We start from the raw sequence: 71,115 nt of genomic DNA on the forward strand, positions 1-71,115 counted from the left end.
GCACGAAGTACACGCAGGTGTATGTGGACCTCACATGAACGGGTATGTCTTAGCGAAGAAGATCCTTAGAGCAGGTTATTACTGGATGACCATGGAAAAGGATTGCTTTAGCTTTGTCCGGAAGTGTCATCAGTGTCAGGTGCACGGTAATTTGATTCATGCACCTCCCACAGAACTGCATCCCATGTCCGCACCTTGGCCATTTGTCGCTTGGGGCATGGACGTCATTGGACCAATTGAACCAAAGGCTTCGAATGGACACAGGTTTATACTGGTTGCCATCGATTACTTCACAAAGTGGGTAGAGGCTGTCACTCTCAAGTCGGTCACCAAGAAAGCTGTAGTGGATTTTGTACACTCAAATCTTATCTGTCGCTTCGGTATTCCTGCGACTATCATTACAGATAATGCAGCAAACTTGAACAGTCACTTGATGGGAGATGTGTGCGAGCAATTCAAGATAACACACAGGAATTCCACTCCTTATCGGCCAAAAGCCAATGGTGCTGTAGAAGCTGCAAATAAAAACATCAAGAAGATTTTGAGGAAAACAATACAAAGTTCCCGACAGTGGCATGAGCAGTTACCTTTTGCGTTATTGGGGTATCGCACTACGGTGCGCACATCGGTGGGAGCGACTCCTTATCTTTTGGTTTATGGGACCGAGGCCGTAATACCGGCAGAGGTAGAGATTCCTTCACTTCGAATCATTGTCGAAGCAGAAATCGAGGACAGCAAGTGGGTTAAGACTCGGTTAGAGCAATTGACGTTGATTGATGAAAAGCGGATGACTGCAGTTTGTCACGGACAGTTATACCAACGAAGGATGGCCCGTGCTTACAACAAGAAAGTCCGACCTCGGAATTTCGAAGTAGGACAGTTGGTACTGAGGCGTATTCTGCCGCATCATGAAGAAGCAAAAGGAAAGTTTGCCCCAAATTGGAAAGGCCCATACATCGTAAGGAAAATATTGCCAAGAGGAGCATTGTATTTAGGTGATATCGAAGGAAATGACCCTGACACAGCGGTGAATGCAGATGCAGTCAAGAGGTACTACGTCTAGATCATACTCCAAGTGGTCCTGACACGTTGAAAAGGGCGAAGGTGTTTATTCCCCACTACTCCCCAAACACTGCCCAATTCTCGCTACCACCTTTTGAGCCATTATATATATAAAAAAAAAAAAAAAAACAAAACATTGATTGAGGCCTGAACTACGTTTGACTTGATTCCGAAAGGATACGTAGGCAGCCTCTCCCTGAGGTTCAGTCACACCAACAACAAAATCCCATTCACCCTGAAATGGAAAACCGGGGCATGTCAGACACTTAAGAAGTTTAGTATCAGCTACCTCTCTTTACCAGGTACAAGCCTTCAAATCAATTACCAAAGATGGTGGGAAACCAATAAGCATCACAAAAGGAAACCAGCACACCCTGAGTTGAGAGAAATAAAATGAGAGAGTCTCGGCGGTGAAAACCTTCGGGCACCACGAGGCGACGGGAGAAGAGAAACCAAAATGAGAGAGCTTGTTTAGTAAAAACTCGCAAAGAGTGCTATCAAGCGACGACAGGAAGAGAAATGAGAGAGGTCAGCCAGCGAAAACCCGCAAAGGGCGCTGTTGGCCGAAAAGGAATGACGCCACCCCAAGAAGGTCTCGGCAAAGTTCCACCAGTTTTGGAACCACAGATCTGTTCTGGTCTAGGAAAACGCAAGTTCATGGAAGGTCAGACGTCCAGTCCAAAAGGCATGTCATGTCATTTAAAGCCAGCATTATCTTCCTCAGATAAGTCTTTCTCTCCCCGAAAAGGGTATTTCTTTTCTGATTTGTTTTCCCCTTTTGTTTCTTTTCGAATCCCTTTCGCATTTTAACCCCGAGTTCAGGACACACCGGAAAGGGTAGGTGGCATGGTTTGTTTACACGGAATCCCGTCTCATGAAGGAAAGCACCTCATCTCGTTGATATGATTACCCAAGCATGATGAATCATGACGTTTGATGGTGTTCCGGAGAAAAGGAAAAGAGAGAAATCTTGAAATCTTCCCCAGCAAGTCCACCTTCGGACAAATCCCCACAGAGTCTCCCCCTGTACAAATCCCAACAGAGTCTTGTACAATCTCCCACAGAATCTCCCCAAATTATAAAATTATAAGAAAAAAAAAGAAAGAAAAAAATGGAATCTCCCCAGCACATCCCAGCGGGTCCTTTGGTAGACATCCCCAACAAGCTTACCCCAACAAATTCTAGAAATCCCACTTTGAAATAAATCCCCCAGCATGCCCATTGTACAAAATCCACACAAAGAATCCACTTTGCAAATATTCCCCACAAAGCTTCCCTTTTGTACAAATCCCCACAAAATACCTCCAATAAAACCCCTGTTGAGAACCTCCAAGCAAAACGGGACACAAAAAAAAAAAGAGCCTTACGAGGCAAATCATCACAGAATCTGGAAATACAAGCCTGAGCGGTCCAAAGGGTTTCGGCATATGAATCAAATCAATGGCGGGACTTCACAACAGAAATGAAGACGCAACAAAGCAACTGGGAACGATCGAGGTCACCGAACCGACCGTCATTTCCGAACTAACAATTGTTCTTTATCTGAAAAGTTGAAACAGGTATAATCCAAGACAACCGTGCAAGAAGCAGGTGTCGCCCAAAGAGGAAGGTACAAGAAACATTTTGACAATAAGGAATTCACTCGAAAGGTAAGCTTCCACGAAACTCCCTTTTATCTAAAACAAGAAAACTCAAAAATAGATCGTGTAGTATTCTCGAGCTTTATCCCCAGCCAGTCAGCATTAGGGTTTTAAACCCTAAACTGAACTTTTCCTTCTAGCCAGCATTAGAGTTTTAAAACCTAAACTGAACTTTTTCCTTTTAGCCAGCATTAGAGTTTTAAACTCTAAACTGAGCTCTTCCATGCGATCAGCATTAGGGTTTTAAACCCTAAACTGAATTTTCCTTTAGTCAGCATTAGGGTTTTAAACCCTAAACTGAACTTTTTCCTTTTAGCCAGCATTAGAGTTTTAAACTCTAAACTGAGCTTTTCCATGCAATCAGCATTAGGGTTTTAAACCCTAAACTGAATTTTCCTTTAGTCAGCATTAGGGTTTTAAACCCTAAACTGAACTTTTTCCTTTTAGCCAGCATTAGAGTTTTAAACTCTAAACTGAGCTTTTCCATGCAATCAGCATTAGGGTTTTAAACCCTAAACTGAATTCTCTTTTAGTCAGCATCAGGGTTTTAAACCCTAAACTGAACTTTTTCCTTTTAGCCAGCATTAGAGTTTTAAACTCTAAACTGAGCTTTTCCATGCAATCAGCATTAGGGTTTTAAACCCTAAACTGAATTTTCCTTTAGTCAGCATTAGGGTTTTAAACCCTAAACTGAACTTTTTCCTTTTAGCCAGCATTAGAGTTTTAAACTCTAAACTGAGCTTTTTCCATGCAATCAGCATTAGGGTTTTAAACCCTAAACTGAATTTTCCTTTAGTCAGCATTAGGGTTTTAAACTCTAAACTGAATTCTCTTTAGTCAGCATTAGGGTTTTAAACCCTAAACTGAACTTTTTCCTTTTAGCCAGTATTAGAGTTTTAAACTCTAAACTGAGCTTTTTCCCGTGCAATCAGCATTAGGGTTTTAAACCCTAAACTGAATTTTCCTTTAGTCAGCATTAGGGTTTTAAACCCTAAACTGAACTTTTTCCTTTTAGCCAGCATTAGAGTTTTAAACTCTAAACTGAGCTTTTCCATGCAATCAGCATTAGGGTTTTAAACCCTAAACTGAATTCTCTTTTAGTCAGCATCAGGGTTTTAAACCCTAAACTGAACTTTTTCCTTTTAGCCAGCATTAGAGTTTTAAACTCTAAACTGAGCTTTTTCCCATGCAATCAGCATTAGGGTTTTAAACCCTAAACTGAATTTTCCTTTAGTCAGCATTAGGGTTTTAAACCCTAAACTGAACTTTTTCCTTTTAGCCAGCATTAGAGTTTTAAACTCTAAACTGAGCTTTTCCATGCAATCAGCATTAGGGTTTTAAACCCTAAACTGAATTCTCTTTTAGTCAGCATCAGGGTTTTAAACCCTAAACTGAACTTTTTCCTTTTAGCCAGCATTAGAGTTTTAAACTCTAAACTGAGCTTTTCCATGCAATCAGCATTAGGGTTTTAAACCCTAAACTGAATTTTCCTTTAGTCAGCATTAGGGTTTTAAACCCTAAACTGAACTTTTTCCTTTTAGCCAGCATTAGAGTTTTAAACTCTAAACTGAGCTTTTCCATGCAATCAGCATTAGGGTTTTAAACCCTAAACTGAATTTTCCTTTTAGTCAGCATTAGGGTTTTAAACCCTAAACTGAACTTTTTTTCCTTTCAGGCAGCATTAGGGTTTTAAACCCTAAACTGAATTCTCCCTTTGTTCGGCGCTAGGGTTTTAAACCCTACACTGAACTTTTCCCCAACTAGTCGATATTAGGGCTCCAACCCTGCACTGAGCATGCATATCCTCTTTCATCAATTTTATGAACTACCTAGTGAATAATTAACGAAATTTTCCTAGTGAAACTGGGGCAGAAAATTTCGTTCGTTTCTTTTCTCCCGCAGGTCTGACCTCGAGCCACATGGATCGAAATGACCCACGAGATAAATCCCAGTTCGGAATCAAAGAAGAGAAAAAAAAAGAAAAAAAAAAAAGAGATATCCCGAGATATCAGAGTAAAGGGAAAGCAAATCGACTCCAACATTTGACTAAGGTCCTGACCTCTGCCAGTCACATTTTATTCGGTATCCCGGAGATTAAAAACAAGTCGCCGCAACTCGCAAGCATCAAGATTCGGATCAGAGTCTACAAGCAGAATCAGCTAAGACCCAAGATCAAGTCGTAAAAGAATCATAGATAGGAATCTTGTAACTAGCAAGTGACATGCATATAAGTAGTTAGTTCAGTTTCCAATTTTCGTTTGGTTGTAATAAGGCGGTCAGTGATGTAGCAGTGACAACAGCAGCAGCAGTAGCAGCAAGCATTGCAGTCCCATGGTAGTCCCAGCTACCAAAACTTCTCGAACTACATTGACCTGATTCCTGTTTAGCCCAGGATATGTAGGAAATCTTTGAAGCAAGATTCGGTCAGATCTTTCAAAAAAAAAAAAAAAAATGCTTCATACGGAGTGGTCCATAGGCAAAAATCGTTCATACACGCTCACTTTATCTTTGCACGAAAACTCTTCGTGTTTCCGAACAAAGAGGGGCAGCTGTGAGCACGTGATTTTTGTTTCACACGACAATCACTCCAAAAAGAAATAAAAAAACAAATATAATTGGCCCTGCTGTACAATTTCGGATTTTTGTGCGACACTTTGTTGATTTATTTATGACTTTGGCCCATTTTTATTTATTTACTTTATTAAAATAAAATTCAAAAAAATATGTGTCCTGCATAATTCAAACCGTAATCCGGTCGTTAAATAGAAAATCGTGATTAGGCATTTTCGTCCGTGATTTTATTTGGTTTGACCTTACCTGTTTTGAAATATTTTAGTATGTGTGCAAATAATTGTATTTGAGTGTGTATTTAATTTTAATTTGATTTTTGGCTTAGTTTTGTTTTAAAATAAATAAGAAAAGAAATAAAAAAAAAAAAAAAGAAAGAAAAGACCCCTTCCGGACTTGGGCCAATTTGTTAAAATTGGCCCAACAAACTCAGCCCAAACGGACAGCCCAAGCCACCAGTCCAAACAGCCCACCCCCCAGGCCATGAAACGACGTAGCTTAACACCAAAGCTACGTCGTTTCGATGCCAACCCATCACAACCGTTTAAACCAAGCCGATCCAACGGTCCAAGATCAATCCCCATAACCCACCAATAAACCCGACCCGTCTCACCCGGACCGACCCTAACCCTTCACCCTTGGAACGACGTCGTTCCCTGTTAGCCGAAGGATCCTGGCCCTTCATCTCGTCTCATCCAACGGCCAGGATCCACTTGCCCACTAACTATATAAGTACATAACACTACCCTACCCCCCTATCCAATACCCCAGCTGCTTCGTCTCCCCAAACGAACAGCCCTAAACCCTAGCCGCCTCTGCATACTTCCGCCATGAAAGCCGGCGGCATGGATGCCGGTGACCTTCCCCTGAACACCATAGAACCCCCATGCCATCCTGAACCCAAATCTACCAACCCCATGGTTCGAATAACCCCCCAGGTCCTCGAATCTTCATTCGAAGATTCGAGTCAAAACTCGATCTAACCCAACCAACCCCAGTTTCATACCAGACACTCCCCAGACCCCCCTCGTGACCAAACCATACTTGGTTTGGTCCGAATCTGATCAGGGAAGCGTGAATCCCAGATCTGAGTTTTGGAATTTGTGGGTTCTTCGTCACTGGTCCATATCCGTTCGAACCGAAGAGGTTAAGGTCTAATGGACTTTAATCCAAGTGTTTCTCGTCTGAGAAACACTTCGTTTAAAGTCCGTTCAACCTTAAGAAAAGTTTGACCAAGTCCGAGTTAAGGTTTTGATCTTTTTGCGGTTTAAGGTGAGTTTTCTTTCTTTTTTTTTTTAGTTGTTTGATTGTTGTAAGGGTCTGTTCATTTGCTGTTTATGTCCTTGACCTCTATCAACTGTGCTTCAACCACTTCGCCTGAACCTCTGTTTGTTTGTCTAAATTTCCCCCTCCTATTCTGATAAGGCATTATGTATTTGTTTGTGCAAGTAGCTGATTTTCGAGTTTGGACTGACTAGTTGACTCCTCGAGTGTATTTCTGCTTAGTCAGTATAATGCGAACCATGTATCAATACTGTTTAAATGTCTTATTTTTGGTTACGATTGTGTATGTTAATACTAATATAGTCGAGTCGACATGTGTCGTCAATTAATTTCAACTGTCTGAGCATAGTAAATCGATTTGCTTCTGTTGAACATTTGTTGAAATCAATTCAGAACCAGTTTTGTTTACTTATGGCTGTTTGATTTGGATCAGTCAATGTGAAAAGGATTGTTTATGTTTAAATTCTGAATTGGAAGGCATGTGCACTGGTGCACAGCATGTGCATTGGTGCACCTCATGTGCCTTGTGCACAGCCTGTTTTTCTGCATTAAGAAGCTCTTAAGTTTAAACAATCTGACAGTATATGCTGTCAGATATATTTTAATGCCCATACTTGCTTTTAGATAATAAAATGAAAATTTAAAGCCTGCCAAGGGAATGTCATGGGATTAATACTTAAATAGCTAAAGTGGAACTGAAAAAGGGAGCACATGGGAGGGGTTATTTGATTTAATCCAACAGGCTGATAAAGGTGGGGGTTTGAGGCTTATAAAGGGAGGTTAGAGATACAGGAGGAGGGAGAAGAAAAGAAAAAGGGAAGTTCTGGAGATAGACATACACACAGAGAGAGAGAGAGAGGGAGGAAGACATCTGATAGGGGGATTAGAGAAGAAACACACACACATTGTGAGGAGTTTTGAAAGAGAGAGTTGATAGAGATACACAGAAAAAACACACAGAGAGAGAGAGAGAGAGAGGGAGGAGGACCATCTGATAAAAAAAAGAGGACATCTGATAGGGGCACACACAGAGAGAATTAGAAGGAGAGGAAAAAAAGAAAATAGACAGACTGTGAGGAATTTCTGAAAGAAAGAGCTGAAAAAGAAAAACACAAACACAGATAGAGAGAGGTTAAGGGATAGAAGGTGTACAGTCAACAATCAGAAACTGTTTCCTCCTATTATTGTTTGGGTTTCAGCTGTTCAATTTGTTCAAAAACAATTCTGATTCTTTGAAGTTCCAGTTGTGTTTACTTCGAGTGTTTTCATTGGTTTACTACTGGTTTGGTCTGTCTGGAGTCCTGATTCTACTCCACTGGGTGTTGCTGTCATTTGGCTACTACTTTCTATTGGCCATAGTTGCATTTCTGCACTCGAGCCTGTTCTTGCTGTATTGTTTTGTCTGCTGCTATCCTGCCCTGCTGCTGCTGCTATTTTGTTTCCTGCTGTTGCTGATTTCCCTATCTTCTTCCTCTTCTCTTTGGCATTTTCAGTTGTTTCCAGGTACACATCTCAAGTCTCACATTGGTGTAGCTGAATGTAACATTGAAAAAGCATGAATAGAAAGATTTGAAAGAGTTATAATCACCCGTTTACTGACTGCCTTTTCATAAATGTTGTCAAGTTTATGTAAATTGTAGTTTATAGCTGATAGGGAATACATTGTTAAGCTTGTACTATGCTGATTTGAACTGTGGTGTTCGATTCGTTTAGTGGCATACAGGATGTAAACAGAACTCTTGAAATGAGAAATTATTTAATGTGATTGTTAAAATTAAATTCACTTTTTCAGCATGTATTGAATAAGTAAGGGCAAAAGGCTATTAAACCTAGCCAAACATAATGTGGTTTTGAACTGCCCGGTTTTCGATTTCTTTAGGCTTTTATAGGATTAGTTTTGAATGTTATCGGGGGTATTCTTCACTAAGGAATTCTATCAACCCTGTTTAAACAAGTTAATCTAACTTTGGCCTAAAAATGTTTGTTCGGATTAAGTGTCGTGTTTCATTAGACTAAGCGGATTTCTTCTGTCAAACTAAAGCAATTTTCCATTGAAGTGTAGTGTTTTCTCTACTTTGTAGATAATTAATCAGAAATTGATAAGAATCCGGATTAGGCAAAGGCATATAGTTAAATTAGCATGCTCTTTTTCTTTTAGTTTTAGAAACAAACGTAATAGAAATGTAGCCACTGTAGGGTTCCCTTCTAAAATAATGAGACGAGCCTCGCTAAATAAAAGGCAAATTGTGGGGCCCTCAATAATTGATCATGATAATTATCTAGAATTCAGGATAGGCCATTTAATAAATTTCATGGCCTTCCACAAATAATAACGCACTAGACCCCCTTAGGCGCCCTTAATAAATTACACTGTTAAACTTGGGTGCACATTGATGTGACCCGAATCCAAATCTCGACGGAGTCGAAATGTGTTAACAACTACGGGCGCATTGACTGTGACGTGGTTTGAGGTGCATTTTCACGACGTTGCAATTCTATAAAAATAAATGATAATAATAAAAGCGGTTTAAACTTAATAAAAGCACATAAGTCACAACCTGTATTTAAATCAGATACTTAGCCATTATAACAATTTAAGCGACCGTGCTAGAACCACGGGATTCGAGGATGCCTAACACCTTCCCTCGGGTCAACAGAATTCCTTACTTAGAATTTCTGGTTCGCAGACTTCATTTGGAAAAGTCGAAAATTTCCTCGATTTGGGATTCAAGATAAACCGGTGACTTGGGACACCAAAAACCAAACCTTTCCCAAGTGGCGACTCTGAATTAAATAAATAATCCCATTTTGAATATTGTCACTTAAATTGGAAAAGCTCCACCCGCGCATCTTACCCCTCGGGGCGGGGCGCGCAAAAAGGAGGTGTGACACCTGATATACAATCCAAATATTTTGATATACGGATTCAGAAATTAAGGGTTAAACACTAACTAGTCTTTCAAAATCTGAAAAGATTCTCTTTGCTTCTGTCTGTTGATTGTTGTTGGTATTTCTGGATTTTTGTCTTGATTTTAAAATCTGCCACTAAGTTTCTCGTTGCTGGTTGTTACTGGTTGTTGGGGTTGCTGTTGTTGTATGCTACTGAGTTTTTGCTGATCTCACTTTTCTTTTGCTTCCAATATCAGGTACACAACTGACACGCTGATTATTGTAAACTGAAACAGGAAGCATGAATACGAAAAATGAAGAATTGAAGTTCTAAATTTATTTTAAATTATATTCTGAATTTTATTTGTATATATAAATTATTTAGCTTACAAAAATCAGAATCATGTAGCTATTTAATATATATATATATAGTGGAACATCTGACGATAGCTTAAATAGTGGAACATCTGACGATAGCTTAACGGATGAACTATCTATATATATTGCCTAAAAATAAATAAATGGTGTAGTAACTCCGTCTAAGTTAAAAATCAAACGAATAGACCATTTCGGAACTTGTAAGAATATTGTTTAGTTAAATAATATTGGTTAATTCCAGCATGTAATTGGTTTAGGATTAAAATTAGATTGCTAAGTTTTTTTTTAATTTGACAAACTGAGAACATGCCTAGTATAATGTAACTAGTTAGTAATACGTGAATAAGACGGCCCAGGTTTAGTTTTATGCCATACACGTTGGTCCTGGGCCCGCATTGGCAACGGACCGCCCTGCTTACATCATTTTCAGAATTTATGAATCATATCTGAAACTCAACTATAACAACTCAAGCATGTAAATAAATTAAGACCTTTTCTCTTTCATTTTGTAGAGACAATTTTAATAGAAAAATGTAGGCACTTTAGGATTATCCTGTTAAAATAAATGAGATGAGTCTCGCCCAATAAAATGCACAAATTGTGGGGCCCTCGATAAATGTTTAATTAAAATTACTTAGACTTCGGGATGAGCCGTTTAGCAAAATTCCACGGCCTTACCCAGAAATAATAATACGATAATTGCTTCAGGTGCGCATTTTAATAATCTTACCTTCTTAAATTCGGGTGCGCATTTATGTGACCCAAATCCAAATCTCAACGGAGTCGGAATGTATTAACAACCACGGGCGCATTGATTGTGACGTGGTTCGAAATGCATTTTCACGACGTTGTAATTCCATAAAAAATAAATAATAATAAAAGCGGTTTAAATCTAATAAAAGCACACAAGTTATAACATGTATTTAAAATCAGATATTTAGCCATTATAACAATTTAAGAGACCGTGTTAGAACCACGGGATCCGGGGGTGCCTAACACCTTCCCTCGGGTCAACAAAATTCCTTACTTAGAATTTCTGGTTCGCAGACTTCATTTGGAAAGTCGAACATTTTCCTCGAATTGGGATTCAAGATAAACCGGTGACTTGGGACACCAAAAGCCAAACCTTTCCCAAGTGGCGACTCTAAATTAAATAAATAATCTCATTTCGAATATTGTCACTTAAATTGGAAAAAACTCTCTCGCGCATTTTACCCTTCGGGGCGGGAGCGCAAAAAGGAGGTGTGACAGTGCTCGATTCTGATTTTGGAGCTATGCTATCGCATCTTGCTGAGTTTGCAACGTTTCAAATATCATTTGAAGGCTAATCCCGCCTTCTTCACCACTTTGCGTTCTGATCGGCTGCCTGGGAGTCTCTGCGGATGCTATTTTCAGGGTCAGCGCCTAAGTTTCCATGAATCGCAACACGAGAATTGACATCGACTGGATCTACGCCTTATGGCCCATCAGGGTTGATTGGAGGTTCTCCATTTTCCGAGACGACTATGTGCTCGTTCTTGCCATGAAGACCAAGGCCGATATCTGTGTGAGTGGGCACTCCTTGAGAGTTTGATATGTTGATTCTTGAAATCTAAGACACTTACGAGAACAAGTGTAAAAGCAGTGTGTGTTATGAGGATTAATACTAGGCAATCACTATTACCATTAGCCCCACGGTGAGCGCCAAGCTATTTACCCTAAAAATTGGATAACAATTAAACTTATAATGTGGCTTTAAGGATATATTATTTTACCTAATACCAATTGATAAACGTAAAGATAAGTGATACAAATTGACAATAATATAAAGCAAACCAACATTTGGACAGAGATCTCGAGCTCGGACACCCTCGAGCTAGTTATGCAAGAACAGTTAAAATGCAACGAGCTGATAAACAAGAGAATGTTAACTAAAGAGATAATATTATATTGTTTTTATCTGTGTGAATGTAAGGTGTCTACAAATGATGAGGACTCCACTTTATATAGTAGAGGAGTCCTAGTTATGGTATAACTCTAATTATAGAAGTAAATCCCATGATTAGCCTAAACAATCGCACTTGATCTAATCTGTTCTAGAATTTCCGCCGTGAACTTCGACCGGTTAATATTTTGCCTTTCCGTTATTGCGCTTCGTTCGAAGTCTGTCATATATGGTCTCGATCGTTGTTGGTCTCGATCTCGATGAGTACCTCGATTTTTGAGCTTGATACTTTATCTTTGTGCTATGACCTGACTCATTACGAGATTGACCCTGGACGTAATGCCCTGGTCTTCGATTAAATGGCAAAATCGGACAAGTTCCTATTTTATCCGTATACTGACATCAATACCCAGATTGTTTTATTATTATCATTGTTAGAAATAATGTTCATCAAACTAGTGACATCATAAAACAAATAGATATGATATGTTTTAAAATTATCATAGGATCCGTGATATTTAAAACATTGACTATGTATCATAAAAAAATTTAAACGCATTGACTTCATGAAACACGTGGTATATGTTTACTATTACACTATATTCGTAAAATAAAACATTTTCACTTGAGAAAGGAAAAAGATAAGGAAAAAAATTGAATTAGATATAGTAATATGTCAAAAAATTACATTGTTACATTGTTTAACCAATTATAGTAGATTAAATATTAATTTTATCGAATCATTAATTAAATTATTTATAATTAGATCATAAGTAATCTGATTATATAAAAATTTTTAGTACATGACACGTATGTCTCTTTATAACACTTGACCAACTGAGTTTCCAACTCTTTAGCCCACAGATAAACACCTAGTGGTGCAGCCATTATTGATTTATTTCCAAAGGTAGGGGCATTTGGCGTAATTACCTGTAATTACGGAGTCCTTTTTGACCACCCGCTTTACTATTTCGGGGCACCCCAATAACAGATTTCCCTTGACCCACCTTTACCCTTTTTTCTCGTCAACAAATTTTTTCCCCAATTCTAATTTCTTTTTCTCTCCCTCGAATCGACCTCGATTTTTCTTCTCGACGATAAAATCAACCCCCGATCCTTCTAATTCGTTTCATTCTCTATCGATTGATAACTTTTTTGGCTCTAGCCGTGTGGAAATCGAATCCCGAGGTTAGGGTTTCAGATCTATCGTTTTTTCACCAGATCTGTTCGATTCTGTCGTAGGATTCGTGAAATTAAGCTTTTTTCTATCTCAATTTTGTTAGTATCCCTTCATTTCTCTCGCCTTTGTAAAAGAAAAAAAAAAGGATTGATTTTTTCATATTAATAGTTTGGGATTTTGGGGATTTTTTGTTTAATCCGTTTTTCTTATGCTCAATCGCATCAATTTCTGGTTGATTTGATCTTTTGATTTTTTTAAAGCCTCGAATCTAAATTTGGGGATCTAGGGTTAGGTTTTTTTTCTTCTTCCTAAAGTTGTAATTAATCATTTTCGCTCACAATTCCAGAAGAAAAAAAATATTTCATCGGAATTTCTGATTCCGATTGTCAATTGATCCTAATTAGCTCGAACCAAAAGATCTTTTGCTCGATTTTACGAAGACTTCTCCCAGGTACTAAAACCGTCATCTTTTCCGATAATTTTGGCTTTATTGAACCTGAAAAATCTGATTTTTATTAAAAATTTTGTTCATTCAATTAAAAAAATTTAGTTTTTTAAATATTTCGAATTCTATTGTCTAGTACTATCAAACTCTCTGAGCCACTCCATTTTCACTGTACACGTGCCACGTGTCACTACTTAAAAAACTTAAAAACAAATGATTACTGACCCTTTACCTGTCGAGGGTCAATGGTACCGACTAAATTCTTTGCTCAAAACATAGTGGGGTCTTATGTCTATCATTTACTCTCTTTTATTGATAGTTTAGTTTTGGTTGTTCTTACATATAAATATAATATATTTAGTATACATGCAGTAGTTTTGTTAGTGACGTTCTGTATCCTTTTAACACCTCTTCAACTTAACTTCCTCTTGCAGTTAAACATGGTGCAGAAAAGACCATTTGGTGAAGAAGAATTGTATGAAGTTTCATCGAAGCAACCGAGACATGTAGAACCAAGTAGACAGCTAGTTTCCTTTTTGGAATTTCCATGTGAATCAGTGGCTCCTCCTAAGTGTTACACTTCAGGTTAGGAAGAGATTATTATCCTATCAAAATTCCGAAATGCTTTGCATTGTCTTAGCTGCTTTGTGAGTAATTGTTGGAATGCTTTTATTTACAAGATTGCTCTTTTAGCAACAAGTTTGGATGTGAATGAATTTTTGGGTTCATTATTCTTGGATGAGCTTAATATCTATATGCTCTTTGGTAGGTGGAGAAGATGACAAAGCTGCCACTGACAAGAGACCTGGTAGTGGCAATGTGGCTGAAGTCCATATTTCTACTGAGAAAGGAACTGAGATGAGCTTTCATGGCTCTGCTTCGAACTCTTCCTGGGCCACTAGTAGCACCAGCGAAGAAGACATCAGGTCCGAGGCACCTTTTCACATATTGACAGCCTCTGAGTGTTACAATATTGATCCTCAATTCAGAGTTGTTATTCATCCAAGGGAGGTCTATGCCTCTCTTTTGAGCAATTCTCCACGAAAGTTGGTCCCCATTGGACCAGATTTCCAAGCTGAATTACCAGAATGGGGTGCATATGATAGTAAGAATAAATCCATCAAGGAGTGCACGAATGAAAGCCTGAATCTTCCATCTCAAGATCTAGAATCAGATATTGTGGATCATTGTGATGAAGAGAGTAAACTTGCTGGTACTTGTATCATTCCAATGCCTAAACCAGAGCTACCTGCAGACCATGAGGGGAACGTGGGAGCAGGAAAAATTGAGTGCTCCTGTGAAGATGCAGGTTCCTTCGGATGTGTTCGACTGCATATCATAGAAGCAAGGTTGAAGCTTAAGGAAGCCCTTGGTGAGGAAACATTTGTTAGGTTGGGTTTTTATGATATGGGAGAGGTAGTGGCAGAGAAATGGCGTGAAGAGGAAGAGGAATTATTTCACGAGGTTGTATTTTCCAATCCTGCTTCACTAGGCAGGAATTTCTGGAACCAACTTGCTGTTGAATTTCCTTTACGGAGCAGGAGAGAACTCGTTAGCTATTATTTTAATGTCTTTATTTTGCGGAAACGTGCCAAGCAGAACAGGTTTGACCCATTAAATATAGACAGTGATAATGATGAATGGCAGGAGATCGATGACGATGTTGTTGCTGCCGAAGCTAAAATGACGGATGAGGATGAGGATTCCGTGGTTGAATCACCAGTATACCAAAATTATCCTGGTAGCTATGAGATATATGAGAATGATAAAAAAGCATATGATGAGGAAGCTGGTGGTGCAGCCTTGGAAGATTATAGGACTATAGATTTTGGCGGGAGGAATGTCTTGAGTGATGAGTTAGAAGCGTGTCCTGATAGGTTGATTGATAGTAACAACAGTTCTGGACACAATATTCAGCCTCTAGAAAGACATTCAAATGAAATAGGTGACCATGATGTACAAGATAACTCTTGTACCACTGATGCAGCTGGGCTTGGTTCAGAAGCACCACAAGGAAAGACTGACAATTCTAATCACTGGGCAAGTAATTTTGCTGGTGTTGGAAGTGGCAGTGGGCATGATTTTGTGATGGGGCCATCTAATGGTAAGGAATGGGACATTGGGTACTTAAGCTGTGCTAAAAATAAAGTTGACCTTTTACCAACCTGCACTATGATTGAGGAAGTCTTTGGAGATGGAGCCTGGAGTTCCAAGAACAGAGATGGTCATGGTTTAGGCTAAGCTTTGACATATTCACCCACTGTTGCCAACCTGCACCGGTTTTTTTTGCAGTTGCATCATCCTGAGAATGCTTCTTATGGAGAGTGGAGTCCAGTTTTTCTTGTATATTGTAAGAAATGATTATGCAAGGGGGGTGTACATCAGCTGATTTATACGTGGCTGTTATCAAATTATTTTGTTGCCATTGTTTCATATTGAAACACACCAATTTTAGACTTTCAACCTTGCTTTGGGGTGGCTGTAGCAAGTTTTTTTCAGGTAGGCGCTTAGTATTTATTTATGTAAAGTTTTATGGCTGAGTTGAGCCATATTTGGAGAAGTGGAAAAAGAAATCTTTTAAATTCTGATATGTGCCAAATGTTGATTATTCTTTTGTATAACCATGACAAAAAAGAAGTTTTAAAATGTACCCTGCTGTCATCTAACTATACATCAAAGGCTTTTCTTCTGGTTCTAGTTCTGAAAGTGGTGGTTTGTACTCTGTCTTCAGTGACTAGTGCAGCTTTCCCCATTACCAGTTTTCTTGATGGTCAACTACCTCTCCCTTCGGTAATTACCATGAAAACATTAAGATTGCCTAATGAATTTTGAATAACTTTATTCCAAGGGTAACTATGATATTATCATGATGAGATCTATTTTCAGACTAGCAAAATATTGTTTCACCTGCACATGATGTGAGAAGTTTTGTCCTGAAAAGAGCCATCATCTCTTTCCAATGCAGGATAAGAGTCATGTATGGTATCAACCTACTTCGACTCTGCTCTTTTTCCTGAAAAAGCAATAATAGAAGGAGAAAAAGGACATTGCTTAGACATGAAAAAGCAATTAACATATCATACTAAGTACATAAAAACTACATTTTATTCTGGCACCCCACATGACTATTAGATAGTAAAGGAGGAAGTAGCTAGTTGCAAGGTGGGCCTCCTTGCTTGGTTATACAAAAGGGAAAAGTATCAATAATCTACTAAGTCAAAGTATTAGTTGTAGAGTGCTTAACCAACTCTTACTTGTATGATCCATCCTAAAGTCTAAGTAATTCAAGATGTTTTATGGGGCTTTCTTTTTTGTTTTGTATTCCTTTTATTTCATTGACCTTTATGAGTATTGAGTATTACATAAGAAATTGCTTTTGATAACTCAGCCGTGGACACATGCACCATTATTATTTGTATGAAGTGACATATGCGGCAGAACTAGGATTTGAAATTTAATATTTATACATATTTAATAAAAAATTTAATACATGTACAACATTTGAGCTAAAACTATTAAATTTGCTCGACCAAGGGAAAAACACTATACTTTCTAGTTATGTCTATATATTTTATATATCAATTAATGCTCGACGTGCTTACAATCAATGAATCTTTTTCTCATATTCCAATTGTTTAATTGTGGATCTGATATCACACAGTGGACCAATAAAGCTGGGACCTGCTTGCTTGCTTAACTGCTAGTTGGCCAGTCCTTAGCAAAGATTATATTGCTTTATTTGTTTGCTTGTGAGGCAATGAAGCTCCTCAACAAGACTCATTCACTTGTGAGTTGTGACCAACAAAGGCAGGCTAGTAGATCTTACTTTGACTTGAGGTAAAAGTGACCAAAAGACTCCAATAATTTGGTTACAAATTTGATCATTATATATCTAATGAAATTACACTTTAACGACAACATCCATGATAATTGTGGACTGCGAAAATACCAGCACGATAATATGTTTTTGTGACAAAGAAAGGACACGAAAGAAGAGAATAGTGGAAATTGTAGGCGGTGAATCAAATGAATTAAAAGAGACATCCCAGGGCACGAAACATTCCATGTTTATGCATGGTCCATGGAAGAGTTGCACTCCAGAAAGTGTGATGTAGGTAGTCTGTTCACTAATTCCAAGACTCAAATACGTGACTATGGATCACTGATTCTCTAAGGCTCCGCTTCGAGAAAAAAATAATAAAGAAAAAGAAATCAAGATTGATTTAGATTAGGGGTGTCAAAGGGACGGGTTAAAATGGGTCGAGTTAATAAATGGGCGGGTCAATGATCCACTCAAAAGTTATTTGGGCTGAGATCGGTTAAGTCAAGTTGGACTAAAATTTCGGTCATACCCCAGCCCGCCCAACTCTTACCAAACTTTAATTAATGTGTATTGTTTTCTTATGAATAGTTTAATTATTAAATTAAAAAAAAAAAAATTTTGTTATGGTCATATATAACATACAAACAAACAAAATTATTTTAAAAATAATTTAGCAAAGTTACTCAAGGTCAATTTGAACTAAAGATCAACCCAACTTTAAATAGACTGAAATAAGTTACGTCAAGATTGGTTGAGTTCAAAAGATAAGCGGGTTAATGAACAACCCAACTTTAAGCGGGTTGGGTAGGTCAAACGGGTTTGCACCCCTAGTATAGATAAAGAAAATTTTGAATAGTAGGTGGCCGGCTAGCTTTTTAGCTAGTGGAAAATTAGCTTGTTTAGTAGTAATAGTAATTCAAAATGATGCATGGCCCCCTATCTCTCCTAGTGGGAGAGTGTTCAAGGCTAAGTCTGAAAAAGGGCATGAATTTGATAGCAGAAGGAGCTTGACACTCAAAGCATAAAGCCAAAGTGGGCATCTTATCTTAAAGAGTAAATAATGGATATTCAAGACATGGAATTGAAGAAGACAGGGAGTGACAAAACTTTACTTGGAAGAGTGTCTTTGTTTGTCAATTTGGAGCATTACTTTTGGCAAAAATAGAGTCCTAAAACTTGTTCACTCTCAAGTGAAGTCACTTTGGGCAATAAGATATATATGCCATACAAATGTCCACACATATTTGAACAATTTAGAATTATCTACTTTGTAAGCTATGTTGCTGCATTATGTATATATTATATAACAAATTTGTGGTCCTTTAATTTAGTGCTAGCCAAGTAGTATGCAATGAAATTAAATTGCCACATGCTAGAAGCTCTTCTAAGCAATGATGCATAGTTTTGTGTTACATATACTGATAATACAAATATATTTTTTCACTATCAGTATAAGTTAGTAATTTTTTTTAGTAGATTAGTAATTATTGTTACTAGTTACTAATTGTTAAAGTCTATCATAGAATTTAAGCCTAATTAAGTTATAATGATCTAATTTGATAAATATCTTTTACTATGTTGGTATAAGTATCCAATTGATTTGATATATGCCACCTTATGATCAAAGTGGTTGAGCAGCTTTCTCACCAGCCATCTAGTAAGTTAGCTAGAGGAAATGTGGCCCAAAAAAAAAAAAAAAAATTACAACAACCTACTCATACTTTCTTACATTTCCATAATTTCATTGCTTTAGGTAAAGATGGAGCCAAGATTTGAAGTTTATGAGTTCGAAATTCTAGTATTTTAAGTTAGTGAGTTTAAATTAATAATTTATATAATTAATAAATTTCTTAAAATAAATATAGAGTTTTAAGTTCGATTGAACTCGTAAGCTATAGTCTAGCTCCGCCATTGGCCTTATGCCCATATCTATGAATTACTGTGCTAATACTTAATTAAATTAAATTAATATGAGGAGCAGTCTGATAATAAATCATACTTTTTAGAGAGCCAACAAAAATCCACATGTGCATGTGGTTGTTCCTCTTAATTAACTGTGAATAGGGAAGTCTGTATTTTTGAAAATATTTGACACCAAGAAGAAGTTAGATATGAACTCTAAAGTCTAAATTACTAAACACTGACATGACAGCCATATAATGAGTTGTTCTACTCACTTGTGCTTAAGCCTCAGCATTAATTTGCTCAAACTTGACCAGAAAATGAGATTTGATACAGTGTTTTCCTCCCAATCATTTTTGTCCCTCAAAAAGATTATCTTTTCCTAGTGTTTAATCAATCTAGAAAACTTAAAAAATGATCTCAAGAATTCACACCTTTTAAAACCCAAGATTCTTTAGCCAATCACAAGACATTTTGCCTCACAGAACAATCATATTGCATGTATTATATATGTATAGTACTTCACAAGGCAAAAATAATATGCTTGCACATGTTTGATCTAAAAAAATGTTTGCTTAATTTGGTTTAAGTAGAGAAGGAAACAGAGAATTGCTGTTTCCTCGTAATGTATAACAACTTCCCCTGTGTGCTACAACTTTGTTAAAGGACAACCTAGTGCACTAAATTCTCGGTATCCGGGGAAGGATCGGACCACGAGGGTTTATTGTACGCAGTTTTACCCTGTATTTCTGCAAGAGATTGTTTTCACGGCTCGAACCTGTAATCTCCTAATTACATGACAACAACTTTACCAGTTACGCCAAGACTCCTTTTCGTGCTACGGTTGCCGACTTATAAAATAGGCACAAAGGGAGAACAACTTTCACTACCTTCCTTCCTATAAAGTGATTAATATCCTTAATATATAATTAGATATTTACGTTGTGGTTAGTGATATGATCATAGCAGGCTGTAACCAAGACTGGCCGGCAGCCTTTCAATTTTAAACTATCAACGCAATTCAAACAATACAATAGGTTATCGCTTTATTTTTCAGGTTACCTTATATAGGGCTCGTTAAAAATTACTCCATATTATAGTAGATCAACTTAACTTGATGAAAAATGATGAGTAATTTATTGTAATAATACAATGTAAATCTTTTGTCACTATGTAAAGTAGAGTAAGAGCTTGGTTTGAACTATATATAGCGAATGACTTAGTGAAGCAACAGCAAATAAGGGAGCTGGCAGGACCTACAAGTCTTTGGAAAAATAGAATAATTAGGAAAACAAAGGAGAAGACCAGAGAGTGGAATTTTTATTTATTTCTTCTATCACTTTTTGGAGCAACGTTAAAGTTGTCTCCGTGTGATCTATAGGTTATGGATTCGAGTCGTGGAAGCGGTCACTAATACTTACATTACAATGGGACGGATGTAGTGTTAATACCGACGGATTCAATTGAACCCATAACTTTCGACGCGGAGTAAAAATTTATATGTAAAAATTCATTAAGATCACAAAAATAGTGGATATGTATCCATAATTATAAAAATATAATTAATGGGGTCAACGCTAAAAACATTAAAAATTGAACTCATCGAGTTTAAATTCTGGATTCGTCTGTAACATTACACATCTTAAAATGCGATCCTTCTCCGCACCCGGCAAGAATACGGAATATAGTATGCATCTAGCTGGCTTTTTTAAATCACTTGAAGTTGTGGGCTTCCTTAATAGAAAGACAAAGGGAAAAATAGTTATAAACAGTTAAGTGTGTTTGAGCAGGAGCTAGCTAAGGTCAGCTCAGCCATAGAGATGCTCAAATTAATGTCAACCGTTGGATTTGGGTTAGCGTAGTATTCTCAGTTAAGTACACGTGTTACTACCATCTTCCCCTTTACTTCTTCTTTTTTATCTTTGCTTCCATGCATGGTTTTCTCCTCCTAATTCCAAATATAGCATTGTAATTTGTAAGAGAGAGAAACTGGAGAGAGACAGTAAACCTCTAGTAATACTTAAAATTTTCTTCTCTCCTTTTAGTAGCTTGTTTATCCACCAGCTTTTTCAGCTCTCTTTTCTTGCCTAGTAGATCTTGTTATTGATTAAAATTCATTTATTTGAGCTAAATATTCAGAATTCTGAAACCCCATTTCATATTTCAGCTTCTTATCTGGTTTATAATTGGTGCTGTTCTTTCTTGGTTGACTCTGTATCATTAGCTTGTTGGTTTAGTAGAATGGTATACAGAGTTCAAACATATTTTTGAGCTTGTGAGGAGTACTAGTAGCCGAGAGTCTCTCTGCCCTTCCAGAATAGGGGTAAGGTTGCGTTCATCTTACCCTCCCCAGACTCCACGAGAATTCACTGGGTTTTTTTTTGTTGTTGTAGTTGCTGTTGTGAGGAATACTAGTAAAAGTTCGGCTTTTTCTCTTGACCATCTGATTGGATTGTTGTTTCTTGAATTTTCACTAAATTCAATGAAAGAAGATCAAGAACTGAAGTATATATGCAAGTTTTGCAACAAAAGTTTCCCTTGTGGTAGATCCTTAGGGGGTCATATGAGGTCTCATTTGATCAATTCTTCCATTGATCAGACTAAAAAGAAGCTTCCATTTATTGAATCAAGTTCTCCAATTGCTGATTATGGTCTAAGAGAAAATCCAAAAAAGACTTCAAAATTTGCTGAGTCAAGTGAAGATACTAATTTGGTTCCAAATCAGAATAAGGTATGTAAAGAATGTGGCAAAAGTTTCCAATCTTGGAAATCATTATTTGGCCATATGAAGTGTCACTCAGAGAAAATAATATCATCTATGAACAGTACTGTTGAAGAAGATCCTTGGAACAATAATGCTAATTATGCAATTCAAAATCAGGTTATGGATATTCAATCTGATACTGAAACAGCAACTCCTAATAAGAAGAAGAGATCATCAAGAAAGTTCAAAAGGTATATAACAACTACAACTTCCTCTACTGTAACTGAGATTGAACAAGAACAAGAGGAGGTTGCTATGAGTTTGATCATTCTTTCAAGGGATTCAAGAAATGGGGTTGGACTAAATCTTTTTACTGATGAAAATGGGAGTAAGAACTCCAAATGTAAAGATGGTGAATTGGTCAAGCTGAAGAAAGTCAAAAATGGGAAGCCAGAGAAAAATGAGAGGTCAAAGTCAGATGCAAGAACTCTTAGGATTTCAAGAAATGGTTACAACATGGATAAATCAGAGGAATCAGATGATAAGAAAAAGAAGATTAAAGAGGATAAAGAAAATGGATTTGAGGAGTCTGAAATTGAAGTTCACTACAAATTAGCCAAAGGGAGCTATAGCAAGAAAAGAAACATTGAAATGAATGAGTGTGATATTAGTGTAGATAGCAACACAAAGAAACTAAGAGATCAAGATTCTGATTCTGAGAAAAAGATCAAATTTGAGTGTACTGCTTGTAACAAGAGTTTTCACTCTTACCAAGCTCTTGGTGGTCATAGAGCAAGCCACAAAAGGACTAAAGGCTGTGAAAATATTATTGATGAGATTGAGCATATGCAAAATCTGGCTGCTGATAACAAGATCACAAACACAAAGAATAGCAGCAATGACAGTACAATTGAGACAAGTTCTGTGTCCAAGAAACTAAAGGGGTATGAGTGTCCAATTTGCTTCAAGATTTTCCAATCAGGTCAAGCTTTAGGTGGTCACAAAAGATCCCATTTGATTGCTGAGGCCAAAAGCAACAACCAAGCTGTTATATTACAGAAACCAACACCAGAAATCAGAGACTTTTTGGATCTTAACTTGCCTGCTCCAGTTGAAGAAGAGAGCAATGAACATGTTGGGTTTCAAACATGGTGGATAGGAAGCAGCCACAAACATGAGCAACTAGTGGGACTAATTTCTAACTGACTCTAGTTCCACCATTGGAATCAGTCACTGATCAGGTAGGCTGCCTACATCATACCCCTTGGGGTGCGATCCTTCTTCAAACCCTGCGTGAAAGCGGGATCTTCATGTACCGGGCTGCCCTTTTATGCATCCAATATTCAAAATTCACTAATCTGGATTAATGTCACGCAGGACCTATTGAAGGACGGACGTGAGACCTCTCATTATTCTATTCTTAGAGTACGAACGTGAAACCTCTCGTTAAAGATTGGAGGGATCTCATTCATCTCGTGGTTCATATTGAATTTCTATCTTTCACCCAAGGTTCATAAGTGTACAGATTCATTTAATTCTTTACATAATTGAAGTGTTCAATTCAGAGTAGTAACATTCTGCATTTGGCACCTTGAGCCACTAGGTTCTCTTTTACATTTGCTTAAGGAAATGAATCTTATTTCTACAAGATGTAAACTTGAATTCTATTTTGGGTTGATATTTTAATACACTTTAGCTCCTAGTTGAGCTAGACTTGTTATGAAGAGTAAAAAATTTCTGATTTTAATTACCTTTTCTTGATATTGAAGGAGATTGGTAATGAGGTGTTGAAGATGGGTGTAGAGTATGAAGTCATGAAGGAGAAAAGGCATTTTTATATTGTAAACAATTAAAGAAAGTGAGCTCAAAAGGTAGTTGTTTAGGCACCTACAATAAAACATGACAACACATCTCATTATATTTCTTTATCTTAGTCCACACTAAATGAAAAGTTATCATACAACAGACAACAGAGAAATGAAATGTAGACTCAGTAGACAGGACCACCAATACTGATTCTCAAAAAACAAAAAAAAAACCTCTTATTAGGAGTTTATCCATTAAAAATATGGGGTATTAGACTTAGTCTAGGCTACCAGAAATTCAATGATTAAAGGTACAACTCAAGCCTTTAGTCGTCACAGTATTATTCAGCATTGTTCAATTACCAAGTCCACTTAGATTATAGAACATGACGTGCAAGGCGGAGCTACTAGTCTTTCGGCTACGGGTTCGGTCGAACTCAGTAACTTTGGAACCAAACATTGTATTTGTCTTACGAATTCCATTGAATAAGTATAAATTATTAATTAGAACTCAGTGACTTAAAAAGACTAAAATTTCGAACCCAAACAATAACAAACACAGTAAATTCTCACAAGTATGATATGGGAAGAGTAAAGTGTTATCCCAACCCTGATAGGGCGGAGAGACTACTTTTTCCTCATATCGAGCATTATTTTGAGCAGAAGTCCAACTTTAATTTTTAAGTCCAAGCCTTCATTATGCAAAATGATAACTTTATTTATCGACTTTAACTACAAATTTAAATGAGAAAATTTTACTTTATACCCATCAATTCCAAACTATTTACATTTTAATGTTCAGGCCCAAACTATTTACTACTCCTACCCATGCGCCCAAAACTATTTACCCGCCCTTTGTTGTATTCGCACTGCCACTGCCTCACCAATCGCAATAAAGGGCTCCTTAATTTCAAATGCGTCCAGTTTTTAATCCCTCTGCTTCTTTGTCAAGAGAGTTAGAATTCTTTACTTTTCTTTTTAGTTTATTATAATAACTTCACTTTTAGTACTCTGCTATTTGACCTGCTTTAATTTAAGAACTTTTTTAGCCTATGTCTAAAACTTGCGGCCATTATCATTAGGGGAAAGTTTGCTTATGAACTCTAAGAAAACCAGTAAACCCATGTAGTAGCTTTTATGTGTATTTGAATATTCACCATTGTTGAGCTTGAAGTTCTTGAATTTAAAATTTTTATTTTGAAGATTTCTTGTTTGATTCAAAGTGAGTGCTGTTAAATATTGCTTATAATATCTTCTGGAAGTTCATACTGAAATTGATAGCATTTGGAGCTGATTTGAGGTGATTGAGATCGAAATTTTGAGCTGAAAATCGAAGAAGAACACAGCTACCAAATAGTATACTGCTACAGTATACAATATGTTGTAGGAGTATATAGCTATACTCTAACAGTATACTATAGGAGTATATAGTTATACTGCAACAATATACTATTATAGTATACAATATATTGTTATAGTATACTGTAATAATATACAATATACCGTAACAGTATGCTGTAATAGTATACTTATTACCCGTAAATTCACTTGCTTTTTTCCCTTTTAATATTCTTTAAGCTTTTACCCAGCGTGAGAGGCAAATTGAAAATGCAAAAATATATATATATTATAGTATGCTATATAATGTAACGGTATATTCTTACAATTAGATCCTTTTAGAATTTTTTGAAATTTTTATTGACAATTGATATTATTTCAGTTTAATAATTGAATAAAAAAAATTTTAACTCTTTGCGTACAATTGTATACCCTGTTGGTATAGCTATATACTTTACTGGAATCATATATTAGTTAATATTTTTTTATTGTATTATCTATATTTAATTGGTACACAATTTAATTTTCTTTAGTAATAATATAAAAAAATAATAATAAAAAATAGTGAAAACAGTAAATGAAATTAGATTATGAAGAGAAAAAAATAAAAAAAGAAGTTAAATGAAATTAGAAAAGAAAAAAAGAAAAAAAATAAGAAGAAGAAAACGAGAAAAAAGAAAAGGAGAAAAGAAAAAAAAAGATAAAAAGAAAGAAAAGAAGCATAGAAATAAAAAAAATTGGAGAATAAAGAAATATTCTTCACAAAAACTACTATGGGTAGGAAATATAATTAGTTTATGGGTAAAAAAATAAATAATTTTATTTTTATTGGTAACTGTATCAAAACCCCAACTTAAATTATGCAAAATGATAATGATTCCTTATATAACAGTGTTGTGGGCTTTTCTAGTCCAACTATCCGTAACATCATTAACAGGCCCAATAAGCTTGTAAGCATTAAATTCAAACAGATATTTTTTTTCGGGGCAAAATACAAAAATGACCAGTCGGCCGAAACACACACTCTCTCTCTCTCTCTATATATATATATCAAAAAAATACACATGTATAAAAAATATTATTAGCTATTATTTTTTCACATCCATGCATTCTGTTGTTTGTACTCATATATTGTCTTTTTTCGTCTTCTTGAGCCGAGTGTCTATCGGAAACAACACTTTTACTCCCTCGGAATTGGGATAAAGTCTGCATATACACCACTCTTCTCAAATTTCACTTATAGAATTTTACTGGGTTGTTGTTATTGTAGTGCTTAAAAGTTGATGAGATTTTGAATCAACAAGCTTAATTCACAATGTAAACTTAGTAGTTAAGAATTTTTCTATAAAATATCATTAATCTTACTGGTTTCGTGGAAGTTGCTAAGAAACTGCAAAAGTTCCTTTCGTGAAGGGTGTCTTCTAGAGTTCTAGGTGTGCTTCCTCATTTGTTCTCATTTCCAATTCAGATTAAGCATTTATTTATCTATGTCTAAATTTATCTGTACAGTATATATATATCAAATTATATTATTTTATCATGGTTAAGTGAATTAATCAGGTGAGAATATATACTAATTAATTTTGTGAAAAATAAATTTATTTAAAAACACATGTCCTATCTAGATTGGTTGGTGTAAATACCAGATGCGAATAATTTTTTACCCGAATGGTCTCTATCTATTTAAAAAAACAAAAGTGCAATGAATCATTTAGACTTCCGAATTAACTATGTGAAAGGAGTAAAGTTAATGAGCAGCCCCAAAATATTGTATTGTTTTTGCTTGACAGTTTTGGTACGCGGTAATATGATATTCAATATTGATTTACAATTCTTGTTATTAGATATAAAAAGTACTAAATATAGTAAGATAGTATTGGCTTTAATTAATGCACAACTTGCTAATTTGGTAAGTTTAGAGGTTGACGTTTTTATTTTTAGTAAATAAAAATAATGAAATTTCTAGACTAATTCAATGCTTCTAATTCTATGTTAAGCAAATGGCGATGAAGTTCTTACGTGTCAATAAACACAATGATATTAACACCTGTTTATTTATTCTGCAATCTAGTACCACATCCTCTTTTTTCTCTTAATCGTCCTGACATCTTTATAATAGTATTCTTATATAACAACACTTCACTGTAAAAGCTAAATTTTTCCGAAATTAATATTTATGTTATGTTATAGTATATGTTCTATGTAATAGCAGATCGTTGTAACATCCAAAAATATTCGAAACAAACAAAGTTGTTATAGAGAGATTTGACTGTATATATTTTTAGTACTAAAAAGTAAAGGAAAAAAAATAATACTTTGATGTTTGGTGTTTCCCCCCATATAGTTAAAGATATAAGTATTTCAGATTTTTACTAGAATAATGTGGAGTCAAATATGATTGTCAACAGGAAATGAATGAGTACAGTATTTTCTTCAAGTATTATATTACCTTCGAAAAATATTTTGGAAGGGTTAATTTTCTTGAAATAGTGATAATTTAATTTTTGCTACTTAAGAAAGGATACTCTAGCACTAATTCACTTTTAAAATAGACTATATTAAATAGTTTCAACATATTTACTGATATAGGTCAAAACCTAATTCTCCAGCACTTCCAAAAACAAACTTTATAGCAAAATGAGTATTTAATTTGCAAAATTACATGTTTTAATTAATTTCTTCTGCATTGTATAAATTATTCATCACATCTAAAGGCTCAAGTTGGCAGGCAACAGAGAGTATCTAGAGAGAAGAATTTGACGTTTAAATTGGAGAAAGTGTAATTTAACTGGACCTTAGGAAATTAGACTAGTAATTTTCTCTTTTTTCCATACTTAATGAAATGGATGAGAAATTCAAATTCTAATAGTAAAAAAAGAAAGAAAAATGGGTAGCTAAAAGTAGCCAAGCAGGTTAAATTAGTTCCGTCGTAAATATTACACTGCTTACATAGGAAAAATAATTTTTTTGTTTAATGTATAAATTATTGAATTCCCTCAACATAAATTTTTTTAATATAGTGATTAAGGGGTTTTAAAAGTAGATTTAAAATTCTCTTGTATAATTCGGCTCTGCCATTGATTATGGCATAGAACTCGTTTGGATTGACTTAAAAAAGTGGCTTTTCAGTAGAAATATAGTTTTTAAGCAAAAAAGTAATAAATTAGAGTTTTTGGCTTGTTTTAAGTATTTTTTAACTTTGTCAAACACTGTAAAAAGCTAAAAAAGAGTTTAAAAGCTGATTTGACCAGCTTAGAATTCAATCCAAACACCTTCATACTCATTCTGTTTCAATTTATATGTATTATTTTTCTTTTTAGTTGGCTTTAAAAAGAATATCGCTTTTTATATTTTGTAATTTAATTATAATTTTCTATACGATATATTTAATATCACAAAATTCAATGATATTTTGGTATATTATAAATTTTTAGTTTAATATAAAATTTAAACAGACTTTCTTAAATATCGTATCTAGTCAAACTAACTCAACAACAACAACAACAACGGCCCAGTATAATCTCACAAGTGGGGTCTGGGGAGGGTAATATGTACGCAGACCTTACTCCTACCCCGAGGGGCAGGAAGGTTGTTTCCAGGAGACCTTCGGCTCAAGAAAGCAACAAGAGACGATATATTATTACCATCAATAGAATCATAATAAAATAACAGCAATATAAGAAATACGAATTAGATGGAAGGTATAATAATAACCAGCAGCTAAAGCCCTGCATCAGTAGATGACCACTAGAATCCTAAAACTAACTCCTAACTGGCTAATCTCACTTAGTGCGCTGTAGAAATATTCACAACATCCCCCTAGCCTACAACCTTAATGCTCGACCTCCACAATTCCTTGTCAAGGGCCATGTCCTCAGCAATTCTAAGTCGCGTCATGTCTTGCCTGATCACCTCTCCCCAATTCTTCTTAGGTCGCCCTCTACCTCTCCTCGTACCTACCACAGCCAGTTGCTCACACCTCCTCACCGGTGCATCAATGCTCCTCCTGTGAATGTGCCCGAACCATCGGAGTCTTGCTTCCCGCATCTTGTCCTCCATGGGGGCCACGCCCACCTTCTCTCGAATTTCTTCATTCCTAATCTTATCCATCTTTGTATGCACGCACATCCACCTCAACATCCTCATCTCTGTTACTTTCATCTTCTGGATGTGTGAGTTCTTAACCGGCCAACACTCAGTCCATACAACATGGCAGGCCTAACCACTGCTCTATAAAACTTACCTTTTAGTAACGGTGGCACTTTCTTATCACACAGGACTCCCGATGTTAGCCTTCACTTCATCCACCCACCCCTATACGGTGTGTGACATCCTCGTCAATCTCCCCGATCCCCTGAATAACCGACCCAAGGTACTTGAAACTACCCCTCTTGGGAATGACTTGAGAGTCAAGCCTCACGTTCACTCCCGTTTCCGTTGGCTCGCCCCTAAATTTGCACTCAAAGTATTCTGTCTTCGTCCTGCTTAACTTGAAACCTTTAGACTCAAGGGCATGTCTCCAAACCTCTAGCCTCTCGTTGACTCCGCTTTGTGTCTCATTAATTAGAACTATGTCATCAGCAAATAGCATGCACCATGGCACCTCTCCTTGAATATGATGAGTTAGTGCATCCATCACTAGGGCAAATAGGAATGGGCTGAACGCAGACTCTTGGTGCAACCCCGTAACAATCGGGAAGTGCTCGGAGTCGCCTCCTACTATCCTAACCCGAGTCTTACCTCCATCATATATGTCTTTAATCACCCTAATGTAGGCAACCAGAACCCTTTAGCCTCCAAGCAGCTCCATAAGACCTCCCTAGGAACCCTGTTGTACGCTTTCTCCAGATCAATAAACACCATGTGGAGATCCTTCTTCCTATCCCTGTATTGTTCCACCATCCTCCTAATAAGGTGGATAGCTTCTGTGGTAGATCGCCCCGTCATGAACCCGAACTGATTTTCTGAAATAGACACCGTCCTTCGCACTCTCATTTCTACCACTCTCTCCCAAACTTTCATGGTATGACTCAGTAATTTGATACCCCTATAGTTGTTATAGCTCTGGATATCGCCTTTGTTCTTATACAACGGAACCATTGTATAAATTGAAACAGAGAGAATAATTCAAAACATACAAATTGAAACAGAGAGAATAATTGTGATTAAAAAAATTAACAAAAGAAAAAAGAAAAAGAAAGGAAAGGAAATATAAAAGCAGTTGACAAGAGCAGGTCAAGTCTACGTAGGCATACGGAGAGGAAACGGTCCAATTTGTTGGCTTAGTTCAAAAAGTCCTAACATCCCAACTCCACGCTTTTTCACAAAAGTCATCCCCAATATATATAGACCAAACTACAGTTTTTTCAATTCTATTCAATCTTTCTCTCTAGATTTTCTGCATACTTTATCATTTTCAGGTAACTGCACATCACCCAATTCTCTCTTCTTCTTTTTTTTTTTTTGTTTTTTTTTTCTGTCTTTCAGTCATGATATTCCAATTCAGTCAACATCTGAATATACTGAGTTTATGCAAAAAAAAAAAAAAAAAAAATATTTATTCATATGGGTTGATTCTAACTTTAAACTTCATTACAGTGATATGTTTTTGCTCATTTCTTGCTATCCTTTTTTTGTGTAATTTATTTCTGAAATTATCATTTGGAACTATCATTTCTACTTTTTAGGGAAAACCCCCCTATGCTTCTAGCTATATTCTTGGTTTCTTTTTTTGGGTTTTCTTATATGATTTCTGGGTGTTTGAGAAATCAGCATGAAAGCAGTTAGGTATTTGACTATATGAGTGGGGGAATATTCTTAAATTTATGCTTAGTTAAAGGATGATTGCTGTAATTTACTTCTACAGAAGAAATTTGAAATTCCACGTTTTGTTATTATGGAGATGTAAATAGAACCAGATATGCACCTTAATTTTCGATATTATTCTTGTAGAAATTGCTTCCTTGTTGTCTGGGGCGGATTTTGGCTATTTTTACTGTGCACATGACCTCATGGTCTTCCCACTAAACTAGGTATTATATATCTCTTTCTATATATATACACACACATCGTAAAATTGATCTAATATTATTTATTTGCCCCCATGCTCCAAAAAGGTTGAATGGTACACCTGATTGAATGTTGAGTTAATCCAAAGGAACGCTCCCTTCTTCGGGGGGTGTACTCATGTTCTAAAAATCCTAGATTCGTCTCTGCTTTTGTTGTGGGATTTTTCTTTCTTTCTTTTTCTCGAATTTTCCTTGGAGAACACTATTCCAACTTAGGTCAGCCCGTAGGTTGGAGGTGGAAGCTACCAACAAGCTATCCTCTCTTGTCTGTGTAATTTGTATTTCATCAGTCCAAATAGAGCTAAACAGATATTGAGGATTCAGATATCCAACCACAACTAGCTTTGAGTTAAGGCGTATTAGTTTTATTACATTAGAATTGCATACTTGATTTTTGGCTTTTCCATTACTTATTAGTGCTATTTCTCTGTAATCCTGAATATTTGTGTTTTTCCTATCTGAACAAAGCTTGGTTTGAGTCTTTTAGTTGAGGGTTTTATCTCTCTTAATCTTTTAGCTCCTTGCCAATTGTTGTGTTCAATACCGTTAACTTTCATTTATTCAGTTCATATAAGCAGGATCTTTAACTGAATTTCCTCCTTGTACGTGTCTCACAGAGACAATCTAACTATTGTTTCTGTTAACGTGCTCTTAATTTGATCTTGTGTCTTTCTGCAGATAGTTCCTTAATCTGTAGCAGGTCCCACCCCCGTGCGGTTGCTTCATATCCATAAAAAATGCATGGTTTTAAGAAGTCTCCTTTACATTGGAATGCTAGAAAAAACTCTACAGATCCTGCATTCCATGGTAAATCTGGGTCAAATCCCTTTGATTCTGATGATGAATCTGACAAGAAGCAAACAGTCAAACCAAGGAGAACATCATCAGAGCCTTCTGTAGCGACCCCAAATTTGAGTGCAAACCCTTTTGATGATGAAGAAATTAAAGAGACTCCTTCACGTGCTTACTCAACTTCGACAGCAAGAAATAAATACAAGAATGATTTCCGGGAGTCTGGAGGATTTGAAAACCAAACTGTAGAGGAATTGGAAGACTATGCTGTATACAAGGCTGAAGAGACTACAAAGTCTGTTAACGGCTGCCTGAAGATTGCAGAAGAGATGCGTGAGGATGCAACGAAAACATTGATCACCTTACATCAACAGGGAGAACAAATTACAAGAACCCATATGACTGCAGCCGACATTGACCATGATCTTAGCAGGGTATGGCTTGTTTAGCCCACTGATATCTTTTTTGGTTTTCTGCAAAAGCAGAGACAACTGTGGCCATCATTATCATCTATGTTATTGGCTTTAATTAACTGCCCATATCCATTATGTGTTTTATATTTCTGATAATTTTTTTAATTATTTCCTGAAGCAACTATCTTCTCTTATTTTATTTTTTTCTTTGTTTGTTGGGTTCAAGTAATAGTTTCTACTTGTGTTTCTACTTTCTACTTTCTACTTGTTGGGTTCAAGTAATAGTTTCTACTTTCTATTTCATTTGAAGATGAAACTTGTTCGTTTGTCCGATATGCGTCTTTTAGAAGGAAATAGATTTTGGTAAGGGTTTTATTAGATCATAAAGAATCTGCTTTACCCTTTACCTAGACGTCCTCGTGCCTTTAAAGATGTCTCACGAGCTGTAAATCCTTCATTACATGTTTCTTGATTAGGTAGATTTTGCATTTAATTGCTTTCTGCAGCTGTTTTGCTATTGTTGCTTGTTATCTTGGGTGACTTAAGTTTGAAATTTTATTTCAGGGTGAAAAACTCGTGGGAAGTCTTGGGGGCATCTTTTCTAAGACTTGGAAGCCAAAGAAGAATCGCGCAATTACAGGACCCGTTATCACAAGAGGTGACTCATTTAATTTTGTTCTTCTTATTCATTTAATATGATTTGATATCTGGATTAAATGTGCACAAGATGCTTAGTAACGGAAAGGTCGTGTCACCTGACAATGATAGCTAGTCTGACACTGTGTTAATGCGGCAGATGATCCAGTTCAAAGAAGGGGGAACCACTTGGAGCTGAGGGAGAAATTAGGATTGAGCTCTGCACCTAAGGCAAGGTCAAGTTCACGAACACCACCCCAAGAACCTGCGAATGCACTGCAGAAAGTTGAGGTATCATGTGACTTGATACAAGATAGATAATACTGATTTACAAGAACTCTTTTATAAAGTCGTTGAGTGAGTTATGGAATTGACATTGCATGGATTAGAAAAGTCAAAGTTGCTCCCTATATCGTTGAATGAAAAGTTAAGATTAAGATTAATATGTGAACTTTCCTTTGCCAAAAGGCTTTTTCCTTATTCGTTTTTCCGTGTTTTCATCAGCATGGAGTTATAAGAGTTGTCATCTAAACTTTCAAGGATATCATCTTGCAAGCTATAGTCTTTGATTTGTGATACTTTGTCCTTGAAAGTCATTTTTCTAGCTAAAATGGGCTTGGAAATGAGGATTTGTGACTCATGGTGATTTTAGGAAGAGCTAAGAGAGAAATAAAAAGCATAAAAGAAAACAGACCAGAAATACGCCGTTGTCATTTGTTTACTTTCAGTGTCTATCAACTCCGTTCTGAAATCATTAAAACCATGTAAAGTGAAACTAAGATTTGTGGCATTTTTAAATCAGTTATTATAGTCTGCTTCAAGTTATTGTGCTCTCACATCCCGTTTCGTAGATGTGGCTCTTGGATGTAAGAGAGTCAGATCCATGTATCCAAGTGTATGTATTGCATGAATTTTGATTTAAAGCATATTTGTCCAAAGCGGGGGTTGGATATGTGTAATTATGCAGGATCAACCGTACCTGTGATTGCAAAATAACAACCCTGACCGACTAAATGAATTATGTAGAAGTAACGATGTGTTTACGTGTCTGTATCTTTCTTGTCTTTCTTTAATTCAATTCTATGATATTTTCGTTTTGGTATTTAGATAATAAAATTTTCTCTCTGCAAAGTTAAATGAGGAAATACTAACTAATTTGTTATATACTCTTAATCATCAATGTTTCAACTGGTAAATTGCAACTTTAAATGAAAAGGCGAAAGTGCTAGAAAAGTGGATGGCAAAGTGAGGAAAGATGCAGAAAGCCACAGACCTAAGTGTGACCAAAACTAATCAATAGGGTATCCTGCATATTGGGTAGTTGTAGTTTTAGTGTGTATGTGGATCTCGGGAACTTCCTCATTTAATTTTTGGTTCCTTATTTCTAACTCGGATATTCACTGAAAACTTGTTTGGTGAGCTAGAAATATAATTCTAGAAACTCAACTTCTCCCGAACTTCATTTAAATGATGAGTAAAGAAATTTGAACGGAGGAAAAAGAATAGTGGATCTAACGGGAGGAAATATCCACTTGCTTTTGGAAGAGTGACTTCTATCTGTATTCACGAAGGGAGGAAATATAAGAAAATAATTGAGCTGATCTCTGAGTGAAAGACTGAGAAACAACCTTGTTCCATTTTCAATGTGGCTTTTATTTTATTTATTTTTTATGACGGTGGTGTCCGGACAAGCTTGCGCACACCTCTATTATTCCACCGGATACCTACTACCTCGCACCAACACTGGGTAACTTTTCCCACCAAGGCTCCAAGTATGGCTTAATTTTTTTAAAATTTGAGAGAAGTTTCATTTAGGAACCCCAAAAGCTAAACAACAAAAGTAGTAAAACATTGTGATCCTTGCAGTAACTTAGGTTTCTTGAAAAGTTCGCCTTTGTAATACTTTGGCATGTTGGACCATGAGACAATTCTATTAGTTCTGGCAGAAATTTTAAGCCCTAGTAACAAAAAATTGTTTATTCTTGGCGACCAGATTGAAGATGGCTCCGCTCCTCCTTGGTTTTCCCCTTTTTTCTTTCTTTACCTTTTGGATGAATATGAATAGTAATATCATTTAGCTAAGTTACTTCATTTGAAATTTTGACAGCTTGAGAAAGCAAAGCAAGATGATGGCCTATCAGATCTCAGCAACCTGTTGGGGGACCTCAAGAATATGGCTATGGACATGGGATCTGAAATTGAGAGGTTAGTGTTCCAGATTATATAATCTTGTTAAAAGGATTCCAGTCCCCCCTTCCTTTGCTCTCTCCCTCTCCACTTTCTCTTTATTGTACCATGACACGTTAAAGTACCGTGTTACTTAGTCACTTCTAAGAATTATATGTATAATGTATATGCAACAATAATAACTACACCTTAATTCCAAGTAAGTTAGCGTGGACTATGAACCCTCACTTTCTGTCTAAATCCAATTTTTTTAAAAAAAAATTCTCTGGCACTGGAATTCTCCACAATTTCTAAGAATTCTGTATATGCTGTTGGATATTACAGGCAAAACAAGGCATTGGATCATGTTGAAGATGATGTTGATGAGATTGCTTTCAGAGTTAAAGGAGCCAACCAGAGGATTCACCGTTTGCTTCGAAAGTAAACCAGTAGACGTCTGTTGGACCTGCTACTGAGCTTTGGGATGTCAACTTGCTTCAGTTCCTTATCCTTTCAACTCTTCTGAGTTCTTCACAAATCCCCCTTTCTGTTAATATTTTGTTATTGTAAATTTTGATTGTACTTTATATTATGCATTTACACAACTCTATGACACTAAACCAAAATTATCGTGTGATATTGGAAAGCAGTTCAACAAATTGCTATCCGCATAATTCTTATCAGTAGTATTGATACTATTCTTGTATTTTTGTATTCATAGATCTTTGTTATTACACGTTGTGCCATTTGCTTCTGTTGTCCTATTACCTTGTTGTTACTATTGTTTGTTTGTTGCTTCTTTTTCACTGTTCTTGAGCCGAGGGTCTATCGGAAACAACCTCTCTATCTTCGTACGGTAGGGGTAAAAAAAATATACGTACACATTATCCTCTCCAAACCCCACTTGTGGATTTTACTGGGTTTGTTGTTGTTGATAATTCATCTTTTTGGATAATTTGATGTTCTAATAATGTTAAACACAAATGTACAGTTTATGAAACACCGATAGAAAACACAATTACATTTTATTCTTCAATACCTTTCTAACCAATATCGGCTGGAACAAAAATCATTTCCCATCCACTTAACATGATACCTGCTTGTGGCAAATGTTTAAATACAACTGTTTGTCTGCTTACAATACTATGCTAGTTGATAACTAACTTGCACTACATGTGTTTCCTCGGAAACACTATTGTAATCTATTTGGCCAAAGCTGCAAAAATCAGCTTATTTTGCGAAGTGCTTTTTTCAAAAGTGTTTTTCTCAAAAGTACTTTTGGTGAGAAATAGTTTGTGTTTGGCTAATTAATTTGAAAAGCACATCTGAGCAGCAATTAGTGTTTGGCCAAGCTTTAAAGAACTGTTTCTAAGTGTATTTTTCTCAAAAGTGCTTCTCAAAAAAGTGCTTTTGGAGAGAAGCTACTTTTTTCTGCTTCTCCAACACTGCTTCTGCTTCTCCTCAAAAGCACTTTTTCCCCTTCCAGAAGCTTGGCCAAACACCTCAATTTTTGGCCAAAAGTGCTTTTGGTCCAAAAAAAAAAGCACTTTTGGCAAAAAATAAGCTTGGCCAAACAAGCTATTAGTAGGGAAAGGGATATATCTAGCTATATAATACATACTTCTTAAAAAATTGGCTGCTCATTTTATTGTAGCTAGTGTACAATTACTAAGGTATGAATCCACAGAGTGCTACATTAGAGCTCTCTGGCAGCAGTATTTCCTAATCCTATCTACAACCTGGAGAATTATAGTTGGGAAAGACAATGAATTTGATGGACAAGGGGGCAACTGATATTGGAGACACTATGTTTACAAGGACCGGAGACAAACTTGGGATGTCTCCAATTTCTGTGAGCTGTAATGGTAATCCATTCAGGAGCATAGTTTTGCTGTGAAGGTTGCCATTTAGTGGAGTCAGATGGTATTCTTCGCGTGACAATGTAACGTCTGATGATTTACTTCCAACCCATGAAAAAGTTTTCTTAAGACCGTGTATAAACGACTTCTTGTGATTTGATTTCTCGTTGGCATGCGAGGAGGTGTGTACACTAGATTCGATGCTGACTCTGTACTGAGTTTGGTTGCTTAAATTGATCAAAAGTAATGTCACACCTGCCTGCACAAAGGAAACACCAGGAAATTGAAATGTTAAGTTTTAAGCACATGCAAATCAAAAGGGTAGCCCGGTGCACTAAGCTCCCGCTATGCTCCTGCATTTCTGCAAGAGGCTGTTTCCACGGCTTGAACCCGTGATCTCCTGGTCACATGACAACAACTTTAAGCACATGCAAATCATCACATTTTAATTTGAAACTAGTATACATTAATGAGAAAACTAAATTACTGCAGTATGGCTAGGATAAAATGGTAATATTAGCAACCAGAAGCTGGCTTCACCAATATGAATATGCCACAAAATGGTTCAATAGAAGGGCATTCTGTCCTACATCTGATTGACATTCAGGTTCTAACCTATCCAAGAGTAGACACTCAAGTTCTAACTATCCACCAGTAGTAAGTTCGCCTACAAAACTAAGCACAAGGGAGAGCCAGCATCTCTTAGGAAAGAAAACTAGTTGAGACTGAACTGCATCAACTCTGATTATAACACTCAAAGCATTAGCGTTAAAGCATATGGTCTTTACAAGTTACAATTTTGAAATGGTCTAAAAGATAATAATCATGAAAAAACAGCTTGCTTTGCTATCAATTAATCAATTAACTATACCTCAATGCTAAAGTAGTCAGTGGCTACATGACTCCTCTATATTCATTTCCCTCTATTCGAACTATTTAGTTTGGGGGCTACATGAATCCTGTATATCTATTTTGCTCTATTCAAACCATTTCATTCCAGTGCAAATAACTTTCAGGACCTAGGCCTTTCATGGTATTGGAACTTAGCATAAACTCTCTCACACCAACGCAATGATGTGATGGAATACCTTGCCTATTTAACAGTAAGACGGATGCCACATTCCAGTAAATCCAATCTTCATATTTAGAGGTTTCAACATATTTTGACCATTTTTATGCTGACAACCAACCTACCACAACCCTCCTCCTTAATCCGGGTTTGGGCTGACTATGCAAAGCTCATATAGTTGAAGTCTCACTGCATCTTTGCTACCTAACTAAAAGTAGGTGTGATGCTTTAGTCTCTACTAACAAACAGATTGACCAGAAGCATGAATTGACTTGATGCAACAGTAGTAGTAATTATCACTATTGATGATAGACAAGGATTATTGACCAGCAATTACGTGTGAAATTTTAAGACTTCATTTCAGGTAACCATCAAATTACTTCCTGTAAAGGTTAATGTATCTCTAGCCAAATGATGCATCTAAATTCCATAAGTGAGTGATTCAAAAATCCACGGAGCTCTTACTCTATTTCTTGTACAGTGGGCATAAGAGCGCAGATATGATGATGAATTGCTGCTAACAGCAAAAACTCCTTTTCCCATTAGCCGATGCCAAAGAAGTGCACTGTGTTCATTGAAAGAGGAGGACAACGATTTCAGATCAGATTGTCAGGGACTTAATAACAAGAATTAAGGAAGATGTTCTTTTTAGTAGCAGAGAGAATCAACCTTGAATTGGTAAGCCAATCACCTCACCTGTAATAATCAGGATTTGGGATAAATGTGCTTGTGTCAAGGAGCCCATAGTTTCCTCCAATAAAAGTCTGCCTGCAATATACTTTAGTGTGGTACTTGGCTGCCATCCCAAGCTGATCCAAGTACCTAAATTCCACGTCAAGATAAGGCATAACACAAACAATTAACTGATTACAGAATGATAAAAAATAAATCAAGTCGGGCAAGAAATTTACCAAAAACTGTTCACAAATGTGTTAGACACGTTATGACCTCCATTGTTGAAGGCCCCACCAGATTCTCCAACCCAAGCTGAAGTCCAAGGACCATTCATTTCAATGGTTTGGCTAAGGTTACTGAATGTGTTAGCAATTTTATTTAAGTGCAGAGGATTTAAAATTTTGTTGACGAGATTGTGGTCCGATCCTGAAACAGAAACTTTCTGGTTTTATTCAATGGAGTAACATGAGCAAATCGACTTACAAATCTAGATAACACAAGTAATTAACGTAACTTTGCACAAAAAACACATATGAGAAAAAGATAGATAAATAAAGTAAAATCACCCAACTATCTAAGCAGTCGCTCATAATTCAACTTTAACAGAAGTAAATACCAGTCTTTATGTTTATGAAATGTGCTGCCAATGATAACACAGATTCGCGAATAATTTCACCTACCCACTCTCTTCTATAACTGTGAAAAAGGATAATATACTTTTTTTGTTAGTAACCGTGATTCACATCAATATAAAATAAATAGTAAAAGCGAAAAAATCTTCAGGCACCATTTTGCGATCTCAAATGATACCACTCAACAAAGTAAGTGAAATGATAGAATGAGACCTAAGCTGAATATCGTACAGCAAGATGCACTGCAGATTTGAATTTATCTAATTTTGTTCTACCAACAAGACTCTCTTACTAGATGGTTCCCAACCTCCTAATGATGTCCAAGGTATTACAATATAAGTGACAAAGAAATTTTCATAGAAGCCGTGAAAAATATTTTATAAACTGAAACACATCATGAGGCAGGAAAAAGTGGTCAACACTTAAATTTGACATAATCATTGTTGCGCTAGATTTTCTATATCAATAGAAGCTTTCATACATCGCCAAGCTTACCGTAAAAATATTTATGCTAGCTTACCTGGACCAAGATTATATATATGATGAGTCAAGGCATCGACAGTGCCTGGCCCTGACACCTCAAGAAGCTTCTCATACCACTCTTTATCATAGAATCCTCCTGGTGCTAAGAGAAGTGGTCGGGGTTGGAAATTCTTATACAATTGGTCTATGAGATTGTTAAGATGGATAACATCTTTTCCGTATTGCTCCGCATCAACATTTGCACCAATACCCTTACCACTTAACTCATTTCCTGCAAACCAAGGGGAAGAATTGTTTTAAGGGAATCCACCCTCTATTAAAGAAGAGTGATTTACCATAAAAAAAGCAAAAGAGAGAAGGAAATTGTCAACAGTTATACCAAATTCCCATGAGTGTATCTGGTAGCCCTTGGAAATAGTGTAATTTATGAAATCACGAGCGTTGCTGGAATCCCAATTCCCTCCCCACACACGCTTACCTGCCCGCTGCCTTCCATGCAATGCATTCAGGCCAAAGGTCACAAGTGCTCTGCAGCATAAGCAGTGAAACTGGGATGAACTTTGTTGAATTGAGTGGCCACCTCATCTAAAAGTTGAGCTATTTAAAGGGTACACGTTTATTATCTCATTACGCCTTAACACATCCTTCACATGCAAGCCTAATGCTTCTTTTTTTTCCCCCACTTTGCCAAGCACGTGGAAATACTTTCTGTCAATAGATGGTGGTGAGACTTGAAACTAGGATCCTTGTTTGGCTGTGATACCATGTTGAAGTGAGTAACGCCTCATTTAAAAGTTTAAGCTATCAGAGAGAGCACATGTATGTATTCATACTATGTCTTAACAAATTTCAAAGAATTTTAAGTAAGTTTCGACATACTCCTTAGTATCATAAGAAATTCAAATTAATACCAAATTTTCAGGTGGAACTGTTACGCCAGAAAGAACGGGAAGCATTTAAAAAAGGTAACAACTTTCAGAGCTTAAATTCTTGATTTCTAGGTTGTAGGACTCTCAAACATATATGTTGAAATGTATAAGAGTCTGGTTACGAAATGCTAATCCAGGATTCCTATCAGCATTCACAATCTTGATTTCTCAAATGCATATCTTGAAGAAACATGAATTGTAGAAGAATTTGGTTGTGTAAGCTTAGTATACTTATTGGTCATTAAGCAGTGGAATACTCTAAATATCCATCTATTTAGATTCACTGATCCGTTTTGAAAAACTTACGCAGGGTTAAAACTGGTATAACCAATTTAGGGGCAAATTTACTCAAGAAAGAAAGAAAGAAAGTTAGTGTAGGGCACAAAAGTAGAGTTAAAATTTTAGGGTACTTTAAATGCAATGTAAAAACAAAATTGGAACAAGAAAGCAGCACAAAAGTTAATAACTCACCCTGTCTTCTTGAAAAAGCTATTTAGCTCATCCCATCTATTCATATGTAAGCATCCCTTTGAAAATCCAAACAACCCATCCTCCTGCTTGGTAAATGCATGGCAACGAGACTCCAAATTGCCTACATCATATATTACTCGGTTTTGCAAAGAACCTCCAAGTCGTAGTCTCAAAGGGTTGAAAGCTGTACCACCAATTAAGTAGCAGCAATCAGGACAGAAGAGAATGTATGAGCAGCCCAAACAAGCATTAAGTCTAATTTGCTCACTATTGCAAGTAGATGGATGCTTTTGATGTTAAGGTGAAGTTATCGTGTTTACCAATCAAAGTTTGCTAATTAGAGTAAGAACCACAAGATCTCAAATGTTAAGGTAAAGTTATAACACGACGGAAACATGCAAACCTTGAATAGAATTTGCCAGAAAGGGGTGAGACAAATCCTGAAAAAAATCAAAAGAAAAATCATAAATGTTAACTGCTCGTTCCATCGTCTGAAACTGCATTAGGGATGTGAACTGACTATTAGCAAAGCAATATGACAATAACAACTAGTGGGATTTTACCAGATTCATCAGAGACGTGTAGCCCCAAGGGCAGTCGTTGTAGTCACACTTTTCTTTAGGCCACCAGTCAAGGGTAGCGCATACATAATTAGCATCAGTCTCAGCAATTTTTACAGTTGCATCAATCAAAAGTGCTGTATCTTCAACTATTTGTGCCAAAAATGCAGGACATACTGCCAGAAAGATTAACAAGAAGGGTGGGAAGCCCATTTTCTGTTAACCTCCTCAGCTTCACCCCTCTTTGAACATGACCATCAGCTGCAACGGCTAACGAATTAAGTGTTAAGAAAAGTTTACCAAGAAAAAAAATGAACTTGTACATGAATGAAATTGAGGAAAAATATCAAACAGAAAGCTAATAATTCTCCTATTAAGCAGCTTAACAAAATAACTTCTTCTTGCCATTCCGTATTAAAAGCTCTTTCAGTATCTTGAGGAATCTAACAACTATTTACAAAAAACCCTTCTAAAAACTATGAATTCGACCAATTTCCATTGGTTAGGTTCCTAACATACAGTGGCGGATGCGTGTAAACAATGGGTTCAACCGACTCAGTATTTTCGACATGGAGTATATGTATAAAATCTCTAAAATTCTAAAAACACTTTGAACTCACAATTTCTTAAGTATAATGGGATTAATGGTAAAAAACTAAAGGTTGAACCAATCGTACTAAAATCTTAGATCCGCCTTTGCCAACATAATGTCAAAAAGCATTAGACTAACAAAATATGAGCAGGAAATAAGGGTCAAACCAAATTGCTTATCTTGGTCAGATGTTAGTAGCTCAAAACCAGAACTGGTCAAGTGCACATAATTAGACTTTGGAAGTACTAAAAAGCCACTAATCATGGAGTATAGACAGAAAAACTCAAATTTGAAATAATAAGTTTTAAACATTTGTCCCCAAATCCTATTGAAGAAAACAAATACTAGAATATAAGCATTCATATCTATTAGCCACATATACCAGCAGTATAAGCAAAGTCTCCATTAGCATACCAAATTTATTAAGATAAACATGCAAATTAACCAATCAGAATCAGCCAACTAGAATTAGATCCGATTATTACTTAAAGTTCCTTATACCAACTCTGAATAATTGAATGCAAAACAACAAAAAGCTAAGACCTTTCACATCAAGCTAAATCACGTACAATAAATAGAGCTAAACCCAGATGAGAAATTACCTCAAACACTACAAGATTTTGAATGAAAATACTGGAGCACAGTACCTTGTGGTTGGAGAAAAGAATGCACAGGTAAAGGACAAGAAAAGTATGTTAAGTAAAAAAAGGGCAAGTGTCAGATTTCAAAGTGTATCAGCTAAAGTTGGCAACAGCATTTTTATTTAATATTTTTGGCTAATAAATATTATTAACAGTTAGTAAACATGCATACATTCAAGAATCAAGGGTTTTGGTACAAAACAGTTGGCATTCTTGAAGTTTAGACACTAATATGAGAATGAGGAAAGACAAAATTTATAGAGTGAGGTGGCATGACCATAAGTCCAATATATTTGTTGGATTTCCAGTTGTGACTTGTGAGTTGTCTTAAGCTTGTAGCCATGCCGTCACTTTGTCGTTAGCAGTGGCTAACTGTCAAAAAGGAGATGAACACTGGCTGAGTAATAGAAGTGGTACTTCTTTGTTTTTTCAGAATTGTATTTTATATGAATTTTTTTTATAATTGACTAAGATTTGGTTGAATTTGGTCAACATCAGTCAAATCCAGTGAATAGATAGTTAGAAAATAACATCTACGTGAATATTTGAGGAAGAACTTTTCAAAAAACTGTATAGCCAATGCCTCTACTCTCTTTCTTACTGTTTCTGAGATGCCTCTCGGGGTGTACATTCGAATCGATTTATCTCGATTATTTATTATTGGTTTATCGATATCAATTTATCGATTTATCAATATCAATTTCGATTTCGAAATTTTATCGATTTCGATTTTGTTCTTTTTAGTTATCGGTTTATCGATAAATCTATAAGATATACTAATTTTTTTTTTTACCCTTATTCTATAATACTCTTTCCTTTACCCTAAGTCTCTAACCCTATTATTTCATCTATCACATTTAAGGAATGATCATATTTAAAGCACAAGGGAATGAAGTTCAAATTAATGGAAAATAGAATTAGACGTGATGATGTATTTTTATTTTTTTTATACCGTTAGAGTGTTGGTGGCATACATTTGATCTCTTACTTTAGTTTTGTTGCATGTGCTTGTTGACACAATTTTTATGTTATAAACGGTGTTCGTCTTATTTTAGCTTCTTTTTGTCCATATTAGTTAGGCGTGTTTATAGCGATATACTTTCCGTGGAATCCCGCAAATTTTTTTATTGGTGTAATCGATAACCGAATCGATAAGCCCCAAAAATCGATAAATCGAAATTAAAAAAATCGAAACCTTATTGAAACGATAACGATAAGCATATGTACAAATCGATAAGTAATTATCGATAAGGGTCAAAATCGAATCGATAAATCGAATGCACACCCCTAAATTGCCTCTAAAGGAGATACATGACCCTTTTGACAAGCTTAATAGCCTGGTTGGCCAAGTTTTTTGTCGGGCCAAAAGTGCTTTTTTTTTAAAAAAGTAAGATGTTTGGCCAAGCTTTTAGAAATAAAAAAGTGATTTTGAGGAGCAATTTTTGAGAAACAGAAAAAAGTAGCTTCTATTCAAAAGCATTTTTCTAAAGAAACAATTTTGAGAAAATACACGTAGAATCAGCTTTTAAAAGCTTGGCCAAACACTAATTGCTACTCAAAAAATGCTTTTCAAATTGATTAACCTTAACCAAATACAAACTGATTCTCAAAATTGATTATAGCCTGTTTGACCAAGCTTCTAAACTATGCTTATTTTGAGAAGTGCTTTTTTCAAAAGTGTTTTTCAAAAAAGTACTTTTGGTGAGAATCAATTTGTGTTTGCCTAATTAATTTGAAAAGCACTTTGAGCAATAATTAGCGTTTGGCCAATCTTTTGAAAACTTCTTCTAAGTGTATTTTTCTCAAAAGTGCTTCTCAGGAAAGTGCTTTTGGAGAGAAGCTACATTTTTCTGCTTCTCAAAAACTGTTTCTACTTCTCCTCAAAAGCACTTTTTTCCTTCTAAAAGCTTGGCCAAACACCTCAATTTTTGGCCAAAAGTACTTTTGGCCCAAAAAAAAGGGCACTTTTGGCCAAAAAAAAAGTTTGGCCAAAGAGACTATTACTTTTAGAAAAAGTACTTATTAAAATAAGCAGATTTTAAAAGTTTGGCCAAACATGCCATAAGTTAGGGTTGTTTTTAGTGTAATGTAATCTCGAATAACCCTATTGGACTTTTGTGCTTAAAACACGGGAAATTTACCTTAGTTCATAGCCCAAACCAAAGATTGGATTCTACTCATATCTAGTTTAATTTTGGGGCATTTGCATCTATACCCGTTTTTTGGGTCACATTTTAACTTGTGCCCGCTTTACAAAAAAATTGCAAGCGTACCCACTTTTCGCGTAACTTTAGCATACGGGGCTGAAGTAGCAAAGGTAATCACGCAAAACTTCAGCATTATAGTAGACGGGACTGGAGTAGCAAGTTTTTATTTTTATAATTGGCGAACTTCAGCTCTAGAGCTGAAGTTTTTGTTTTGCAACTGACGAATTTCTGATTTGCTCTTGTCTCACACATGAAAAATAGGAAACAAAGCCGAACAGATTTCATCATGGCAATTAGTTTCCAGTCTGCAAGATTTGAGGGAGAACATAGGTTAATAGACAAGAAAAGGGTCTTAAAAAAATAACAGGCAAATGTTTTAACACTTCAATGTTAAAACAGTCGAGCTTCCAACTATTACCATTAAATCTACAGGAAAAAAAAAATGGAGCAAATCAAATTGCATTAATTTTACAATACACAGAGCTTAATTAGTGTCACCGTCAACCATAATATAACCACAAGACCTATCTTAACAAGGACATTAAAAGATACTGCATTCTTTTCTTGACAAAATTTCAACCAGAATTGAGGAAAACAGAATTGTTCCGTTTAATAACACAGCCCACCCTTTTTACTAATAGAAAACGAAGTTGTTTAGAAGAAGAAGAAGAAGAAGAAGAAGAAGAAGAAGAAGAAGAAGAAGAAGAAGAAGAAGAAGAAGAAGAAGAAGAAGAAGAAAACGAAGGAGAAGAGGGAGGAGGAGAAAGAGGGCTGAAATTGTTTAAAAAGTAGGTACAAGTTAGAACTTTTAAGAAAATGGGTATAAGTTAAATGGGGGCGACCAAATAGAGCGCCCCATGCAATTTTTACATTAATTTTTCTCACTTTATTAACTCACAAATTTGAATCGGGATAATATGTCTTGAGTTTAGAATTTAGTTCTCACCACCTAATTATTCTAACTTATACATTTACTACAATTAAATGCATTGACATGGGACACTACTAGAAATTCGGAAAAAAGCAACCGCAAAAAGCGACCAAAGTTGGTCGCTTACATGTCAAAAAGAGACCAAAAGCCGTCCAAACTGGCTTGGTCACTAATTAGCGACCAACTTTGGTCTCTAAGGTAAAAGGACCAAATATTCCGGATAAAACAATATACCGACCAACTTTGGTCGCTTTAATATTTTAATAATATAAATTTAGCGACCAAAGTTGGTCTCTATATTTAAATTACGTTTTTTATTTACTGTTAATCAAAATATAGCGACCACCTTTGGTCTGCAAACCAAATATTATATTTTAAAATCTAGAAAATAGCGACCAAAGTTGGTCGCTTTTTTATTTTTTTTAAACATAAGCGACCAAAACTGGTCGCTAATTGCAAGAATTTAATTATTTTTTAAACATAAGCGACCAAAATTGGTCGCCATTTTCCAGAAATTATTTTTTTAATAGATAGCGACCAAAGTTGGTCGCTTTTTAAGAAATCTGGGTTAATTAGCGATCAATATTGGTCGTTATTGCCCAGAAAATATTTTTAGGTATAATTTTGGCGGAAACTGCCTGTTTTGGTAGCTATCACCTGCCAGCATACCAAATTCCCTATTACAAGCAACAACAACAACAATACCAACAACAAAACCAACAGCAACACAACAACAACAACAACAACAACAACAACAACAACAACACAACAACAACATTAACAACAACATTAACAAAAACATTAAAACCAACAAAGTATAAAGTTCAATAGAACTAACACATTAAGCTAACCAAACTAAGTTAACTCTTATTACAAGCTCATTCGAAAACTGGTTCTATTTGTCTAGTTCAAAGTGTATAAAAGTCAAGGACTGTTTTGTACATCATTATCATCATTGATGAACTTTCATCACCAAGACGGTATACAGAAGGGTCTACTTGTCGAGGATGGGAAGAACAATCATGCGGAGGATGGGAGGAACGAGCACGGGGAGGACGGGAGGAATGAGCACGGTGAAGTCGAGCCTTTGGCGATGACTCACGAGACCGGGGAATCGGAAAACCTCCAGAAGCTAGGAGATATTTGAGTTGCTCTTGCATGCCCTGGCACTAAGCTTGCATGCCAATGTACTGAGCATCTCTAAGCTTTTCTCTTTCCTTGGCCGCTTCTAGCTCGGATGTGAGCTTTGTCATAGTCTCCCGCATAGCGGAGAGGCTCTCCCCATCAAGTTGCTCGCCTTGCGAGGAAGTCCCTATTCCTTGAATTCCACACTTATTGCGATGGAATTTCTTAGTAGGAAGCCCCTATACCTTCCCCTATTTTGGACCGTCAGCGGCCTCCATCTTTATTCTTTCAGCATCCTCGTCCGAAGGTTGGTTGGCTCGCCCGACTCATTAGGTGGCTGACTGCATATGAATTCCTCCACTTCAGCTGTGAAGCGACCCTATAAGAAAAATTACATTGAATTAGTATTTCAAAATTTATATTAAAGTAAATCAAAATACTTAATGAAAAGTGAAAACTTACATGTACAGTCGAGGCTCGGCCCTCGAACCCGCCTTTCTTGATCCGTCTCTTTCTTCTTCTTTACAATATGAGTCTCCTTGAATAACTCATCTTGGTTCATCGGATGCCCCAACTTCTTTTCCTGAAAACTCATAAAATTTAGATAATAAACAGAATAGATATACTTTGAAAATTAAAATAAATTAAGCAATTACGTACCATTCTTCTTTTTATTGTCCCTAGGCTGATCGCACCTCCAGTGTGCAAGGATCCTCCCTTCTCAGATGCACGGACTTTCTTTCCTTTTTTGCTCTTCTCTAAGAACTTTGCGGTAAGCTACTGCCTTTGCAAATCCTCCCATAAATTCTGAAGCAACCGGTCAGGCTTCTGGTTCAACTTTCTAGCTTTGGAGAAACTATGCAACAACCGCTTGCGAGCTTTGAGATGAAAATTTGCAGTCACTTTCGCGTATAGCGGTGTTCCCATACACACTTGCTCTGTATTTCAAAAGTTAAATATTATATGGAAATATCATAAATATAAATAATTATACTGCTTAAAAGAACATTTATACCTTAAATTGATTGAAAATTTGCTCCTTCAGCGAGAGTGAAAATTCACTCCAAGTCGCATAAGGGCCATCATAAAGCTTTCTGGTGGCGTTGGTGATTATCCTCGTAGTAATATTACTCGGGATGAACATGCAATTTAATTAAAAAAATACATTAATATCTTAGTAAAAACTGTACAAAACAATAAACGTAAAAATAACAAATAACTCTTACCCATCACCCTCAGGGACTATGATGATCCTGTCATATTGATCATAATGCACCTCATCGTCATCATCAGCATCACCGTCCGAAGAATGTATATCAGAGGCATGTGTGGAAGGTGTAGGGGGTCAGACTATAACGAATTGAATGTTATAGTATATGTTAGTGTGTGTATATATATAACACACACACTTCGTGCTACTTTAACTACATATATAGCATGTTATAGTACATGATATTGTATTCATTATTTGTATTGTAACAGAGTTAATGAATTACATTCATTCATCACTATGTTATAAGTCGATGAATCAATTATAACAGATTAATTGATACAAGTCGAGACGTTTTGTTTTTAATATTCAACGATGCATCTGAGTAGGTTATAAGTCGATGAATCAATTTACATATATATATATATATATATATATATATATATATATATATATATATATATATATATATATATATATATATATATATATATATATATATATAACACACTTCGTTGTATAGCATGTAGAGTATATTTTAGTGTATTCATCTCTTGTATTACAAAAGTGTTAACGGATTACATTTATATTATTTAGATAGTAAATATAAAAGTGATTTTTAATTTTGACCAATGTTGACCTGAAAAGAGACCAACTTTGGTCGCTAATTATCCAGAAATTAAAATTAGCGACCAAAGTTGGTCGCTAAATTTAAATCAGATTTATTTATATTTTATATAATATTTAAAATAATAATATAATTGTTAAACGTTAGAACTGGGTCCCAGATTAGCGATCAAAGTTGGTCTCTATCTGTTTCTCCTTTCTTAAGCGACCAACTTTGGTCGCTATCTGCTTCCCCTTTCGTAAGCGACCAACTTTGGTCGCTAATTTTAATTTATATTTATTTATATTTTATAATTTTTTTAAATAATAATATTATTATTAAAATTTTATAACTGGTTCCTAGATTAGCGACCAAAGTTAGTCGCTAATTTCAGTATTTCTTTGACCAAGCAAGTCTGACCCGTCCGGTCAACATTTTGACCACATTATCGACCAAAAAGCGACCAACCTTGGTCGCTAATGTATTTAGCATAATTATTTAATTATTTTCTCCAATTTAGCGACCAACTTTGGTCGCTTTTCATGACAGACCAATTTTGGTTGTTTTTTTTCGAATTTCTAGTAGTGGAAATGGAATGAGTACTATTTTGGAAAATTTACATTGTATAGTCGCTAACTAAAATAACAACCGGTAATTATATATTTTGTATATTAATATATACTCCATGTATTATACATTTAGCAAATATAATCATTTTCAGTCGACCCAAATGTGTAAAATCCCTGATAGTTTTTGACTTGTGAACATGCATTTCCTTTATTATTAAATGGGTTGGGCCACGAAATATTATTTTAAATATACCCATATTACAATGTACTTAATGATTAGCAATTTATTCAAACTTCAGGATATCGTGTCCTAAAGTTCAAAAACTGTATCCAAAAATTCGAATTTTATGTCCAAAATTTTAAATTAGCAGTTCAGAAATTTGAAACACTTAATCCTGAAATTCAAATTAGCAATTCAGGATATTTTATCCTAAAATTTAGGTAAATTGGCTAAATCTTTAAATACATTGTAAATTATGGATATATTTTGAATAGCAGACTTAAAAGTGGCAAGAATAGGACTTTAGGGTCTGGGTCCAGTAAAAGGCCCAAATACCTATCCATTGGGTCGCTTGGGCTGACTGCACAAACTCTAAACAGATACCTTTCCAGCATGACATGCAACAGAAACAAGAGACATACCTTTCCTGCAAGACTTACTTTGATCTTACACTTCAAGAAGTCAAGTTGAAAGAAAAGGTTTGTCAATTTGGTTAAAGCTTGCCTTTTCATTTTTTGCTTCTCTCTCTCATTTTGGCCACATGGGATATGCCTTGAGAAAAGATTGATAGGAAAATAAGATGAAAAAGTCCATTGCTTTTGCAAGAAACTATTCCAAACATAGTTGCAAAGATTCTGCACATTATATATATAGTCCTGTTTTCTGTTCATGAACTAAATACTAAAGCTGGTTATACAAGAGTTTGTTTCAACAGAAAATCAAATGTTAGTATTTGCTTTGAAATTAGCAGTTTCTGGTTAGAAAAGGTCTACATGAATTTGAGGTAGTGACAATATTGAAAACAGCAAATGAAACATCTGGTTTAAGTAAACAATGTTAACAGTCCTATCTCAAAAATAGAAACAAATTGAAGGCTTATTAGTCCTGTTTGGTTCTTGATTTTCAAGATTTTTCAATCAATTGTTTCTAATCTGTAGCTGGTACAATTGACATCAAGGCTGACTTTTCTTTGGACTCAACAACTATTCCAAGAGTTTATTCGAGTCATTCGACATTATTGGGTTGTTGTGTCCTGAAAGGGGACAAGTCAAAAATATTACTACTGGATGTTTGAAGATTCTACCACATTGAGCTTGAATATACTTAAAGAAAGTAAGATATTCGCGCCTCAGCCTAACGAATATTTATTTATTTTTCTTCATTTTAATTATTTTTCAACTGTAATTTCTTGTATTTTCATAACAACTTTTTAAGCCAAGAAAACACATATACAAGGTTTTGATCCAGGCTATTGAATATAAGGGGGAATTCAGAAAGTTTTAATAGCCTTATTATTGTTAGCAAAACACCAGAACAGGCACCAGCTAGATAAATGAGAAAAAACTATTATGATTTGGGTGATGGAGAAATTGCAGCAGCAATTGCAGCTTCTGCATTTGCTATATATTCCCTTGAAGAAAATGCTGGCTCTCAATATCAGACAAAAACAAGAGGACCCGTTCGACCTGCAGAAGCAGGTAAATCTCCGCCCTGCATACATAGTTGTTGGATTAAACCAGCCCAAAGATACTCTTAACATGATGTAATTTTGTCTATTTTGGGCTAAGCCCACACGTTTTCCCCAGAAGGCATCACACTATTAAGAGATCTTTACACCTTATGTAAGCTCCCAATCTTTTCAGCTACCGATGTGAGACTTTGTTCGCACCCTCAAACGATAATTTTCCCTTGATTTTAGTTATATAGAACTGACAGTTACATCATCAGTATAATTAAATATTTTATATCAGATAGTTATAATTTTTACTAGCTTTCCGGTTAATGCTTATCATTGATATTTACGTGTAAATACTTTTACAACTTTTAATGCATAGAACTTAAACTCATTTTTCCTTGACAAAAAATTGCTCACCATGTTTGATTTGAAGCTCCAATGATAAGGCCATCCATGCCGAATCGTAATACTTTAGTAGAAATGACAACCATAACTCCTGCTAATGATAAAATTCAAAATGGAATTTCAAGAGGAAGCAGAAAGGCTGAAAACAAAGCTGATGCTTGGGAGAAAGCTCAGACCGCGAAAATAAGGAAGCGGTACACTTTTGTTGCATGTCTTTTTTTTAAATGTTATTGAGGTTGATGATTTTAAATTCACATATAATATACATTTTTAATCTTTTGTTGCAATATATATTGTAATCTAGTGATATCTTATTGTAAAGAAATTTCTCTAATTTCAGACATGATGAACTGCTTTCTGCACTTCTTGCTTGGGAGAATGAAAAGAAGATGATAGCAAAACAACAAATGGAAAGAAGAAAGGTTAGTTTTTGAGATGTTAATAGTGCAAAATGGTGTTAAAGCTTATAATGACTGTTGTTGGAAAATTGCAGAATCAATTGGAGCTTGCTATGAAAAGGAACTTGCAGCATTACAAAAATAAACTAGCTAGGATTGATCATATTGCTAAAGGAGCAAGAACACAAGCAGAAGAGAAACGAAAATATGAAGAATCTATTGTGAAAGAGAAATCAAATAAGATTAGATCAACAGGAAACGTCTCTGTTAAATGTTTCTGCTTCTAAGTGTCAAAAAAGTATGAGACCTGAATTTGAAAATTGAAAACTGAAATTCTAATTCCACAAAATTGTACTGGCTTTAATATTGAAATCCATCTTAAAAAAATTGGAAGAGGAGCCTTGGAGCAACGGTCAAGTTGTCTCCATGCCACAATTTCGAGTCGTGGAATCAGCCACTGATGCTTGCATCAGGATAGACTGCCTACATCACACCCCCTTGGGGTGCGGCCCTTCCCCAAACCCTATGTGAACGCGGGATGTTTTGTGCACCGACAACCCTTTTTTCATCTTAAAAGATTGTTGTCCCGGTGTGCAATGATTGGTAAATAACATTTGAAATGCATTAATTCCGTTGTACTGCATTTCACTACAAGAAGCAGATGCTATCAAAAGAAAAACCAAGGTCATGCCAACTCAAGTGTTTAACTGCAACTGCTGCTATTGTGCTGTGGTTTGACATCATGACATGGTTTACACGTTACTGGTTCCCCGAAGAGTTCGTGTTTCCACACGCTAAACCCTTTCTTACTTTACCCTTGGATTCATATTTTGTTCGTGCACAATCAACAGGACCTTGCCGACATGTTGCAACCTCTTCAACAGCATGTTGTCTCCTGTTTTCTATTGACATCATAAACATCAAATGATGAACTAAACTCACTGTTGCTCAAAAGTAAAACTGTCATTTTCATTTGATAATCTATGTATGCTAATGAGCAAGCAGAATTCAAAGGTGGCCCTTTTCTTGCCTGATGATGGACCAATACAGTAACATGTGACAGACCGGCTAATTCAAAGAAAATGCCATCCTGTCATTACAACTAACACAGGGATAGTTAGAACCATGAATTTTGCTTCTCAGAAACCAGAAGAGCCGGCCTAGCTAGAGACTAGGACTTCTATCTCAATCATTAGGTGGACCTTAGTGCCAGAAGGCTAGCTCCTGCCTAGGCTCGCTCGGGGGAAGGAGAGGGAGAAACTGGTTCCTAACCTGTAGAAACGCGTTTCTTCGTTGCTCCAACGTGCATCTTTTTCTATCTCAATCATGAAGAGAAATAATCTATTTACAAAATGTTTGAATGGTTCAACAGATTATGAACTGTCTCTATTTAGTTATTTGGACATTCCATTTCCATATCTAAGTCCGGACTTGCAGTTTTCAGATTTTGTATATCAATATCTGAAATATCAATTAATAAGGATCACATGGAAACAAGAAATACAACGAAATTATTTCTGATACAGGTCTAGGTAAATCAACTTCTGGAATTGATTATTGGTGCCCACCTGACTCCTTTCATGAGACCATACATAAACACTTACAATTGAGTGCAGTATACGTTGAAATGTTTGTTGTTGTAGCAAAGAACATTCAAATATGTCTATCCAGAATCAACCGTGACCTGATATATGTCTTCAGAACCAGAGGCATAAGAGTAACTCAAACGGGTTAAATCCGAAGTCATACGCACATCAAATCCTGGCTCCGCGTCTGCATGGGACCTCCTTGTTGGACAGTATCACATAAATGATATCTATTCATTTCTCACCCCAATCTTCCACGTGAGGACAAGTTGTTGTGGAAGGACTTGACATGTTTGATTCACAACAAAGCAATACCAACTTAAGGAAAACTTGTTGTCCCTTTGCCTAAGCTAGCAAGTGTTTGACACAGGACTTAAGCATCTTTGTCTCTTGAGATGATAAATGCTAAGAAAATAGCCCTTGGATTCGTCATCTATTAGTTGCATTCAAAATATACGTAAACTAAAAAGGTTGGGGTTTTTAGGAGGACCCCTACCTTAGGGGTGTCAACGGTTTGGTTCCGCTGATTATTTTATAAAATTTGTACCATACTAATTTTTTGATTATTCTATTATGTATAACCAAAATTAGACTTTTCGAATTGGTACGGTTCAGTTAATTTTTGTTATATTTTATAAATATCATGTAAAAGTCACTAGTAGAAGCAGAATGCATAACATACGTACATGACTTTTATAGGACTTTAGCAAACATGAAAGAGTATAGATCTAGTATGAAGATATTAACCAAAATGGGACTAAAGAATAAAGCATATAGAAGATTAAATATATGAAAATAAACATATTCAATACATTGTAGTTTGCTACACATAATCACTAGAATACCCTATTTCTTGCTAGTGAATATGCTGAAAATAATTTAGTCTCAATACGAATAACATAATAGGTTTAAGAATTAGGATTTTGAATTTAATTACTTGCTGACTTGTAATTTTCATAATTTCAAGGCCCAAGGAAAAATGTAATGATTTATTTTTTTAAACTTAATATGTAAATGTATTTATCAAATATAAATTTATTTGGCACGATTCGTTATTTTCTGTGTTTATTTTTATAAAATTTAAAACCTATCCTAATTATCGGTACAATTATAAATTTATATAAAACCTAAGATTTTATTAAAAGAAACCTAAAAATCAATTCGACGATTTAATCGGGTTTTACATATCCATTGACACCCTTACCCTACCTTGTATATCACTATTAGATTTACAAAAGGTAACAAGAAATGAAAGAGAGTATTGATTATGAGAATTCTTGGTTCTCTTAAAGCAGCGTAATTTCTGTTTCGTGATAGCCTATAGTGGTAGTACTCAATATGCAACGACTAAGCTGGAGTAAAGTACTAGTTATCAGAAAATTAATTACTAATTACATTTTAACTAATAAATCCTAGAATACATTTACATTGATTTTGAGATCTCTAAGGATTCTAATTTTAATTTAAGAGTGCTTAGAACTTTATAATGTTTATAGGAAATCAGGGATGAGAGTGACAAGAGATAAACTATAAAGGACCAGTCCCATCTCCACTTATGAGGTGGGACATAAATTAAGATTGCTGAATTTTGCGATAAGCAACCCCACTTTCAATTAAGAGGTTGTGAGTTCGAGTCACCCCAAGAGGAAGGTGGGAGTTCTTGGTGGGAAGGATGCCGAAGGTCTATTTAGAAACAGCCTCTCTACCTATGGTAGGGGTAAGGTCTGCGTAGACACTATCCTCCCCAGACTCCACTAGTGAAATTATACTGGATTGTTGTTGTTGTTGAATCACTAATTATATAGAGAAACCAAAGTCCAAATATAGATCGCGACAAATTGAATCGAATTGAATGCTTTTAACCCCATCTAAGTGGAAAATATCTTTGTTGGAAGGTAAGAAGAGAATATTGTTTGACCAGAAAATAGTAATTTCGGTCAAAGCTTAATTTTAGAAGAATTCGGGTTACTAATAATCAAATTACTGATAATCAAATAAGGAAATAATTATGTAACAAGAGAAGAAATATTGGACTGAAGAGTAACTGAGTAAGCAGTTTAAAGCAATGTAAATAAGTATATTCCAATAATAATCAGTATGTCCCATACAAATGTTATTTCTCTCCTTTTATAACTATTTCTAAGTACTACGTTTCTTTCCTCTCATAATAGAGTCATTATGAGTAATTAATGTCATTAATGAAACGTTATAATTGGCAATCATGACTGTTTCGTGAAGATTCTATAACGTTTCCCATCATTGATGCTCATTAATTACAGATAATACGTATCTGTACTTTTTGCTAACTAGGTTCATTCATCCGTTGTCTCTTCAAGTTATCAAGAGATCCGAGTAACCGTTCCTTCTTATTTTCTTGAACCTTTGCTCGTACCTATTAAGGCTCGCGTCTCTTTGAATACTCTTTGCTAGATGTCATTCTTTTAATGACTCGCGTGTCTTGACATGTCAGCACACAATTAATTCCAAATGTTAACTCGATTTTTCCCAATACAGATAGTCCCTCCCCCTACTTGTCATTTATTCAACAATCGAATATTTGGGAAGTGGATCTCATTAAAGCGGGAATTTTTACCGCCATTCCACATATTATTATACCTTCTCCGGAATTGACGCTTCGTATGTCACTTCCATTTAATGCATGTGACACGTGGCGACTTTTGATTGGTTCTGCAACCCTTCAGCGTCTTACGACTACATCAATCACAAAGTGACAGTTTTTATTACGACGTTCCCATCATTACCTTTTTGTTTGACGGTTGCTTCTGAGTATAAATATATCCTTTGTCTCTTCTTTCATAGAAAAGTTTTCCATCCTTGACTATTAAATCTTCTTTTCCTCTTCGTACAACTATGTCTTTTTAAACCCTGATCCTCAAAAAGTTCTTATCGTATATGAACTTCCCCTTGCTCCTACTAGGAGCAGGAGAGAGGGTAGGCTACGTAGTCTAGGATCAGTTTCCATCCGAGGTTCTTCTTTTTCTCTACCTAGTTCCACTCCTCCTTCATTTTCTAGAACTAGGGCTTCTCTTACACATAGGTCTTCTGCCAGAATTAGGGATTCCAATGAGCCAGTCCGTGAACCTATAGTAGATGAAATTATCCCTTCTGAACTTTCTTTTTGTACTGATAGAGGATCAATTAGAAATCAGGTTTATTCTATATCCTCTCATGATCGTGCCGATGTTTATCCTTCATAGATTACTGAAGGTTTGATCTCTGTTGTTCGTAGAGATTGTCATTGGAGGTTTGATTTCCCAATTCTGATCCTAATGCAAATCAAAGGATCACTTCCTTCAAAGCTGGCTTTTCTTTTGTGTATACGTACCCCTTTATGTTGGATTTTAGACCCCCTATTGATCCAGTTATTATCAAATTCTGTCACTTTTTCAATGTATGTTTAGGATAAATTGGCCCTATTGTATGGAGGGTTGTTACATGTTTAAGGTACCTGGATAATTTGGCTCAAATGCCTTTCACCTTTTTTCATCTAATCCACCTCTACTCCCCTAAGTTGTTCCGTCATGAGATCTTTACTTTGGTGGCGAGGAGTAAGAGGGTTTTAGTCAGCATCAAGGACGATAAAGATCGTGGCTGGTATGCCCTATTTGTTGCTGCTCCTACGATAGAGTTAGTAAGTGAAGAAAATATGTCATTCCCTGAAAAGTAAAATTTTGCATGTAAGTTTTCTTTACAACTTTCTCTCTTCTCTTTTTTTAAAAATGTTTGTACTTCCCGTGATTGTTTCGCTTTTCTTCTTTCAACAACCATGGGAATTGTTGAAGAGATTTCCAATTTTCGTGGTTGGGTAGAGAAATTGTTGACCATTGCTCCGATGGAAGTTATATCTTGGAAGTACCTCTCAAATAGGTTTGGTTGGAAATTTAGGACTCACGTTAAAAAATTTAATTCTTCTCCTTCTATTTTTATTAATCTTTCATTAGAATGTATTTAACCCTTCTTTTTATTAGGGTTTCCTATTCGTGGTATAAGCGCTGAGTCAATCGCAGCTTCTAGACTTTCTTTGGTAAGAGCTCAAGAGATAATCTTGAGTTCTTTATCGAAAAGGAAAGCTGACAGACCCTAGGATTCTGAAGACAAAGATGAGAGGGATGGAAGTTCTTTGGTTAGAAATCCGCGGGCTACAAGACGCGTCATTTCGAATGACGAAGTTACTCCTCCTCCTCGTTCTGTTCCCGTGGCCGAGCCTGTTGAAGCCACTTTAGTGAGTTTTGACGAAGAGACTCCCATGGAAGCTCGTGACTCTGATGAACAACTTTTTTCGCGTGGGTTTGATAATGAAGGCTTTGACTTGGTGTTTGAGGAAGTACCTCTCGCCTCCTTTCCCGTATCTGTCCCAATGGAATGCCACATGCCTGTTCTTTCTACTGCTATTTCTGCTCCGCCTCAAGCCATTATGACTTCATCCACTATCCCTACTACCAATATTTCTCGTACTGAAATTGGCTCTTCAAGTGGAAGTAGCGTAATAAAGAAAATTACCATTGAAGTTCCTGCCGATGGTAATCTTTTGAAGAAGTCTAGCCAGGTTGACGTATGGTTAAACCCTTGATTGTTCCGGTTGAAAAGTCCAAGCTAGAAAGTCAAAGTTCTTTGACTTGGATGAATGACATCGTGCAATCATCATTGAAGGTATAGATTTCTTTTCATATTTTATTCCATTTTCCTTCTGCTAGGATTCTTATCCCTTTTTTTATGTAGATCAATCTCATCGGTACAGAGATGATGAAAAGGGTTTCCCATACAAAGCAACTGATGCATGATTAACAGATTGAGGCAGATAATTGGAAAGAGCGGTATAAAAGCCTCCAGCTAGAGATGGAAGTTTTAGAAGAAAACAAATGTACCTTAGAGCAACAGCTAAGAGTCATGGCATCAGAGCTAGCAGTTGAGAAAGCTTCTTCTAACCAGGCGGGCAGGGATAAAAACCTCCTCGAGTCGTCTTTTGCTGAACAACTCTCCAAAACTACTGAAGAGATCAGAGGTCTGAAGGCCCTGTTGAATGAGAAAGAGGTTTATGCTGGTGAGCTTGTTCAAACACTCACCCAAACCCAAGAAGATCTCTGAGTGTCTTCCGATAAGGTCAAGTTCTTGGAGAGTTCACTTGCCTCTTTACAGTCTTCTTACAATGCTGCTTTAGCTGAGAAGGAGGAGCTCAAAAGTGAAATTGATCATTGGGAAAGAGACTACGAGGCTCTTGAGGACAAGGTTGCTGTTGAAGTAGGTTGGGCCATTTTGAACACGCGTCATGATACTCTTACGGAGGTAAGCCAGGAAGGTTTTAACTTGGATCCATGCTGAGTTAGAAAAGATTAAGGAGACAATTGAAAAAACTCAGCAAAGCCAAAGTTTTTCTTCACCCATGGCTGATACTCCTGAAAATGTTGAAGCTAATCCCGGTGCGGTGGATGTCCTAGCTCCTTCTGATCAAATCGAGTCTTCTGCTGCTGATGATGCCATCCTGAATTCTTCTTCAGAACCTGCGCCACAGTGAAAGTTTGTTGGTGAAGTTTAACTCTTTTTTTTGTTTTGTTTTGTTGGTGGAACATTTGGTGGTTTTACCCCTGGTCTCATTGGGGGGTAATGTATTTTGTAACAACATATCCCCAGGTCTTTTCGGGGATTTATAATGACAATTAATTTAGGACTAAGTTCATACTTAGTTTCAACTAAATATTATAAAGTTTTTGTTTCAACTTATAATATCTTTGACTTGATTTTCTGTTATACTCTTTTAATGATTTGCCCTTGCCTCATTTCTTTATAAGTTCAGGTTCTTGCTTCCATTAAGATACTATAAGGTTTTTTGTTCAACTTTTATGATATCTTTATTTCGAGTTCTTGGTTTACTCTTTTAGTGGTTTACCTATGCCTTTTTCTTTATAAGTTTGGGTTTCCACTTTAATGTTAATATGTGGGTTTTTATTTTACCCTTTATCTTTCGCATTTAAAAATGCTTTGTTAATTTCATGGATTTTTTAATCAAGCATGAATTATAAAAGAGGGTCCTTTTATATACAACACTTAATGAAGAAGACGTCTCAACTTCATAATGGTGTAAACATACGAAAGGAGAAATAGGAACACATATGTTTCTTGGAATAACGTTGATAAAAGATTTCATTCGAACTTTGTCAAGCTTAAATAACACCTTACATGCATTTAAATATCTTCTATAACTCTTCCGTAACTGTTTTCTTTACAACAGATTTGTAAAAAAGAAAATCCAAGGGTTTCTTTATGACCCATGGCTAAATACTGACTTTAACCTAAACATTCGTAGGAGTTTGAAATTTATATCCACGAGTGTATTCATCACAGGTTTTTGGATTAGGCTTGCATTTTTTGGCTTGTAACTTTGCTCTAAACTTGATATTTGTTGAGTAGACTTTAGGCTTGACTTGAAATTTAATTGTTTCAGCCTTCTTTGCCTTCCTTATACATATATTATATGTATGTTATATAGTCTCCCAAGTGTTTGAGCTTTGAAGTATGAAATCTCGAGTACTTGATTATTCCTTCCATGCGGTCCTTTTCCTTAAAAGGAAAACCATATGGGACTCGGAGGTACAATTTTAGATGAAGACTGCTTAACCCATTACATTTCCATCAGAATAGTTGTAACCCTAGACCGGGAATTATGTTCCTTCCGCATGTCTTTCAAGTCTAAATTCATCATTTAATGTGGGCTAGCTTTTTGCCTATCATCTAAAATTATTAGTAAAATTTTAACAATTTAAAAATAAAAATTGTAAGTAGGGATAATTGACCGTTGGTATTTCCTTACCTTAGAAATAGTACTTCTTCAGATGAACAACATTTAAACTTGAAGGTAGAATCTTGCCATCCAATGTTTCAAGCTCGTATGCACCTTTTCCTGTGATACCATGAATCTTGTAAGGCCCCTCCCAATTTGGACTTAACTTTCCTGAATTGGCTGCCCTCGTGGATTGGAAAACTTTCTTGAGTACGTAGTCCCCAATCTTGAAGTATCTGAGACGAACTTTCCAACTGTAATACCGCTCAATAACTTGTTTTGGCGCTGCCATCCTTATTAAGGCAATTTCCCTCCTTTCTTTAAGTAAATCCAAGTTTACCCGCATCTTTTCTTCATTCGACTCTTCAGTAGCTTGAGTATATCTTGTACTCCCCTATTTTTACTGGAATTAAGGCTTCAGCTCCATGTACAAATGAAAATGGTATTTCTCCCGTACTTGTTTTTTCTGTTGTTCGGTAAGCGCACAAGATTCCAGGTAGTACCTCTAGCCACTTGCCCTTTGATTCTTCTAGTCTTTTCTTCAAGTTATTGATAATAATTTTATTTGTAGATTCAGCTTGTCCATTGGCCACCGGATGATAAGGTATTGAGGTAATCCTTTTAATTTGCCAACTTTGGAAGAATTCTGTGATTTGTGCACCTATGAATTGCGGGCCATTATCACACACGATCTCTTTTGGAACCCCAAACTGGCATATGTTGTTTTGCCAGATGAAGTCTCTGACCTCTTTTTCTCGTACTTGTTTGAAGGCTCCTGCTTTGACCCACTTAGTAAAATAGTCGGTGAGTACTAACAGAAATCTTACTTTGCCTTTGGCTTGTGGTAGTGGACCTACAATATCCATCCCCACTTCATAAAAGGCCATGGTGCAATAACCGGATGTAATAATTCAGCTGGTCGATGCATGTCGTTGCCATATCTTTGGCACTTGTCTTATTTAGCCACAACATTTTCCGCCTCTTCTTTCATTTTCGGCCAGTAATAGCCAACTCTAATTATGGTTTTTCCCAAAGATCTTCCTCCAACATGATTTCTACATTGTCCCTCGTGTATTTCTCTCATCACATATTCTGTTTGAGAAGGCCCGAGACATCTTGCTAGAGGGCCACCGAACATTTTCCGATATAAATTGCCCTGATTTAAACAGTAACGAGTAGCCTTTTGGTGAAGTGCCTGAGCCTTTTTCTTATCCTTAGGTAGTATTCCATATTGCAAAAAATTGAGAATCTCATTTCTCTAATCCCAAGTTAGATTATTGTAATTTACCCCGTTTTTATCTTGATGAAGCATTGAATGAAACAAATGTATTACAGAAGCATTTTCTTCATTTGTTACTTCTGCAGCGGATGCAAGATTAGCTAAAGTGTCTGCCTCGACATTCTCTTCCCTTGGTATTTTCATGACTTTACAAGTTTGGAATTGTTTGACTAAATCCCGTGCCTTTTCTAGGTATTGTTGCATCCTTGCCTCTCTAGCTGTATAAGTCCCCTGCACTTGGTTAACTATGAGTTGTGAATCGCTTTTGATTATGACCTGCTCTATTCCGAGCTCTCGTGCTAATTCTAAACCTGCAATCATAGCTTCATATTCTGCTTCATTATTGGTGATAGGATGACATTTTATGGCTTATCGTATGGTTTCTCCCGTAGTTGGTACCATGACAATGCCTAGACCTGCTCCTTTTACATTTGATGAACCGTCAGTAAATAAGGTCCAAGTACCTGGATTAGACCCGTTAAATACCTGCAGTTCTTTTTCTGCTTCCAATTGTATCCCTTTGCTAAAATCTGCCACAAAATCTGCTAAAACTTGTGACTTTATTGCAGTTCTAGGTTGATATGTAATGTCATATTCACTTAGCTCTATATCCCACTTGGCTAATCTACCCGATAACTCTTGTTTATGAAATATATTACATAAGGGGTAGGCAGTTACTACAGAGATAGGATGACATTGGAAATAAGATCTCAATTTCCTAGATGTCATAATTAATGCTAGTGCAAGTTTCTCTAAATGAGGATATCGATATTCAGCATCTAATAAAGACTTGCTAACATAATAAATCGGAGATTGTTTACCTTGGTCCTTTGGAACTAATACGACACTTACCGCTACTTCTGAAACAGTAAGGCAGGCAAGCAATTTCTCCCCATCTTTTAGTTTGGCTAGCAATGATGGATTTTACAAGTATGCTTTTAAATTTTTAAGCGATTGTTGACATTCTTCAGACCATTCAAATTGATTTTGCCTTTTTAGAGCTGAAACAAATTTGAAGTACTTTTCCGATGACTTGGAAATAAACCTTCCTAAGGCTGTTATTCTTCCTGTCAGCCTTTGTACTTCTTTTTTGCTTGTGAGCATATTCGGAATTTCCTCAATAGTTTTAATCTACGTGGGATTTACTTTAATGCCACGGTTAGACACAAGAAATCCCAAGAACTTACCTGATGACACACCACATGCACATTTTTCAGGATTTAACTTCATGTTAAATTTGCAAAGAATCTGAAATGTATGAGTCAAGTGTTGAATATGATCCCCTGATTGTTGTGATTTGACCAACATATCATCTATATACACCTCCATGATTTTTCCTAGGTGTTCTTGAAACATTTTGGTCACTAGCCTTTGGTATGTGGCCCCAACATTCTTTAAGCCGAATGGAATAACTTTGTAACAGCAAGTCCCCCTGTCTATGATAAAGGGAGTTTTCTCTTTATCTAGAGGATCCATTTTTAATCTGATTATATCCTGAATAAGCATCTAAAAAACTTAATAATTCATGCCCTACAGTAGCATCAATTAGTTGATCTATGTGTAGTAATGGAAAAGAATCTTTAGGGCAAGCTTTATTTAGATCAATATAATCTACACAAACTCGTCACTTACCATTCTTTTTGGGAACTACTACAGTATTAGACAACCAATCTGGATACTTTACCTCGCGGATGAACCCGATTTTTAAAAACTTTTGCACCTCATCTTGAATCACCTGATTCTTGAAGGAGCCTTACTTCCTTTTCTTTTGTTTGACAGGAGGGTATGATGGATATTCATTTAATTTGTGGGTCATTACCTCCGATGGTATACATGTCATATATGAATGAGACCAAGCAAAACAATCTGCGTTAGCCTTTAAAAATTCAATCAACTTACATTTCATCTCTGGGCTGAGATTGGTTCCAATGTAGACTTTTCTGTCCGGCCAATGTACAAATAGTACCACAACTTCCAGTTCCTCGATCGTTGTTTTGATGTTTTCATTTTCTTCTGGTTCTTGAATAGTATCGGACCTTGAGTCTACATCTGTTTGCTCGTCTTCAGTTGAGGCTCGTGTTGCTACATCCTCAACTGAATTCTGTGATTGCTATTTTTCGTCACTTTTGCACTTGAATTTGCTACAGTGTTAATGCTTCGAGAAGATTGTTGCTCCCCACGGATTTGCCGTATTCCCCATTGTGAAGGAAACTTGATAACTTGATGTAAAGTAGATGGAACAACATCCATTTCGTGAATCCATGGTTTGCCGAGAATCATATTGTAAGCCATATCCATTTTTACTATTTGAAATTTGGTGTCTTTGACAACTCCTTCTGCGAATATGGTGAGTATTATCTCTCCTTTTGTTACGACGCTCGAGTTCTCAAAACCAGACAAGGTGTGTGCCTTGGGTATTAGCTTATCATCGGGTTGCATCTCGTTTACCACTCTCAATAGAATGATATTCACAGAACCACCTGAGTTAATCAAAAATCATTTTACATTAGTGTCATGTACAAGTAAAGATATTACCAGTGCATCATTATGCGGGGTCAGCACGCCATCTGCATCTGCATCATCAAATTAATACTATCTTCTTCCAAAACCTGTCGGACTCGCTTCCCGTGGGTAACTGTAATTTTTGACACCTTCTTTGATGCCGTATACGTTACGTCATTGATCTCTTCCCCTCCACTTATGGCATTGACCGTCCTTTTTGGTGAAGGAGGTTTTGGTAATTCCTGCCTATTCTTCATATATGCTTGCTTTCCCTTTTCACTAAACAACTCAGTTAAGTACCCTTGTTTTAATAAATGTTCTACTTCACCTTGTAACAATCTGCAATCCGCCATTTTGTGACCGTGATCGTTGTGAAACTCGTACTAAAAATCGGGATTTCGCCTGTTTGGGTTTGATCTCATTTCTTTTGGCCACCGTACCTTGTCTCTCATGCTTCTTAAAATAGCCACTAACTCGGATGTGCTAACATTAATACTGTGGTCGCCGATCTTTGCTTTCGAGCTTCTGTCATAATCTTGCATATCTCGCATGTTTTGTTCTTTTCCGAACCTTGATGATGAACCTGACTCTCTATCTCTTGATCTAGGATCGTACCTTGGGTTTTCCTATTTTGAACGTGAATCCCTTCCTACTGGCCCCATGTAAGGCTCATACCTATTTTTACCAAACCTTTTTTCAGTTTCAGCTCGTCTTGAACTCACTCTTTCATCTTTCCGAGACTAAACAATAGTGTCTTCTTCTATCTACAGCTTTGTGCTGTATCTATTATAAACATCATTCCAAGTTGTTGCTGGAAATTCTCATAAACTTTCTTTGAGCCTCCTCGTGGCTTCCGAGCTTTTTTCATTTAGATTATAGCAAAGGCCATAGCCATCCAGTTATCAGGTACACGTGGCAACATAATCCTTTCACGCTGGAATCTGTCCACGAATTCCTTGAGCAACTCCGTATCTCCTTGTTTTATTTTGAAAATGTCCTCCATTCACTTCTCAACTTTTTGAGCTCCCGAGTGTGCTTTGATAAATGAATCTGCAAGCTCAGCAAAAGAATCAATAGAATTTTTAGGTAAAAGAGAGTACCATGTTAATGCTCCCTTCGTGAGTGTTTCTCCGAATTTTTCGACCAATACTGATTCAATTTCTTGCTTTGGTCCAATCGTTGCCCTTTACACCGGTTGTAAATGCAGTTACGCGATCCCGTGGATCAGTTGTTCCATCGTATTTTGGAATATCAGGCACTTTGAATTTCTTTAGAATTGGTAAAAGAGCGGCACTTGGCTTCCAAGGTTGCTGTGAGTATTTGTCCATATCTATTCCCTTGATTACAGGCGACACTCCAGGTATCTGTTCTATACGATCGCTCTGCTCCTTGAGCTATTTCTGTAAAGTTAGTACTAAACTTTGTAAATCAGAATTAACTGAGTTACCTGTCCCTCCATCATGAGATTCACTAGGAGTTCCTCCACTGCCTGAGTTAACGAGTCCTGAGCGAGGATTTTTCACGGTGTTGTTGTTTGGAGTTGGTATTGGTGGTACGACACCTGACAACTGGTTAGCAAAAGCCCGAAGAGCATTACTGACCTGTTGAGCAATTAATTTTTTCAAAGCTTCATCAATACCTTGATCATTCTCAAACTGCTCGTTCATATTTGATTCAGATCCGTCAGGAGTCCCTTCTCGGGATTGTCGAGGAGAGTTTCGTTGTGAAGAAACTGGAGTTCCATCGCCTTGTTGATTCTCCTGATGTTGCTGATTTTCTTGGTGTTTTAAATTTTGTTGGTTGTTGTCGTTGACATTCGACATGATTGTTTTGACAAAAGAGTCAATTTAGAAAGTAAAAGATTATCAGATTTTCGGTAACGAAACCAATTTGTTTAACCAGAAAATAGGAATTTCGGTCAAAGCTTAATTTTATAAGAACTCGGGTTACTGATAATCAAATAAAGAAATAATTATGTAATGAAAAAGAAGAATTGAATTGAGAAGTAGCTGAGTAAGCAAAATAAAGCAATATAAATCAGTATATTCCAATAATAATTTGTGTCCCTCATACAAATGTAATTTATCTCCTTTTATAGCTATTTCTAAGTACTACGTTTCTTTCCTCTCATAATAGAGCCATTATGAGTAATTAATGGCATTAATGTAACGTTGTAATTGGTAATCGTAACTGTTTCGTGAAGATTCTATAACGTTTCCCATCATTGATGCTCATTAATTACAGATAATACGTATCTGTACTTTTTGCTAACTAGGTTCATTCCTCCGCTGTCTCTTCAAATTATCAAGAGATCCGAGTAACCGTTCCTTCTTATTTTCTTGAACCTTTGCCCGTACCTATTAAGGCTCGCGTCTCTTTGAATACTCTTTGCTAGTTGTCATTCTTTTATTGATCCACGTGTCTTGACATGTCAGCACACAATTAGTTCCAAATGTTAACTCGATTTTTCCCAATATAAATACTTCCATATGTTGCAGATCTTTAAGTGGGCAAATAGTCTTAATTTACCACCAGAGTCTATCAAGGAAAAGAAGAAATATACTAATTACTACTTCCTCCATTTTAAAAAGATTGCCTTAGTTTGACTTGGGATAAACTTTAATAAAGAAGGAAGATCATAATTTCCCGTATGAATACTGTGTTGAACAAGAAACTTATGATTGGTAGTAAAAAACCAATTCGCTCGTTGAGACCTAATTCGATCTTCATAGAGTTCTCGAGATATTTTCTTACGAAGTGTTGTTATAGCATCTATAACCACTTCCGGTTTAGGTGGGCAACCTGGCAAATATGCATCTACAGGAATTGGCTTATCGACTCCCCGAATAGTACTATAAGAATCGGTACTGAACATCCCGCCTGTAATACAGGCTCCCATAGCAATAACATATTTTGGTTCAAGCATTTGCTCACAGAATCTCACTAAAGAGGGGGCCATTTTCATTGTTACTGTTCCGGCTATTAAAATTATATCCGCTTGTCTAGGACTCGATCTTGGTACTAGTGACTTTTAGGATATGTGGTGTTAAATAAACTATAGCATTTGTGTGGCGGTAAAACTTTTGAAACTTATGGTCTGAAATCTATCATAGCATTTGTGTGACTAAAAATACTTCTTATAAAGGAAATATTGAAAGATGTCAATCTTTTTGAGATAGACTAATAAGGAAATAGTATCAATCTTTTTTTAAAACAGATGGAATCTGATTGACAGATATGAACAGTAGAGAGGAAGAAGCCAAAACTTATCCATTTGAAAATCCAGGGTTTACTTGCTACTTGCTACAGTATACTTGGTGTGTATACAGTATATAGTCAGCTGAATATGACAACTCCTAAAGGGGACCAGAATGACATTAAGTACATTTAGTATAAAAGAGAGAGTAAGCCAATGTATTCATTATTAGGAGTGGCAGTCTGGCACTGAGAAGAGTTAGACTCTGTCAAAGGCATTACAATGAGTCATAATTGGAATCATAGGCAACAAAGACAAGAACAAACAGTCGAATTACCAGAAGAGGAAAACAGATACCCACACGTGCATAACCAGCAACCTCAGAATCATCTTGTCCCCATGTATGTTCTCTTATACTATTTCTAATGTCGTGCGGACTCTCCAAAATATTGTCGCACTCGTGTTGGTTCCTCCAAAAATACACTATTTTTGAAGAATCTGACACGCACCCTGCAACATCTTTAGAGAGTACGAGCAACATAGCTAATAGTAACATTTTTCTTGAAACTTATTTTATTGCTTTCTACTTATCTGATTCTCTTTGTTCAAATAATCAAAGTTTCAAGATCAGTAAATAAGAAAAACCAGAAGATTTTTTTGTGCTGCTGCTAGAAATCATAACCCCGTTAATGAGTCCGCTGCCCGGTGCACTAAACTCCCGCTATGCACGGGGTTTGGGGAAGGGCCGGACCACAAGGGACTAACGTACATAGCCTTATTCTGCATTTCTGCAAGAGGATGTTTACACGGCTCGAACCCGTGATCTTCTAATCACATGACAACAACTTTACCAATTACGCCAAGCTCCCCTTCGATGATTCCATATTCATTTAAAATTTCAGGTCAAAATGTGAAGTTGCAGAGCTAACATGGGAAAATGGGCAACTAGCTATGCACAGACTTGGAAACAACCTCCCCAATGAGCAAGCAAAACACACATGGGAAAGGGCCAGTGACACATTAGAGTCTGTTGTGCATCAAGCCACTAATTGTCAAATGCAAAATCTTGATCTAAAGGGAAGTGATAAAAATAAGGCAAACATCAATAAGGAGAATATTGTGAAGCAAGAAACGATAGGTGGAATGGCAAAAAAGAGGATGAGATCAGATTCTGACCCCCAATTATATGGGATTAGTGGAAGATTAGTAGGAGAATTTCATAAGAATATTTTTGATCAAAATGCTGAACCTAGTGCTTCTGCAAGTGTTAGGGACACTGTTATGACATGGCCTAATTATCATTCCCTTGATGAGTCTTCTCGCAGCTTTAAATCCAAAGTCACTTTTAATGAGGATTCTGCCTGTCATATTGCTGGCTTGGTAATTTTCTATATGTGCAACAATACTAGTACTGCTAGCTAGGATTAATTATAATCTCCTTTATTTTGGATTTTACTTTTACAATTAAACTTCTTTATAATAACCTTGTTCGTTCCGATTTTTTTTTGATGTTGTAATGAATTAGTGCTGTTATAGAGGAGATATATTATAACATAATACAATAATCAGTTCTGAGAAAAACTTAGCTTTTATAGTTTGGTTAAAGCTTCGTATGTCTTGTTCTCTTATTACTTGCCATCGGTAATTCCGTAGTTTGCTAGTAGTACTTCGTTCATATTCTCGCTTGCTGCCTTGGATTTAGTTTTCTAAATATATTATCTTGCTATTACTTTTTATCGGTACCCCTTTCACATTCTCTGTTGCTATCTTCGATTTAGTTTTCTAATAATTTGTCTTGCTATTATGTACTTGCTATCAGGACTTCCTTCACCTTCTTTAGCTGTGGGTCTAGCTATCGGAAACAGTCTCTCTACCCTTTCAGGGTAGGGGTAAGGCTGCGTGCATCCTACCCTCTCCAGACCCCACTTGTGAGATTATACTGGATGATTGTTGTTGTTGTTGATGTAGAATTAACTTATTAATAAGTTAGTTATTATCATTATTATTAAGTTGGCGATTAATATTCATCATAAGGATTTACCTACGATTACCTTCTATTGTAACTAAAACCTACCTACAACCCCTTTATACATGACAACATTACATGCTTCTATGAAATATAATTTGTTCTTCTATATACATACAAGTAAACTTATACTCCATTCGTATGATTCCAAAAGAATGACATAAAACATTCTTTAGATATGGTTAAGTATAAAGAACTGTGATCAGTCAAATAACTCTTCACATGGTTCCCAGATATATATTTCAAATTTATATCCGTCTCAATACAAAAAATGTTTAGATCCTTCTAATTATTTGAACCCCCGTAATCCTTGTACTAAAAAATGTATATTTTGTAGTCACTATGATGAATTATTAATGCTATGTTCTTGTACCATATATAGTACTTTCGAATATTTTGTAGTGGTATATCTAGCTACCTCGAGAATATATACATATATATCATCAAACTCTGAGTCCATATTGGATCATGACTTTGTGACAGGAAAACAAGGAGGAAGAACGTGAAACAAAAGGCTCCAACACGTTAAGACGCAGCCGAACAGCTGCTGTTCATAATCAGTCAGAACGGGTATGTTGAATTTAATGCACCTAAATTATACTAGGGATGAATACCTAAATATAACATCAAAAAGTAAGGTAGTGAAAAGCTATTTCCAGTCTATGTAACGTGAATTTATTTATAAATATATATTTGACATTTAGGAAAAAAACTAAAGAAGCATTTATTACTACTTTATTTTTTCAAATTCATTATTACTGCACCAATTAGTTCAAGACTAACTGAAATGTCTAAGATAGAAACAAAGGGAATTTTAGACAAATACTCTTATAATTAAGTATATATTTATGTCTTCCTTAATTAGGTGGTATACAAAAACTTTAAAAGATGGATTTATGGACAAATGATAGAAAATATTCCTTCTTTTCCACTTTATGTGAACCTATTTCTTTTTTGGTTCGTTCCAAAAAGAATGACTCCTTTTTAAATTTGAAAACAATGTAACTTAAACTTACAATTCTACTGAGAAACTTTTATAACCACATAAATATTGTGAGCCCCTTTTTGACTTGTTTAGGACCATAAATTCCAAAAATCTTCATTTTTTCTTAAAACACGTCCTTAGTCAAACATAAATTGGAACGGAAGGAGTAGTATTTAAAATTTGGCAGAGGCCTTATTTATGAACGTACCAATTATAATTATATATTTCGTTTTTTTTTTTGGGATCTAGAGACGCCGGGATAGAATCAACGAAAAGATGAAAGCTCTGCAGAAGTTGGTGCCAAATGCAAGTAAGGTGAGTTAGCTAGCTACCACAGTATATGTAATATCACACTAATAAATGAGATTTTTCCACAAATTCATCACGTAACGAGAATAGTTACTTACATGGTTATCTTTTAGGTGATCTGATATTACAGTTAAACTAGTAGCTTAATTTTGAGTTTATGTAATTTTGACAAAACTGTGGATTATACAGACAGATAAAGCGTCAATGCTGGACGAAGTCATAAAGTACTTAAAGCAGCTTCAAGCACAAATTCAGTTAATAAGCAGTGCAAGAAACATGGAGTCTCAAATGATGATGCAATTACCTCTAGGAATGCAATTACCACATATTCAGATGCCTTTACTAGCAAGAATGGGCATGGGTGTCAATCTTGGCATGAC

The 71,115-nt window shown here is 36.0% G+C and overlaps 6 protein-coding genes across 12 annotated transcripts in view; 5 read left to right on the forward strand and 1 right to left on the reverse strand.

Annotated features, from left to right (window-relative positions):
* Window positions 1-12,718: 12,718 nt before the first annotated feature.
* On the forward strand, window positions 12,719-15,956 carry LOC107830344 (uncharacterized). Of its 2 annotated transcripts, none has more exons than XM_016657867.2 (3): window positions 12,719-12,933; window positions 13,805-13,955; window positions 14,140-15,956. In XM_016657867.2, exons 2-3 carry the CDS (start codon window positions 13,811-13,813, stop codon window positions 15,609-15,611), a joined length of 1,617 nt encoding a protein of 538 aa, XP_016513353.2. In that variant the 5' UTR covers window positions 12,719-12,933; window positions 13,805-13,810; the 3' UTR covers window positions 15,612-15,956. The 2 variants fall into 2 exon arrangements, with proteins under 2 accessions (XP_016513353.2, XP_075075140.1); XM_075219039.1 differs by having other exon boundaries at window positions 12,733-13,376.
* Window positions 15,957-21,085: 5,129 nt separating this feature from the next.
* Window positions 21,086-23,576, forward strand: LOC107830346 (uncharacterized). Its single transcript, XM_016657868.2, has 2 exons — window positions 21,086-23,040; window positions 23,177-23,576. The coding sequence occupies exon 1, from the start codon at window positions 21,578-21,580 to the stop codon at window positions 23,003-23,005; it is 1,428 nt and encodes a 475-aa protein (XP_016513354.1). The 5' UTR covers window positions 21,086-21,577; the 3' UTR covers window positions 23,006-23,040; window positions 23,177-23,576.
* A 6,630-nt stretch (window positions 23,577-30,206) lies between these two features.
* On the forward strand, window positions 30,207-35,751 carry LOC107830347 (SNAP25 homologous protein SNAP33). Of its 2 annotated transcripts, XM_075219042.1 has the most exons (7): window positions 30,310-30,362; window positions 30,895-30,974; window positions 31,689-32,236; window positions 32,780-32,873; window positions 33,012-33,142; window positions 34,959-35,056; window positions 35,363-35,751. In XM_075219042.1, the coding sequence occupies exons 3-7, from the start codon at window positions 31,748-31,750 to the stop codon at window positions 35,460-35,462; spliced, it is 912 nt and encodes a 303-aa protein (XP_075075143.1). In that variant the 5' UTR covers window positions 30,310-30,362; window positions 30,895-30,974; window positions 31,689-31,747; the 3' UTR covers window positions 35,463-35,751. The 2 variants fall into 2 exon arrangements, with proteins under 2 accessions (XP_016513355.2, XP_075075143.1); XM_016657869.2 differs by lacking the exon at window positions 30,895-30,974 and having other exon boundaries at window positions 30,207-30,362.
* An 887-nt stretch (window positions 35,752-36,638) lies between these two features.
* LOC107830348 (heparanase-like protein 2) lies at window positions 36,639-43,326 on the reverse strand. Of its 5 annotated transcripts, none has more exons than XM_016657874.2 (10): window positions 43,206-43,326; window positions 41,699-41,956; window positions 41,539-41,575; window positions 41,136-41,319; window positions 40,115-40,263; window positions 39,773-40,006; window positions 38,857-39,046; window positions 38,642-38,767; window positions 38,411-38,510; window positions 36,639-37,135 (listed from the first exon to the last, which is right to left on the reverse strand). In XM_016657874.2, the coding sequence occupies exons 2-10, from the start codon at window positions 41,906-41,908 to the stop codon at window positions 36,746-36,748; spliced, it is 1,620 nt and encodes a 539-aa protein (XP_016513360.1). In that variant the 5' UTR covers window positions 41,909-41,956; window positions 43,206-43,326; the 3' UTR covers window positions 36,639-36,745. The 5 variants fall into 5 exon arrangements, with proteins under 5 accessions (XP_016513360.1, XP_075075142.1, XP_075075141.1 ...); XM_075219041.1 differs by lacking the exon at window positions 43,206-43,326 and adding an exon at window positions 42,935-43,186; XM_075219040.1 differs by lacking the exon at window positions 43,206-43,326 and adding an exon at window positions 42,890-43,186 and having other exon boundaries at window positions 41,699-41,965.
* A 7,017-nt stretch (window positions 43,327-50,343) lies between these two features.
* Window positions 50,344-54,176, forward strand: LOC107830349 (uncharacterized). Its single transcript, XM_016657876.2, has 5 exons — window positions 50,344-50,910; window positions 51,034-51,275; window positions 51,687-51,852; window positions 51,999-52,080; window positions 52,152-54,176. Exons 2-5 carry the CDS (start codon window positions 51,131-51,133, stop codon window positions 52,341-52,343), a joined length of 585 nt encoding a protein of 194 aa, XP_016513362.1. The 5' UTR covers window positions 50,344-50,910; window positions 51,034-51,130; the 3' UTR covers window positions 52,344-54,176.
* Window positions 54,177-67,697: 13,521 nt separating this feature from the next.
* Window positions 67,698-71,115, forward strand: part of LOC107830340 (transcription factor PIF7-like) — a 4,397-nt gene continuing 979 nt past the window's right edge. The window contains exons 1-5 of the mRNA XM_016657862.2: window positions 67,698-67,816; window positions 68,318-68,795; window positions 69,925-70,011; window positions 70,676-70,741; window positions 70,925-71,115. The exon at window positions 70,925-71,115 is cut by the window's right edge and continues 265 nt beyond it. Coding sequence (XP_016513348.2) covers window positions 67,698-67,816; window positions 68,318-68,795; window positions 69,925-70,011; window positions 70,676-70,741; window positions 70,925-71,115 — 941 coding nt within the window. The remainder of the gene's footprint in view (window positions 67,817-68,317; window positions 68,796-69,924; window positions 70,012-70,675; window positions 70,742-70,924) is intronic.

The sequence above is a fragment of the Nicotiana tabacum genome, chromosome 8 (assembly GCF_000715075.1).
Source record: "Nicotiana tabacum cultivar K326 chromosome 8, ASM71507v2, whole genome shotgun sequence".
Classification (NCBI taxonomy): domain Eukaryota; kingdom Viridiplantae; phylum Streptophyta; class Magnoliopsida; order Solanales; family Solanaceae; genus Nicotiana; species Nicotiana tabacum.

Bases quoted from the DNA above. Each gene is read 5' to 3' on its own strand.
- LOC107830344 (XM_016657867.2), top strand. From the start codon at position 13,811: ATGGTGCAGAAAAGACCATTTGGTGAAGAAGAATTGTATGAAGTTTCA. The intron at 13,956-14,139 runs GTTAGGAAGAGA...GCTCTTTGGTAG, and splicing joins TCCTAAGTGTTACACTTCAG to GTGGAGAAGATGACAAAGCT.
- LOC107830346 (XM_016657868.2), top strand. From the start codon at position 21,578: ATGAAAGAAGATCAAGAACTGAAGTATATATGCAAGTTTTGCAACAAA.
- LOC107830347 (XM_016657869.2), top strand. From the start codon at position 31,748: ATGCATGGTTTTAAGAAGTCTCCTTTACATTGGAATGCTAGAAAAAAC. The intron at 32,237-32,779 runs GTATGGCTTGTT...ATTTTATTTCAG, and splicing joins TTGACCATGATCTTAGCAGG to GGTGAAAAACTCGTGGGAAG. The intron at 33,143-34,958 runs GTATCATGTGAC...AAATTTTGACAG, and splicing joins ATGCACTGCAGAAAGTTGAG to CTTGAGAAAGCAAAGCAAGA.
- LOC107830348 (XM_016657874.2), bottom strand. From the start codon at position 41,908: ATGGGCTTCCCACCCTTCTTGTTAATCTTTCTGGCAGTATGTCCTGCA. The intron at 41,576-41,698 runs GTAAAATCCCAC...GATTTTTTTCAG, and splicing joins ACACGTCTCTGATGAATCTG to GATTTGTCTCACCCCTTTCT. The intron at 41,320-41,538 runs GTTTGCATGTTT...TTGGTGGTACAG, and splicing joins TCTGGCAAATTCTATTCAAG to CTTTCAACCCTTTGAGACTA.
- LOC107830349 (XM_016657876.2), top strand. From the start codon at position 51,131: ATGAGAAAAAACTATTATGATTTGGGTGATGGAGAAATTGCAGCAGCA. The intron at 51,853-51,998 runs GTACACTTTTGT...CTCTAATTTCAG, and splicing joins ACCGCGAAAATAAGGAAGCG to ACATGATGAACTGCTTTCTG. The intron at 52,081-52,151 runs GTTAGTTTTTGA...GGAAAATTGCAG, and splicing joins AACAAATGGAAAGAAGAAAG to AATCAATTGGAGCTTGCTAT.